This window comes from Pollicipes pollicipes, unplaced genomic scaffold, assembly GCF_011947565.3.
Source record: "Pollicipes pollicipes isolate AB1234 unplaced genomic scaffold, Ppol_2.1 Scaffold_7261;HRSCAF=8764_pilon_pilon_pilon, whole genome shotgun sequence".
NCBI classification, from domain to species: Eukaryota; Metazoa; Arthropoda; class Thecostraca; order Pollicipedomorpha; family Pollicipedidae; genus Pollicipes; species Pollicipes pollicipes.
The window spans coordinates 675609-746492 of record NW_023597054.1 but is presented as its reverse complement, the minus strand read 5'-3'; the positions used below and the strand labels follow the sequence as shown (position 1 = coordinate 746492).

The window sequence follows — 70884 nt, the reverse complement described above, 5'->3', positions numbered from 1 at the left end:
AGCAATCATTCGTATTTTCACAGATGCTGTCATGAATATTATGGCAACAAGGTGCCGCTACAGGCAGGCTAACCAGGAACGGAAGCGTACGTACTTACCAGTCCCAACCTAAACGCCTAGCCTTTTAAACTTACATCACTGTCAACCAACCATTCAATGATCTGCCGTCCACATCATCGTCCCACTCATTATTGCAATGAGCACATTCGTAGGGCTCCAGTACATGCACGTACCGATGCGTGGATGTTCTGCCACGCATGCAACGTAGTTGTCCAGCGTGTATACTTTCTCTTAAAAAACACGGAATCATTTTCAGGCAGATGCTGAGGGCGCTCCGGACCTGCCCCCGGAAAGACAGAAGGTCGAGGAGGAGCCCTGGCCGCTGCCTGTAAGTCTGATATCACGAAGGAATGTTTATCCTCAAACGTGCATGTCTGTTTGTCAAACGTGCATGTCCAAACGCTGTCACATCGAAAACAAAACAAACCAGCCGGTTTCGACTTCAGCACAGCTTGGTGAAGGAAAGAAATATTATGAATGACGCTATGCCACGTCTCTTTGTTTTGGGCGTTGGCACCAGGTCACTGAGGGTAGGGTTCCTTAACTATGGAGTTTGGGTCTGAGTTCACAACCCATGCTAATCGATGCTTGTTCCACCGGCCCTGACCTCAACAACCCATGTTGGTACGCGGGCTCGATGAACAATGTTGTTCTTACCTCGGACTGAAAGCGAAGTGCCAAGGACGAGTCCTAGCATGCTGTCCAATGCCGCCACACTCTTGCCTTGTAACCAACCTGACTTGCAGATCGGCTGCGAAGCAATATTCTTATAGAAAACAAGGGGTGTTGATTTTATGATATGAACCCAACGCCGCGAGATATTCCACACCGTGGATGCAGTCAGCAGAAGCCCGGCCGCGCCGACTGGACAATTCGAGAAACTGTTTATTGCAATAACGGCACGTGGAAAACTGTTGCAGGTTGAGTCGGCTTTCATTGTTGAAGGCGCACCATCTCTTCTTACTTCCGCACTTCAGAATGCAACCTGAATCAAATGACAAGGTCATGAAAAGATCACACTCCCATTTTTATGTCCGTGAGAAATACCGGCTGCAAACATTTTGATCTTCCGCAACTCGCTTATACAACGTCGAAGAAGCTAAACGGGTGCTTTGCACGCTTTAGCAAAGCGAGACTTCATGAAAGGCGGTCACCTGGGAGTGTCCAAAATCCAATGTTGTATCCATCTGTGTGTTGCTGTGTAAGTTTCCCAGCGTGATGGGCCAACATGCGCGGACGGGGTTTGTCTGTCTGTCGAGGTCTGTGTATACACACCAAAATTACGATGACCAATGACAATACGTGACCTGCTTGGGCGTACAAAGTGTTGGACTCGGGGTGCTACAAGTCATGCAAACATTTGGCTAGCCGGCCAGCTAGCCAATGAACAGCTGCTTGGTAAGCCGCTGGCTATAGCCTCTGGTATGCGAGACGCTTGTGCTGAGGTCATCCACGATTATGATGGGAGTCTAAATTGGCAGCCTTAGACGTTACACGCTTCAAACTCCGGGAATATCGTCTCTAAGACGGACTAAGACGGACTTCACATACCAAGATTGAGGTGATCAATACTGAGATGTAAACTGCATATGCTTGTAATAGATTTGACTTGAAGACATCCAAGGCACGCAAGCATGGACCTAGGGACTAAAAACTTGGTGAACAGAGAGATTCCAACACAAGACATTAAAATGTCTCGCTTTCAACTTTTGCGAAGGTGCCAAACGTACACGCTCGGTGCTTCAGTCTGTATGTCAGTCGCTTTTTGGAGGTTGGTGGTGGCATAATTATAGGTAGCTGCCCGGAGCTGCCCAGGAGGCCCAGGCCGCCCCAACCCAACGACCGCCGGACCGTCCAGAGCCGTGGGAGCCGCCCAAGCCACTGGATGCCACGGAGCCGCCGGAGCTACCCAAGCCCCAGGGCCATCTGGAGCCGCCCAAGCCGCCCAAGCCGCCGAGGGCCACGGAGCTGCCGGAGTCGCCCAAGCCCCCGAACCTCCCAGAGCCGCCGGGGCCGCCCAAGCCGCCGGAGGCCACGGAGCCGGACCACCCACCGGAGCAGCTGGTGTCCCCGGAGCTTCCCGAGCCGCCGGAGCCGCCCCGGCCGCTGGAACTGCTGGAACCGCCGAAGCTATCGGAGCCCCAGGAGCCGCCCCAGCCACCAGAGCTGCTCCCGGAGCCGCCGGCCCCCCCCCCCTCCCCCCCAGCTAGAGGCCACGATGGCCTGTTGAACCAGTCCAGACCAGCAAGTTCAAGCGAAGTTGTCTGTCGTAGAACACTCATAGTTTGCTTGTTAAATCCGCGCTGTACGAAATCGTGTTATATTGGCTTCCGATGACGCGTAAAAACCATTTGTTTCGATGCACTTCAAATGCCAGAAGTGATCCCTATTTTAAGAAAAAAGCGAGGTTCGCTAGAACAAGAACTACTGTGACTCCAGGATAACATAAGCACTAAAGCAATTTCAATAATGTAGCGTCGACAGATATTTTGACATAAGAAATCAATGGGGGTGCATAAAAGCAGCGAACCGTTGCTGACAAAAACAAAACTATTGGCAGGCAACGTAATGGTCGAGAAGTGTCTGCTGCGCTGGGATGCAGACCCCTTCAGCTGCACGTAAATAATAGCACATGCTCATCGAGTCAAAACGCACACAAATGGTGATAATGCAAAATTATGTGTTTGTTTCATTTCAACGCAGCAAGCGAAGAATTTCAAACATGGTAGGCTATGAATACTGATGTGTTGTTCCCCTAACCCCCCCCCCCCCCATAGGGGTGCCAGATATGCCTGTAGCCGTGGGATAACCAGGCCCGCCGGGGCGAGGTCCTACTCTGCCTGCATGCCTACGGCTGTATGCGGCGCCTGCGAGCGATCCAGGCGCGGGCGCCCGGAAGGAGGGCCAGGTGCCCGTTCTGCCGAGGCCGCTTCTGGGAGCCTCCCAGAGAGTTCTTTTTGTAAACGCGGGCGAATGTGTCGCGGTGTTGTAACGCTTTTAAAAAATATAGTTGGAAAACGTGCATGGCTATTGATATTCGTTACTACGTAAGAGAGCGGAGATGTGAGGAAACCAGAAGAGGCAGGGAGGGTGCTGTCACTTTGCGAGTCGCAATGCAATGGGGAAAGGGAACGTAGGCCAGTCACCGTTGTTTCTGAGCATAATACCACTGGAGGAAAAACGATATGCACGCAGTGTAATGACAAGTGCATGATCCCTAACCCAGGTGTGCTCGCATCTTGCTATTGACACGAACGACACAACAACGCAGGGTCAGCACCTACAGCTGCTGATGAGATCCGGTGCTGGACGCATGTTGGTGCAGGGATCACACCTGCAGTGTTAACAATCTACGAGTGCTCGCTTTTTTGCCACGTTGGGGTTAAACGATCGGTTTAGTGCTGAGTGTCGTGAAAAATACTCATCAATGTTTTCCAATTGCGTCACAATTGAAATCTTTTTGACCATTCCCTAGAAATGCGGTTGCAAGGTTCTTGTTGAATTACCTTATTGGATCTGCTTTTGCTTCAGCGAAATTTCACACAAAGACACATTCAAGGAATACGTCGCTTATCAGCAAAGAATATCACACCGAAAAAGTAACGGGGTTCTTTTCCTATTGCACATCACCGGCTACTTCTTGCTCAATCAAGGATGTAGTTGCGCGAAATGAGATCAGACAAAACGGCCCCTTCGCAAAATATGAATCGATCTTTAATGTCACGTCGTTTTTTTAATTAGAAAAACCAAAGCTGCTTGCAGTGTCTATTCGCGAGCCTCTACCTACGTTGTTTTTGCTGAACGACTTAGCTCTCAGTTCGCATGCATGTGGTTGAATTAATTACATGCATTAGAAGCAGACCAGTCATGCTAAGAAATGAACTCATATTTGCTAAATACGTATCACTAAGTCACGGAGCAATTTCGGTTTAGCGAGCAGAAGATGAGCAGAGCATTTATGCTGCATGCAAAAGGCTGCATTATTCTTAAGACCCAATATAACATGGAGTAGAGATGCCACTTGGTTCAATGAAGTTTTGAAAAGTGTTAGCAAAGCAGCAGCTTGATGACCATGCTGGAGCCCATTGTGAATGCACGGAGCGAGGGCGGAAGCGATTAGCGCTTAAAGGTCCTTGTGGGAATCCAGATTCAACCCCTGCTGCGCCATGGCCCCCAACGTTGGTGTTTGCAGGCGATGGCGCTCCATACAAAGGAGACAGAACAATGTGCTTTGTCCCGACAGCGAAAGGATAGGATTGTTTTTGACATACAACGAAGCAAATACTCTTTTGTCTGACTTTGTGATGTGGGTCACCGCTTGTCTTTGGCGCGTCAAAGGTGTAAATCGGTAGCGAACGGCCAGAAATGTTTCCAAGTGGAGCGGGGTCCGGAGCTCGGTGAGCACACATTGCGCCGATTTTCAACTTTTTGTCAGGAACCATCTATGACTAAAAAACAGATGCGGGTCTGAGCGGGGGGGGGGGGGGGAGATGGATTGTGGCACCTGGTGTGAAATCCTTTGATTTGTGCCTCAAAATTCAAATTCCAGATTCTTTTCGTACAAATAACGCAGATCCGAAGCAAACCACCAAAACAAACAGCAATCATGAGCGTTATCCACTAGATGCTACGGACGGCTTGTTGGCACGGCACGCATTGGAATTTTCTGGATTATGTCATATCGTATATCGTGCCCAGTACTTCCAGCTCTGGTCAGGCACTCAGAAGCAGTGCGAAAGCTTAAGAAGAGAGCTTGCGACAATTTCGGATCCAACTCGGAGGCATGGAGCACAAATTTTGGTACATGGGTCGCGTATGATCAGACGTCCTGGTCCTGGACCCAAATTTTCCTTACGACCCAGAGGAAAGCATCGTCAAGCCGCAAAGCAAGAAGACAAGTAGCCGATCCACGGCTGCCTTCGCACAGGCGCAGCGAGAGTGTGGAGAGCGCAGGGGAGGACGCTACAGGTCTCTCCTAAGAATGGCAGTGACGCAAAGCCGAAAAGGAATGAAAGGATATCTGTTTCCCTGGAAATTAGCAACCGGATAGCGTGCCGGAAGCACTTGTAGTTTCTCACGCTTCGGTAGATGGCGCTAATCATAACCAGGCAGTAAATGCCGAGCAGTTGTCAGGGCGGGGGAGACGCCGCACGGCTCCCCCACAATCGCTGCTGGCCCAAGCCGCTCTCTCATTGGACAGATACCTTATCACGTCATTCCGCCTACCGCATAAGACAACGGTCGGCGGCGGACGGCGGACCGCACTCCGAGTAGTGGTAATGTCGTCGGCCGGCTGTATATGCGCGGCGGAGGCTTTCGGGAACGCCGCTGACGGCCAATAAAGGCGAAGATTCATACCCTGACGGCCGCCCCAGAAACAAAATTGGGCATTCTGCACTTTGGACATTGTGTACCCTGGACATTGTGTACCTTGGACATTGTGTACCTTGGACAATACGTACTTTGGATGTTTTGTACTTTGGACATTGTGTACCTTGGACATTGTGTACCTTGGACATTCTGTACTTTGGACATTCTGCACCCTGGACATTATGAACTTTGGACATTCTGTACATTGGACATTGTGTACTTTGGACATTGTGTACCATGGACAATCTGTACCTTGGACAATATGAACACCACACCGAGCCATTTTGGAAGTTATTTCTCGTTTTGGACGTTCTGTACCTTAAACATTATGAACTCTGGACATTCTGTACATTGGACATTCTGTACTTTGGACATTCTGTACCTTCGGACATTGTGTACCTTGGACAAAATGAACGCATCCCTTCAGTTTGGCTCTCTTGTACCACTCGTCAGTTGTCGCAATGCTCTGGCTCGGTTCCGCTGGAGAGGCAGGGTGCGTCTCCGAAGCAGTAGGGTGAATCGTCGAAGCGGCGAGGAGCGTTCCAGAAGAGGTGGTTGAGTATACCGAGTAAAATCTAGGAGCAGGGAAGTTGCAAGGATTAGAACTGACCAACGAACAGGGGAGATTTCTCACCAAAGGGCACAAGGATAGTCAGACAGACATTTTCTGAGTGCATCTATCAAGTTACCAGCTTTTGGTTTCTGTTGATGAAGACCGGGATATTATTTTCGGAGATATCATGGCAGTGGCAGTAATGCAAATACCCAGCAAGTGGTTTCCTCCTTTGTAGGGAGTTTGACGTCCAATCGTGTGTCGCGTCATGTTAAGACAAACATCCTGATAAGATAGCACGACAACGCTCGTATACATTCTACATAAGCGTCAGGTTTTCAGGGCATAAATATCTCGTCGCGGGTAATTTACACCAGGGTTGTCACCACACGAGTCACTAAACATGATTAAGCGTTTCGCACGCTCTCTTCAGTCTCAGATCAATGGTATGTTATGCACTGTACTAATTCAAAAGGTGCATTTTATGGCAGGTTACAGTAAAACGACACGACGCGCAACTTTCTGAGCTATTTACTTGTCGTACAATGCGCCTAACATTAGTGAGATGCAAACTTAAAATACAGCCGCTCAAGCTTCAACAGGTCACTGTTAAATTCACGCAGCCTGCTGCTGATATGTAATCAATAGTATGGCCCCAAAATTTACCACCATGCTGTCGTCACAGGACCGTGACTTTAGGTAAGGCCACGACCCAACAATATGGGTGCTTCTTATAAAACACAGCCTGTTCGTCCATAATCGGCAGTTTGTTAGACTACAAGATAAAAATGGACGCTGGATTCGAATTCACGGTCGAAATAGCCTTTAATTACATTGAAGGTCAAATTAAGATCACCAGAGGTTCTCCGAGGTCAATGACCTGTTTTGACCTCAGGTGTGCGCGAAATACCTTTTGGTCAGAAATGGGGCGTTGTGGTACGTAAAAAATCCTAAAAAGCAAATTAAGATACTAAATTAGATGCTAGATGAACATAGGAGCTTTCATTCATGCATGCCGTAGACAGCAAAAGCAACACTGGGGACCGCAGGTAGTCGAAGTGCAAGACAAGTAAAAGGCATCTCTTGACTTCTCACAGTCCTCACTGGACGTGCTCTTACCTGAAAAACATTGCCACAATGTCCCTGTTAAAACACTGAATTCTTCGATTCTGAGCATTTGAAAATTCTGCCTCACTTGACATTAAGCCTGACCCTTGCGTCGCCTAAAATGGCACTCGGTTCTTTGTTACCTCCTCACCTCGGTGCTTTGTTAACTCACATATTCATGCATATAATTCAGCCACAATAGTTTGGTCACGAGCAAAAAGAAAGAAAATATGTTATCCTTGTCCATGTGGGTCATTTTGGAATGATTATATACCTGACCTCACCCAAGTGAAGAGTTGGAAATTGTTTCATTTTACCCCTCATATCCTCAAGATTCAATATTTACCGTTTAACCTCAGTTTCTCCCTGTCAGAATATGGCATATGTTCATTTAATCCCCCTCACGCATCTTGATCTATTCGTGACCTGTGGTGACCTCAACATTGACCTGGGTAAAAAGTACGTGTTTTCGCCTTACATCGTCAATACCTTTCCGCCGGTGCTTTTTTCCATGCCATCCATGGGGGCAGAGGTCATGGGGAAAGGGGTCGGAAATCCGCCCTTTCTCCGGCCGGGCGAAGGGCCATCTGAGGCCCGGAGGAGACGTGTTTGCTAATGATCATCGGAATCAAATCTCGGTAGCGCTTTGCTGCTCGTTCACCTGATGATTTGATCGGGAACATAACGTTTACACAGGAACAAATATTGGGCGGTGATCACATATCAGGAAAAATGGTTTGCAAGGAATGCCCAGCTGTTTTGGTCCGAGAAACTTTGATGGGTAGAAACATGAAACATTGGAAACAATATGTTGTTCTAACTAACCTAGCATAGCCACCCTTTTTGCAGCAGGTTGTCCTTCGTCAACGTCACCTTTGCCATCATCAGCAGCAGTCGTGCGGGAATCGGGAAACGGAATGGGCTCGGCGGGAAACATAGATACAGCAGCTAATGCAAACCGTACTGAGAGGTATTGCAAACTTTCGAAATGTGATACTGGCCCGACACCGGTGCCATTCTAAAGTCCACGCATAATGTTAACCGGTCTTGGCATGTTTCACTTGCACTGGTATTTACCAGCACCTGATCTGAAAACACCCAGTGCAAACCACCATACATGTGCAAAGATGTGTGTACGATCAAATGAGCGTGTGTGTTGTGGGGAAAGGATGGAGGGAGGGCGGTACCTTTTTTAACATTCAGTCCTTCCCTGCACAACTATTCCGCAATGCTCCAGCACCAAACAAGCAGGGAAGAGGAGCCGTGGCCTTGCCGTGGCCGTCCTGAACGGGGAGCATTCCCCTTGGGCCAGGGGCCAGCTCTTGCTAGCAGTAAAGACCACAGAGGTTCAACAAGGGAACAGGATCAATGAGCCTTGACAAGGTAATAAGTGAAATCAAATATATTAGCACAAGCCTTCCATAGCTGGCTGAATGCCGTGTACAAGGAAATGGAACATTTTTATCGGTCAAACCAAATGAAATTCGGGCTAAGTAATGAGTGGAACACGTGTGTTCACTTACAGTTCGCAATAAACAACTTCGCCTCTCCATTCTTTCCCTTCCCGCCAAAGCTAACGCACTCCTCACTCCTTGGCACCTTTCCACAACTATGGATCTCTGATTATTTCAATATTTTGCGAATTGCATGCAATATTTCAGTTTACTTCTACCTCCTGCTGCTGGCATCCCACGAAATCCACTAGTTATAGTGAGTCACGCCATTCAGACCTGCAGAATGCGGCAGGTCTTTCCTGCTTTCTTTCCCTGTCTTGTGACTCCGTGGACCCAAAAGAAGCAACTGCACAATGCACATCGAACTGAGGATGAAAGAGCATCAGATAGCTACCTTTTTCGCAAAGAGCCGCCGTATGTCCACTGCAGAACCCAGCGACCTGAACGATTGCACCAATCGACAACGGATCCGCCATAGGCAATTGAATTAACGCTTATAGGGCCTTGCTTCTACCAACCGCGGGTTTGCCGTCGTTGCCAAGCAACGAATTTGTATATGCTGCGTTATTAAGTGCCTTAATAAAAAAAACGCCGGCTGCCAAGAAGTTACCATATTAGGAAAAAGACGCCGTGAAAAACTCTAAAGAAAGATGATAACGCCGTCGTTCGTAATTGTCAGCTTCAGGCAAGCTCCACCATTGCTGATTTCTCTATTTTGGCAGTGCACTGCCGCTTTTGCTTATCTCTATTTGATCTCCCACTGGAGGGGCAAAATGAGTTCACTGGGGGGAAAAATTTCGGTCTCTGCGGGGACATTTGCCTCCCCCCCCCCCCCGTTAACAAGTTATCCGGGCCCTGATCCAGGGGCAAAACCTGTCGCCGCACAGTCTTCCAGCCACGGACTGGTACAGATCGCCGCAGGCGCCAGCTGTTTTTTTTTTCATCTCCTGGGAATGCTTCTTCATCGTAGCTTGTGGCTCCGTCGGCGAGATGAGAGGATTTGATCATCGCGATGTCAGCCCAGTGTAATCGATGTTGGACCTGATCGACCGACGTCGATAACTCGGCTTCGACCCGGCAGCGTCAGTCCTCCCGGCCGATGGGCCAGTCTGACCGGCTAAAATAGACGGCCACGTGTCATTTTATGTGGTACACGCAAGCCCGTGGACGGGCTGACTAAACAAGTCGAACTAGGACAGACAGCGCTGCACAGTCTGCAGACACGACAGATGAAAGGCTTTATCCACCTTCGAAATGTCCGAGGTATCGGGCTGTCGTCTCGTTTCTTGATTCGATCGGATCGGGCGCAGTCGCGTCTTAGCTATGTGATTATAATAAAAGTATCCCATTCAGTTGTGAGCCTTGGATAGACGAATCAATCTATCCAAACAAATGGTGTTGTCTACTAGCGCAAAAGTTGGCTGAACTACAGCCCGCTGTCCTTGCGCTGCACAAACAGCCTGACGTCACAGATTCACCGACGATCAGAAGCTTAAGTAAAAGCCCGGTCCCGCGCCGGCCCGGCGGCGGCGGCTGCGGCTGCGCCACGCCGGTGGCGCTCGCTTCGCTCCGTTAGAAGCCTGCCAGAGGCGTCCACACCCAGACGCGGGCCGGCTGCCGGGAGAGCTGTGCAGAATCGTGCGCGTGAACCAGCAGCCAGAAATTTCTTTCCACAGCTAATCCTCGACAAACATGTTGTCGGGTGGTTGGGTGGCGGCTAGTGACAAATCCCTGCAGTGTTGTAAGGCTGTGCCGCGTCGGGCGCGATCGCTATGTGACCCGACGGGTGGGGCGTGGTGTGCTGCGCGAAACAGGTGATCAGTACTAGGAGGCATGAACACGTCGCTGACCACGCGAAGTCACCAATCGCCGGCCCTGCCGTGCTGGTCCCGGACCATATTCCAGGGCTATCTAACGCCGCCAAAGCTATCAAGGCCGTATTCTACGGGTCGTTCTGCTTTTGGGTGGTTTTGCAGGCTGCTACGGAGTACTGTACCACCAAGTGTCTTCACACGTACATTCACCTGCCACTGTTCGAAAATAAGAAGCAAGTGGACTCCGCCTTCCTGAATATAGTAGCAGTCATACTTCTAACAGCACTTCTAGTTCTCTCATTCATTTTCGGAATATTGACAATCAGCAAACTTGTGGTGTTGATAAGTGCGGCCTTCTTAGCGTCTCGTCTTACCCTCAACATTCCGGCCGTCGACATCCCTATGTCCTGCCGGATAAGTACGCATTGTATGTCGTTACTGAAGTGAGTACTGCATCAGAAGAAATCACTACACAACAATGAACCTAACTGACTTTAACTGTACCTTGTGCGCTACTGTACGCTACGTTTGGTCTGGCGGTCACTCCTTGTCTTCATAATTCAAATCGATGCTTGTTGTCACGCCATTGTGCTCAATGTGATGATCCTGCTGCTTCAAGAGCCAGAAGTGAATGTTTGAGCCATATATCCAACACCACATGCATGCAGAAAAATGAAATGGTAAAATTCACACAGCTACATTCCCCATGTTACTTTGTCATGATGTCGCAAATGTTTGTAAGATATCATTGTGGCTCGGTTGCATGAAACAGGCGAAATTTGGAAAGCTTTCTTAAATGGTTGATGTATATTGCTTCCCCCCATTTGTTCAATTCATTCCAATTCCCTTTAAGGAGCACCAGGGGCTCTCGTATTGTTGAGTCCCCCCAGCTCTCCCAACTGTTACAAAAAACAGTGGGAATAGATATAACCCTTTTCACTGTTCAGCCGCTCAAACTCTTTTGAAAAATCGTGTCTCTGAGTGAGGCCTTGCTGAACCTCGAAAATGAGCATCGGACAGTTTAACTGGATACATGAGTCACATTGAGTCATTGGACAGTAGAATTCACGACCCTCCGAGGGCGTGAACAGCTGACGCCCGAGCAACAGACGGCCGCCGAACTGAGACCGACTGGTGATGCCGTGGACCGCGGTCAGGCAACAGGGCAGAACCAAAGGTTTTAATCAGCACACAGAGATGGCACCATAGGAAGCATCTCGCTCGTTGCCAGGCACGTGCCAGCACCCCGTGTCTATGTGGTCCTGGCACATGTCGACTTGCTGTTTTTCTGAGCACGCCAGGCAGCGCAGCTGTCCGGGACTGGACTGATTCAGTTTCAAGTCTATTCTGGTGCTGACATCCCGTGCTTGGAGCTGGCGGAAGAGGGGCCGAGCAGTTCCGTGTCGCGCGTGGCCTTGGGGCGAGCGGGTCGGACTAACGGACTAACGTAATCTTTTCCTGACCTTAATGTGGAGTAAATTTTCCCCCTATCGAAGACGGCTTTAGGCCGTCGAGGCCAAAAGAGGCATTGCATTGGCCCACAAAAAGTTCAGGACGTCCGACAAGTTGACATCAGATTCACATTAACATTGGGCCGGCGGTTTTGGTCCACCGATGCTTTAAGTTGACTGTAAAGGCTACATACAGATGCAGTTCAGGGCAGAGTTCTGCCATTCTTGGCGGGCCAATGTATTGTTACATATATACATATACACATATATATATATATATATATATATATATATATATATATGTATGTATGTATGTATGTATGTATGTATGTATGCATGTGTATGTGTGTGTGTGTATGTGTATGTGTATGTGTATGTGTATGTGTATGTGTGTATGTGTGTGTGTGTGCGTGCGTGCGTGCGTGCGTGCGTGCGTGCGTGTGTGTGTGTGTGTGTGTGCGTGTGTGTGTGTGTGTGTGTGTGTGTGTGTGTGTGTGTGTGTGTGTGTGTGTGTGTGTGTGTGTGTGTGTGTGTGTGTGTGTGTGTGTGTGTGTGTGTGTGTGTGTGTGTGTGTGTGTGTGTGTGTGTGTGTGCATACGATTGGATGCATCTAATGAAACAAGAATGTTCAAAGACTCTGGTAACTAAAATATCCGGGAATTCGATGCTTACAGTGATCTTTTTCTTTTCAATCTTTCAATTGCCTGAGGTCTAGATCCACTGTACAAGCTATGGTTGATCGGGCTAAGGCCCTACTGGAGTAGGCAGCAGTCATATTTGCTGCTTTGAGGGTACCTAACTGCCGCACAGCCAACTTATTGACAGATCTGTCATGGTTTGTAGGCGATGTGTTTTGCAGTACACTAGTTTTTCACCAAGATTCTGCTGTTTGCCTGGAATTTCTACCCCCCCCCCCCCCCCCCATTCTCCCCCTCCCGCCAGCTCGTCACTCATTCTTCGGGGGCCGGCTGTAGTGGCGACACTGGGGCGGCGAGTCCGCCCGTCTGCCCATGACAGCGCTGTGTGAGCTGTCGCTCGACACACAAACCGGCCGTCGGCTGGCACCACCCACTTTGTGCACATGACCACGTGCCAGAGCATTGCTGAATGATGCCGACCAGCGGCAGGGAAGCCGACGATCATACCGAAATCCCGAAGCCGAGTCCCGACAGAAATATTTACTTCTGGGCGCGAAGTTTGCCACCGCGTGCATGTGAGAACAATGCTGTAGGGTAACAGCTGGCAACGGAACATGCCCGTCTGTCGAAAGAATCCATTTTTTTGTGTTGAATCGCTTCGGGTTTCGTGAGCGCATCGGCTACTGAGACCATGTGGCGTGTTGACCCGCGTTTAGTCTACAGCCCACTGCTGGCAGGCCTGGCGCGGCGCTGATTGGCAAAGCTGCAGCGGACATGAACGAATACTTTTGTCCGTGTCAATGTGCATAGGATAGCACTCGAGAATTACCAACACTTGGTGCCTGTGGACAAATCCTGTTTTGTTGGGGCGGGTTCCTGGCAGCGCAGTACTGAGCGAGGCCGCAACGCCTGTTGACGAACATCCCACCGCTCATCTCATGTATTGTTCTCGCGCCGTCGACGAAGCCATCCAGATGCTGGCTCCCGGGCCTGGCTCCGCAAGCCCAGCAGCACCGCGTGACACCGGGCGGAGAGACGGGGGGGGGGGGGGGTAGATCGGGTAACGGAGTAATCTCAAGAGAGCCGCGACGCCACCCTATCATCCTTTCCCCATCCTAGTGAAACTCGGCGCCCCCGGGGTGGGATCGGACACGCTGCCCCAGCGGGTCGAGGTCAGACTTCACCGCCTCTGCTCGTCGTATGAGGACTCACATCCGGCTGCCTACTGCATGCTGCCTACGGCTGCATGATCCTACCTATTTTGAGATTATTTACGATATGTGCCGCCTTAAACACGACGAATGGTGTGCAATGATTTTTTAAACATCAAAAGCTGCCACAAAAAACAAAATCATGAGAAGGCCTGAAAGTTACAAAGTCCCACAGAGTATTGCTGTTCAGTTTTAGTGTCACATAGTGGAGAAGAGCATTTGAAGAACTTGACTTACAACGAGCATTGTTCACTGCAAACGTTGACTCAGGAACATGCAAAATCTTCAAAAGTGCTATGCAACCAGGTTCCATGATATATTTGGGCTGTTATGTTTTAGGTGAATAATCTGAATGCACAGTAATTTAGCTAGATAATGTGAAAAGTAATCCGATGCTCTTGAGTTCAGGATGCAGCAATTCTAACTTAGTTAAATGAATTAGATTCGTGGTGAGCGGGTATTCGGTGTGACGACATTTCTCCCGGTTTAGCGTCAACTGCAAGGGATGTTCTGAGCTATTTGTAAGGACTTCATTTAAAGGATTGGTATCGGCCAGATCGAACGCGTCTGATATGGATTTGATCGCATGATCGCATTTTGATGTGCATGATTGGTTCGCTGGACCGTTCTTGGGTTTTGGTCGATCGTCGGACATGCGCTTTGTCGGCTTTTGTTCCTTTCACGCGATAGTTTGCGAAGATGTAAACAACTTGTGTTTGCAGAGCATGGTCCTTCGTAACCGCTATCCACCTCTGGATTTTTATCCGAACTCGTGTGGTTCCAGTTGATCGGACTGGCGTGTCACGTGCTGCTTACTTAATATGTGTGTTCCAAGGCCAAGAAAGTGGCCTGAAAGCATTCACCCACAGATTGGTCGGATTCCCATATGCCCACAGCATTCACCTGGGAACCACGGTTTCAGACGGGCCAGCGATGTCCTGACTCGGACCCTCCTCGTCCCAAAGGCGTGCCCAGCCGTGCTCGGGCCGCCGCCAGCCACCTCCACCCCTTGTCCTCAGCAGGACTCCTCACCCTCCCGCTCCCAGCCCGCACCACCCCGGACTACGACACAGGTATGACATCACCGTGGGGTGATAGCTGTCGTAAGGAAAACCTCGGTGGGTGATAGCTGTCGCAAGGGAAAACGTCGGTGGGTAATAGCCGTCGTAAGGAAAACTCCGTTGGGGATAGCTGTCGTAAGGAAAACTTCAGTGGGTTATAGCTGTTGTAAGGAAAACTTCGGTGGGTTATAGCTGTTGTAAGAAGAACTTCGTTGGGTGTTAGCAGTAGGGGAAATTTCGTTGGGTGATAACTGGCGTAAGGAGAACTTCGTTGGGTGATAGCTGTCGTAAGGAGAACTTCCGTGGGTGATAGCTGTCGTAAGGAATATTTTTGCAGGCATAGCACAGATGACAAATTCCTAGAGACCTACCCCGCGGCGCGTCATGGCTGCCTTGGGTTCATTTGGCTGAGCAGATTGATAAAACGGATGGACACATGACGACTTCGACCGCTGAAGTCCGGTGCTCCAATATCCGAATTTAAAAAAATGTTGATCATCCAAAATCTTGTCGGTATTTTTCCCACGAGCAAAGGCATTACGAAACCCAACTGGCTATTGGCCATTGACTGGGACGGTCTGCGGCCGGTGACAGCGGCCGCGCTGAAGGCCAGCTGTCGTCAGGGGCGGCACGGTCAGCTCTGAAGGGCAGCTGTCGTCAGGGGCGGCACGGTCAGCACTGAAGGCCAGCTGTCGTCAGGGGCGGCACAGTCAGCACTGAAGGCCAGCAGTCGTCAGGGGCGGCACGGTCAGCACTGAAGGCCAGCTGTCGTCAGGGGCGGAATGATCAGCACTGAAGACCAGCTGTCGTCAGGGGCGGAACGATCAGCTCTGAAGGCCAGCTGTTGTCAGGGGCGGCACGGTCAGCTCTGAAGGCCAGCTGTTGTCAGAGGCGGCACGGTCAGCACTAAAGGCAGCTGTTGTCAGGGGCGGCACGGTCAGCACTGAAGGCCAGCTGTTGTCAGGGGCGGCACGGTCAGCACTTAAGACCAGCTGTCGTCAGGGGCGGAACGATCAGCTCTGAAGGCCAGCTGTTGTCAGGGGCGGCACGGTCAGCTCTGAAGGCCAGCTGTCGTCAGGGGTGGCACGGTCAGCACTGAATGCCAGCTGTCGTCAGGGGCGGCACGGTCAGCACTGAAGGCCAGCTGTTGTTAGAGGCGACACGGTTAGTGCTGAACGTTGCGGCGCGTTGAACGTGCGCCATCTAATTCTGCCGTTCTGTAAATTCTGGAATTTTACGGCCGGTTGATAGGAGCCACGCAACACCGCTGCGTAGCATGAGTTCAGACCTGAAAGATTCACCCATTTAGAGAGTTTGGGACTAAATTTTGACCCTCGTTAAAAGGAAACCTCCAGCGAGATCAAGTCTGCAAACACATCCATTCCACGACACAACTTGTACGCGATGACCTGACACAGGGACGGAACAGGTACGGACTGAGCGTTTCTGCACCATGGGACGTTTACACACACAAATGTCTCCACAAGAAACTAGTGTGAACGGACTCCCAACGCGGTCCGGAACGGGCAAAGCGGCGGAAGATTGCCATTAAATTTGCGGATGGGCAGCCAGGATGTCAAGTTTGAATCATCAATTTGAATTTGAATTGTTCTTTGAATTTGAAAGGCCAGGCGTTGATTGTGAAGTTTGCATCGCTTTATGTTAAAATTTAGGCTGGGATGTGTCTAGACCGTCCATTTTCACGGAATTCGCAACATCGTTTCAGTGTTGACCAGACTTTCACACAACCGGTCATCCACGCTTAAGATAATGCTAACAAGGAGCCCAATGACAAAGTCGATGTTAGAGGAACCAGGCTCCCCAGTTGTGTGGGGTTTTGAACCGGGACGGCCATCTTCAAGAGCATGCCCTGCTGTTCAGCTATGCCCTTCTTAAGGCTTGGAATCTCGCTTCTGAACTAGGCACACGGGAACTTGCGCGGCCTTTTTCGCGCCGTCATGTAAAATAGGTCATGCAACTGGTAGTAACAGTAAAATAGGTCATGCAACACGGCTGTTTGCAACTGGTAGTAAAAAAAGGTCATGCGACAAGTAAAAGTATGCAGACATTTGGCAGCCTTACCACTTATGAAGGATATGAGGCCGGGAATCAAATAACCTTACAAAAGCGCCGTTGCCGGGGATGCAAATGCGGGTAATAGATACAAAATTAGCAACAGTTATGCAAGCACACCATGAGGAAAGGCCAAGGCACAGGCACATAACGCCCGAGACACAAACGTACGCGCATATGCCAACAATGCGACTGGAGGACGCGTATAAATATATGCAGTGGGCCGGCCCGGTGACTTCAGCGGCAATGCGGACACGGCTGGTCGGGCTGCGGCTCTGACGTCATTGGAAACGTTTCATGACGAAATGAAAGGGTGGCATAGTAAAGGGCATGTGTGCCAAGTACTGAAAGTGTGTTGTCAACAGCGGCTGTGCAATTGAGAGCATATAAATCACTGCGAGTGAGCTTTTTCTTTATCTTGCCTAACCTTACCCCTATTCGAACGTGGGACTTACCCTTAAGGTATTTGAGCCCATTTTATGCAAGTGGGATGGAGGATCATGTTTTAGTGATTTCGAGTTGTGCATGGCAAGCAGAGATTTTCAGTGAAACGAAAGGTTTTGCGTCTGCGGCACGTGCCTCGGTATACAGTGGCGACGACTAGATATTGTCCACCAGTACATTGCGGTTTTTACAATCTGAACAGGATCTTAAGTTGCTGTTTTAAAATCCATGAATGTAGATGAATCTGTGCCTGTGTTAACGAAAAAGTCCCAAAACAAATCAGATCATCTTCTTTTCCAAATATGAAAAAATACACCCCCTCCTCTTCCCCTGTTGACGCGACTGCAGCGCCGTCAGCACCAGACGGAAGACGGGAACGGAAATCGCAGACGAAAACACTAACGTGCCGTAATCGGCAACTCATGAACACTGACTATAGATGTCACTACTCGTCAGCGCACCAACGCCGCCAATGACGGAACACGGCGGCGACGGTCGGCGCGAGCAGTGCTGACGCACGGCCCTGCGGCTAAAGATCACCTAATCTAGCGGGCGCCACCCAACACAGCACCCTGTAGGAAGCGCAAGAGGCGTGTGAGTCTCCCCCTCCCCTCCCCCCACCAGCCTAGTAAGCCGTGAAGGTCGTGTCCACGTTTCCTCTGTGGAGACGTAAGTGTTGGAAGTCATGCGTTACAGCGTTCCGTGGGAGAACGGACGCGAAAAGGGCCGTGTTGTCGGGGTAAACTTTTTAAAGTAACTTTGAGTCCTTAACATCGATGAGATCTGTGCCATTGTTTCATGGCACTCGCTTAGGTTAAGAGACATTTTTCGCGCTGAATTGAAATGCCGTTATTTTCGAACTATAAGTGATAAAACTAACATGACACATTCATGTTCAATAACATGTTCACGGTGCTCACCAATCCAATCAGACCTGCTCGTTGCGACGAACACCTGTTCCGACGCCGGCAGCTCCCGACACCGGACACTGGTCGCCGCCAGACCGGTCGCAGGGTCGCTGGTGGCCGCAGAGGCATAGTCGGACCAACGCGTGGTCGCTGGTGGCCACGGAGGCCTGGTGGGGCCAACGGTGTGACGCGTGGGACGGTCTCCTGGCGTGTCCCACGCGGTGGATCGCAGTTTGTCTCCCCGCTGAACAGCCAGTGGATTCGCGTCAACAAGAGCTGCGGCGTGGCGGGGCACCCTGAGGCACAGATCCGGTTATTGAGTGTCACGGCGAGCGATTTCCGAACAGTCGGTTCTTTCACGCCAGCAGACACAAGTTCAGACGCAGACGAGTTCCCTGTCCGTCAGAGCAGTCCTGTTGCCGTTGAGAAAGGCATATATGACATGAAACAATTCGTCAAATGAGGTTTTTACAAGGTGGAACTATTTCTGTCGGCGTGAAGAGCCAAGTTAAACGATAGGAAATGATTGTAGGTACAGCAGGTGTAGTTAGCATGACTAAGCCGTAGTGAAACCTGATGCCGCATAAGGCACGGTGACGTCTAACGAAGTGGGCGGCAGGCGCATTTTCAGTAGCGCCGCCTAGAAGTTTCATGACGCCTCGTGCGGTGGTGGCGCCGCCTACAGGTGACGCCGTCTACAAGGCCCCTGTACTTCAGTGCCAGGCCCTTTTTACGACTTCCAACCCGCTGGTGTCTTGGCTCGATGCTTGCGCGAGCTTGGGAAACTTTTTTCGCCCGGCGTATTGAAATCACTTAGACATGCGTGACGTCATACAAGCGTAACGTTAATACCGCTACCGTACACTGTGTTAGTTGTCAAGAAAGGCGTCAACACTGGAAGATCCGTGCTGATTGTGTTATGTTCGCCAGTTGATGGCCAGAGCGCCGTGCTAGCCGTTGCCGCAAACTATGACATGACACTGACTGGCCACATCAATTACCCGGTTTACATGGGCAGCCGAGGATAATTCGAATTAAGATCGGAACGGATCATGCGACGTTAACCCTCTCGGCGAGGGGCGTTTACATGGGCGAAACCGGCTTTACGTCGGATTAACGGTCGATAGTTCGATCCCGCCTAGTTCGAATCAAGGAACGGATTATGGGCGAAAACTGCGCTTTTGAGGCGAACTGCACAAAACAAGAAGAAAAAAGCAGGTACTCTGCATATGGATGGCGAATGTCACGAGCCATGGTGGGCGCGAGACAGCTTTGAGGGCGAGGAGGAAGATGGACTCCGTTGGAAAAATGATATGTGCGGGACTCATAGGCTTTATAGCTACAGCACAAGCCATAACACTTGAAACACAAGAGTTGCGCAGCCAGCACTGCCAAATCTGTCACATAAGCAGTGTTATATACAAATTTTTACTAGCAGGAAACTTTGGCTAGCAGGAAATCAGTATTTTCTTGTATTGGCCAATGACACTCACAAACTTCCCACACTCATATCAGTATGCCACCCAGCATCATGTCATCTACTTTGCGCAGCCCAAGAAACACATTACCTACTCCCACACTAATGCATTTATGAGCAGCCTGCAACAGTGAGCTAAGCTGCAGAAATGACTCATGAATGCTACATAGTTAGTGGCAAAAATTGTGTAACTATGTTGTCTTTCTCCATCCAATGCATCATCAGTACCTGAGGGCAGCATTGCCATTTAGACTTGGCATGGACTGGCACGTCAGAATGCAGCTATTTGCCTTCTTGACATAATAGGGTTGAAATACTGCTTTGATATCCTTGCAGTCAACAGCATTGGCTGATATGGACTGATGACTAGGTGGCACAAACAGCTGTGTTTGCACAGTCCAAAGATCATAACATGTGAACCAGCCCCAGAGCTGTCATGACAAAAGCAATCTGGGCTCAAAATTCATAACAAATGATTAATTATAACAACAGCTCAATTACCCAGCTCATGGTTTGCAAAGATACATGTCACAAAAAAGCACCAAGGTAACATATTTACTCACCAGTACAAAAACAGGTAATGATGTGCACCACAGATGTTATCTGCTTATCATGTGGCATTATGTTGGGTTTACTTAGTTTATGCACTGTTTTCTTCCACATGAAATGCACAAACCTGGATTTGACAGAGTACTGATGACAGCTATTTCCATCCAGTGCTCACATTTGCTTTCTTGACATTCTGGAACCATCACTGGGCAATTTTGGTCCCATCATTAAAAATAGTTCATATTCTGCACTGACTGCAATGATCTATTGCCTATATTTGTTAATCCTTTGCATCATGCAGGAATTATTGAGTTACCCATCTCGCACACATTAAACCGACAAGCAACAAACAGCCTAATCGCATCAAAAACAAATATTCCAGTCCCGCTTCCTTGCCATTTGGTCTACCAGTGTGATGTAACTTTATATTTCCTTGGCGAGCCAGTCACCAATGTCCAGCACATCCCTCCTGCCAATAGGTGGTCAACCAAATGTTCAAGTCACAGGAGGGATGTCTGCAAAATCAATCCTGGGGCATTTATGTATTCACTTAATGAAAGAAACTGTTGGTACTCCCTGCAAGAATTGTTGAACAGTTGAAGTACCTTCCTCATGGCCTGCAAAGACACCCATCACAAAAAAGCACCAAGGTGACATATTTAATCACCAGTACAAAAACAGGTGATGATAGGCAACACAGACATGTTCTCCATGCAGCATGTGCCATCGTGTTAGGTGTTAGTTTATGCACTGTTTTCCTGCACATGGAACACACAAACTTGGATTTAGCAGAGTAATGATGACAACTATTTTCATCCAGTGTTCACATTTGCTTTTTTGCTGTTCTGACCCCGTCATTGGGCAATTTCGGTCCTACCATGAAAAGTTCACATTCCGAGCTGACTGCAATGATCTATATTTGTTCATCCGTCATATCATGCAGCAATTTTTAAGCTACCTTTCTCACACAAATTTAACTGACAAGCACCCAGCACCCTAATTTAAGGAACATCTGCAAAAACACTCCTGGGGGCCTTTAGGTATTAACTTAATGAAAGAAACTTGGAGGCATTCTTTGCAAGAATTTTGAGCAATCCAAAAATTAAAGTGAGAACAAGTCAAAGCTATATAAAATGACCATATTACCTCCATCTGGCTTTTGGAAGCATGGAGCCTGCCCCAGATGTAAATTGATCTAACCTTTAGGCGGAAAGGTAACACCAAACACCGCCGACGCCTGCTGCCTGCACAGATCACGCGCCTAGCAAGGCTAAATTACGTAAGCATTTCTGTGCTGCTAGCCACTCAAGGCCCTCAATAATACGAGTAGTTTAAGCAGCATGGTGTCAACTTCACCTTCTTTCTCTTTTCCTTTACCATCTTGGACTTGGACCGTCTCGAGCAATAGCTAAAAAGCCGTGGAAAAGCGGCAACACCAAACAAAGCTGAAATGGCCATGAACGGAACTGCGTGCGCCAGGCATTTTTTTGTTTTTTGTTTAGACAGCTGACGGCCGATAATTCGGACGAAATCCCTTCCTGAACGGATGATCCTCTCACGGGAAGGGATTTCTTCCGGCGCACGATTCGAATCAGCGGAACGGCGCGTGAGTTGTGTACATGGGCCGGATAGTTCGGATCGAGGACGGGTCCCGGCTCAATTCGAATCACAGCTGCCCATGACATGCCGTTGACATGCCGATTGTGCAGTCTGTCGCACCACCGTCACCGTTCACCAATGACACGCAATTCACAGGCCATGCTGGAGCGGCTGGCAGCCTGGCAGCGGCCACTGCAGCGTGCTGACTGGAGCGGCAGAGGCGGCCCGGGTCATTGGGGTCGATCTGCAGCACCGCTCCATCAGCGTGAGAGATTGCTCGCCGCTGTGCGGTTGGGAGTAATGTTCATGTATGGCGCTTGTCCCGTGATATATGTGTCGGTACCGTCCGTGTCCTGTCTTAGCCCAGCTGCTGTCATTGCTGCTGTCATTGGTGTTGACAAAATACTCGTCCTCATTCCCCAAAGAGGCATCTTTTGCAGTTACTATTTGACGAAGGTGAAATCGGTGATGACTTGCATAGTTTTTTTCTCACATTTTGTCATCAAATGACCATTCGAATGGCACCGCAGCCTTGGTTATACTAGATATACACTAGTCACTGTCGAGTTAAATGTGAGTTGACTGCCATCTGGGCTGCCTTGCATGAGCGGCGCTCTCACACCGAAAACGCCTGCTTATTCCACTTTTCTACGACTTCTTACGAGCCCGATGCATTGCTATACCGAAAACTTGTGGCATTGCCAGGAGACCTCACCCAGTGCTCCGTGTATCCGTTCTCACGAAAAATAAGGGAAACAGGGCGCGTCTACGCTGGCACGGCTAGTTATCAGAAGATACGCACACCGCTCTCTCCGCTTGTGACGTGGGGATCACGTTCGTAGTAGCCGTGTGGTTTGCGGAATTCCAAGGCAGTCTAGTTGAGGTGGCCATGAGCTTTTTGTATTTAGCCAGAACCTTTTGGCTGAATGTATGTCTAGGGTGAGCTAACACGCTAAGTAGTGTTTGTTGAGCCCTACCCCGACCGTATCTTTACGGGTTAAAGCAGAGCTTTGCGGCGAAAGCTTGACATGCCGCAATGCTCGGCACGGTCTATCCTGCCGCCTGACATTACCTGACGATTAGCGCAGCCACCGGCCGCAGGCTGCTGCAGTCGGGGACAAAGATCAAACGTCTTGTATTGCGTTACTGGTGCGCGCGCCTCTGCGGCCGACCGCCGGAGGCGGCGGGCGAGCTGCTGCCGCGGTCAGCGGTCACCGGGACGCCTGTCTACTGATACCGGTGAGAGCGCGTGTATATCACACTGGTGGCAGCGAGTGGTTGAGCGGCGAGAGGACCAACCACGATCCCGCGATGTACGATTTTGACAGTTTTCCGTATTTTAATTGGGGCGCCGACGGCTCGTGCACTAGATCCGGCACGAAAACAGAAGGCTGAAGATTTTACTTACCCTGCCATATGTGAACTCGGCTGGCCTGAATCAGGGCAGACACTAGCGCATTTGCTCTGTTCCATCTCGCATTATGCCAGCGAGGCCAGCTGGGAGCAGATGGCTATTTCCGCCTGATTTTGATGCCCGGGACGCCATTCTGAGGTGTTGTGTCGTCGAAACTTAGCAGCGCGATGCTTCTGTCACAGTCATTTACGGTGGACAGACACAGACTGGCTCTGTTTCTCTGCCTCCAAATAAAGAAGGCCGATGTTTGATGCGTAATGTGCCACATCCCTCGCTTGACGTAAGACGGAGATGTCGCGGAATGCGATACTCGAGAACAAGACTTTTCCCCACCATAATTAATTGGATTTTCTTATATGGAGGTCTAGCCTAGCAGCCCGCGTAATAAATGCAAAAACATGGCTGCAGCCGGATGCCAGCAGGTGTTGATAAACAAAAACGACCTCCAATGGCTCGTTAGTAAACAATGACAGATCAAGGCGTTCACCGACAGGCATGGTTGCATGGCTGTCTTGGTCTTTGCCTGGGGGCGATGTTTTGCATTTCTAAAATCCAGACTAGTTGCGCTCCCCTCCAAAGCATTTCAAGATGGCTTAATTGTTAGGAGTGTTGGCTCTTTAAGAGACATGAAATATTTGTGTGATGTCTCATTGATTGCACACCTTCGGCCAATACAACACTATTTTTCTCTGCCGAACTCTTCCTTGATAAACAAGCTGCCGTAGATCAGCTCGTGAGACAAGGACTATATTCTTTATTTTTTATTTTATGCGTCAGTACAAACTGCAGACACACCACTGTCCTATCATTAGCCACTCTTGGCGTTGAATTGAGAACATTTTGGCAGTTGTACTTCCTCTATCGTTCTCCACTAACCGTTAATGTATGACTTCCCATTTGTGCCTCACTACTTTCACGAAAATGCATCGAGCTGCAAAGAAGCGCAGCGCCAGGATAGTGATGTAGAACGATTTGGATCACTTTTGCAATAAAGAAAGGAGCTGAAGTTGCAGCCCCTAGTCTGCGCAGACACTTCTGGCGAAACGAGCCGCACCTTGATGCCTTATCACGTCTATCAGCTGCGTCACTTTGCGTCCCAACAGCTGTGATGTGTGTGGTTCTGTGGCGGCACACTGGTCATCACACCATCGTATTAATAGGTGATTTTTTCCATTGTCTGGCGGGTCGTGTCGATTGTTCGCTGGGAGTTTGACGGTTTGTGCTGAAGGCCGTCGCGCGCCACCATTCTGCTTGTAGTGTCCCCGTCTTAGAGGTCAGAGAGGCACACTCTGGACCATGTCTCACACGTCCCCCGGGCTCCGGCCACCCGGTCTCCCGTCTGTGAGGTTAGAGCGCCTCTGCCCGCTTCTTCGGGCTCCCGTCCCCGGGCTCCCGTCCCGTATTCTGCTCCCCCGGGCTCCCGTCCCCGGGCTCCGCTCCCCCGGGCTCCCGTCGGCGCGCCCCGCCATCGCCCTAGCAGCCTCACACGCCTCACCGGGCGGGCCGGCGCCGCCGCGGCCTGGCCCAGCCCGCCCCGCCACGTCCACCTATTGGTCGGATAATGAACAAATGGCCGGGCCTGCGCGGCGGCGGTGCGATACGCCAGCGATAGCTCCGCCTCGTCATTAACCGCCGCCCGGCCTGTTTATTCGCCGCCGCCGGCTGCCGTGTAACGGTGCGACGGCGCTGGCAGTCGGCGCACCGCTCCCGGGGCCCGGCTGATAGGTAGCTGCCGTCAGCCGCCGCGCCGCGGAGGGTCAGAGGAGCGAGGCGAGGAGACCTGCCGGCTGGCGGCGGCGCCGGGACGAAGTGGCATGGACGATCAATTCGCAAACTGCCCATGTTGATTGCGTTTGTCCATTAGGTTAATTGCTGGCTATGGCCTATGTGGTGTGTCCACACACAATGCTTGCTTTGGAGATGCCCCGACGTCACCTTTCGTCAAGTTGTTGAAGAAAGTGAAACCAAATTGGATGAGTACACTACTACTACGTGGCAGTAGTTGCTGCAATTTCTTTGTCACTATCGACAAGCATTTGTATTTTGACATAGACCATAGCGCAATGCAATCTTTCCCTGTCGCTGCACATCAAAATAGCGTAGCTAAGTTCGCATACAATGTTCTGCGAAACGTTGAAACGATGCCGAGCTTTCAACTATTGATGCAGTTCATACGCGGACTTATGCAAAACTGGTGCAGCTAACTTGCGAATGGTTGTTACGGGCTTTGTGTGCAACCACCTCAAAACATAAAACTTGTGTGTGGTGTGTGTTTGCGAGTGTCGGCTGGGAGTCCGGCACGCGTCCGGACGAACCTCGACTAGGTAGCCAGCAGGAGTCCGGACGGGTATCGGCCGTAAGCCCGACAAGAGTCCAGACGGACCTCGGCTGAGTGGTCCGCAGTCCAGGCGAGGCTCGGCTGGGTGGAAGGCAGGAGTCAGACGGACCTCGGCTGAGTGGTCCGCAGTCCAGGCGAGGCTCGGCTGGATGGACGGCAGGAGTCAGACAGACCTCGGCTGGGTGGTCTGCAGTCCAGGCGAGGCTCGGCTGGGCGGACGGCAGGAGTTACCCTGTTTACATGGGCAGCTGTGATTCGAATTGAGCCGGGACCCGTCCTCGATCCGAACTATCCGGCCCATGTACACAACTCACGCGCCGTTCCGCTGATTCGAATCGTGCGCCGGAAGAAATCCCTTCCCGTGAGAGGATCATCCGTTCAGGAAGGGATTTCGTCCGAATTATCGGCCGTCAGCTGTCTAAACAAAAAACAAAAAAATGCCTGGCGCACGCAGTTCCGTTCATGGCCATTTCAGCTTTGTTTGGTGTTGCCGCTTTTCCACGGCTTTTTAGCTATTGCTCGAGACGGTCCAAGTCCAAGATGGTAAAGGAAAAGAGAAAGAAGGTGAAGTTGACACCATGCTGCTTAAACTACTCGTATTATTGAGGGCCTTGAGTGGCTAGCAGCACAGAAATGCTTACGTAATTTAGCCTTGCTAGGCGCGTGATCTGTGCAGGCAGCAGGCGTCGGCGGTGTTTGGTGTTACCTTTCCGCCTAAAGGTTAGATCAATTTACATCTGGGGCAGGCTCCATGCTTCCAAAAGCCAGATGGAGGTAATATGGTCATTTTATATAGCTTTGACTTGTTCTCACTTTAATTTTTGGATTGCTCAAAATTCTTGCAAAGAATGCCTCCAAGTTTCTTTCATTAAGTTAATACCTAAAGGCCCCCAGGAGTGTTTTTGCAGATGTTCCTTAAATTAGGGTGCTGGGTGCTTGTCAGTTAAATTTGTGTGAGAAAGGTAGCTTAAAAATTGCTGCATGATATGACGGATGAACAAATATAGATCATTGCAGTCAGCTCGGAATGTGAACTTTTCATGGTAGGACCGAAATTGCCCAATGACGGGGTCAGAACAGCAAAAAAGCAAATGTGAACACTGGATGAAAATAGTTGTCATCATTACTCTGCTAAATCCAAGTTTGTGTGTTCCATGTGCAGGAAAACAGTGCATAAACTAACACCTAACACGATGGCACATGCTGCATGGAGAACACGTCTGTGTTGCCTATCATCACCTGTTTTTGTACTGGTGATTAAATATGTCACCTTGGTGCTTTTTTGTGATGGGTGTCTTTGCAGGCCATGAGGAAGGTACTTCAACTGTTCAACAATTCTTGCAGGGAGTACCAACAGTTTCTTTCATTAAGTGAATACATAAATGCCCCAGGATTGATTTTGCAGACATCCCTCCTGTGACTTGAACATTTGGTTGACCACCTATTGGCAGGAGGGATGTGCTGGACATTGGTGACTGGCTCGCCAAGGAAATATAAAGTTACATCACACTGGTAGACCAAATGGCAAGGAAGCGGGACTGGAATATTTGTTTTTGATGCGATTAGGCTGTTTGTTGCTTGTCGGTTTAATGTGTGCGAGATGGGTAACTCAATAATTCCTGCATGATGCAAAGGATTAACAAATACAGGCAATAGATCATTGCAGTCAGTGCAGAATATGAACTATTTTTAATGATGGGACCAAAATTGCCCAGTGATGGTTCCAGAATGTCAAGAAAGCAAATGTGAGCACTGGATGGAAATAGCTGTCATCAGTACTCTGTCAAATCCAGGTTTGTGCATTTCATGTGGAAGAAAACAGTGCATAAACTAAGTAAACCCAACATAATGCCACATGATAAGCAGAGAACATCTGTGGTGCACATCATTACCTGTTTTTGTACTGGTGAGTAAATATGTTACCTTGGTGCTTTTTTGTGACATGTATCTTTGCAAACCATGAGCTGGGTAATTGAGCTGTTGTTATAATTAATCATTTGTTATGAATTTTGAGCCCAGATTGCTTTTGTCATGACAGCTCTGGGGCTGGTTCACATGTTATGATCTTTGGACTGTGCAAACACAGCTGTTTGTGCCACCTAGTCATCAGTCCATATCAGCCAATGCTGTTGACTGCAAGGATATCAAAGCAGTATTTCAACCCTATTATGTCAAGAAGGCAAATAGCTGCATTCTGACGTGCCAGTCCATGCCAAGTCTAAATGGCAATGCTGCCCTCAGGTACTGATGATGCATTGGATGGAGAAAGACAACATAGTTACACAATTTTTGCCACTAACTATGTAGCATTCATGAGTCATTTCTGCAGCTTAGCTCACTGTTGCAGGCTGCTCATAAATGCATTAGTGTGGGAGTAGGTAATGTGTTTCTTGGGCTGCGCAAAGTAGATGACATGATGCTGGGTGGCATACTGATATGAGTGTGGGAAGTTTGTGAGTGTCATTGGCCAATACAAGAAAATACTGATTTCCTGCTAGCCAAAGTTTCCTGCTAGTAAAAATTTGTATATAACACTGCTTATGTGACAGATTTGGCAGTGCTGACTGCGCAACTCTTGTGTTTCAAGTGTTATGGCTTGTGCTGTAGCTATAAAGCCTATGAGTCCCGCACATATCATTTTTCCAACGGAGTCCATCTTCCTCCTCGCCCTCAAAGCTGTCTCGCGCCCACCATGGCTCGTGACATTCGCCATCCATATGCAGAGTACCTGCTTTTTTCTTCTTGTTTTGTGCAGTTCGCCTCAAAAGCGCAGTTTTCGCCCATAATCCGTTCCTTGATTCGAACTAGGCGGGATCGAACTATCGACCGTTAATCCGACGTAAAGCCGGTTTCGCCCATGAAAACGCCCCTCGCCGAGAGGGTTAACGTCGCATGATCCGTTCCGATCTTAATTCGAATTATCCTCGGCTGCCCATGTAAACCGGGTAACTAATGCAGCTTATCCTTGTAACTGTTGCACTACTAATTGCGCTAGGAGCGCGCTAAAGAGGCAGCTGCGGGTCCACTGCCAATTGACACATCGGCCCGCTGGTGAGCACGCGCCGTGGAGAGCTCCGCTCAGTCGCATGAAGAACACCTTGGTGGATGATTGGGTGGTACGCCGGGGTAGAGGCATTCTAGTTTCCCGATCATTAGACGGGACGGCCCGGGACCGGTCGATCTCCTGCAATGGTCTGTTTGAGCAGTTGAGGGCCTCCTCGGTGCAGGAGTCCCGGCCACCGAACAATGGAGGCCCGGCCGGCGACCTCCAAGAATCAACAGACCCGTGTCAGTCGGAGAGTGCACCGCCAATAAGAGTGTTCTTGATACAGGTGCTCCAATCTGGGGAGACTCGTATGCCGGTCGCATTGATTGGCGATGCCTGTTAATCAGACACTTATGGCTAGTTTTAGTTGCGCTCTGGAGTTTGTTGACATGCTCGCGACATATCTCGAACGTTGCGGGTTGACAATGAGGCAGGCAGTCTGATTCGGAAACGAAAAAAGTGCAGAAATCGATGGCCATCACTGACAAATGGCATTTGAGACGGTAGTGTCGCAGTTTCCCACACCGTTGTCTTCGTAATTGGTGATGCGATATGATTGGACGTTTAATGTCTATATAGGTTGCGAAGGGTATTGATTTGATTGCGCAGTATTTGTTCCGTTTTAGACGACTCGGTACTGTTGGCAACTAATGTCACCTGGTGATGAGAATCCGTATTATTGTGATAAATTCCGGATGAATCCCAGGCAGCATTGGACTGCTGAATGTGACATTAAGTGAGACAGTGATATGGTGCATCAAAGCGTTTTTTTTTTCTGCGCCATTTTGGCACGTTACCCCAGCAGCCTCCGGAACGGATCTTCAGGCGAATGCGTGTCTTGGCTTTGTGCAGGTAATGTCAACCTCACATCGGAGCCGAGATCGTCGCCGAAGCCGTTGTAGCGGATTTCTCGGTTTTGTGCCGCGGGCAGTGATCGTTGTTGACGCCCTCGAGCGGACGGCTTCAGGCGGCGAGTCCTGTCGGCTGAACAATCTTATCGCAGCGACAAATCAGAGCGATTTATCTGAGCGCCGGCGGCAGCCGTATCTTGCGAGGCAAACAACCCGCTGCTGTTAATGCGCAGAGATCATGAAAATGAGAGGCACTGCGTCTGAATGACAGCTTCGCACGCCGGCGGCCTTGTCTGTCCGTTATTTTCTGTTAACAGGTTACCAGCTGTGTTTAAGCCCCACCGATCAAATACGAACAGTTAACTCCATAAAGACCTGCGAAGCCCGCGTTCACCACGTTTCTTGCTCGGGAAATGTGCCTGCATTAGCATTTAGCAGTGCGTTCGTAAGCAGCTCCCCGCTTGCGTTAAGTACGCTGCGGCTGCCACCGCCCAGCCGTCTTCGCTCTGGTCCCTTCCCTTCTGCTGATTTATGGCACTTTGCGACTGTTTTATGTCGAGCTGGGAGCGCGTGACCCGGATGTTTGATCCGAGCAGCCATGTCAGGCATGTCCTCATCACATGCCACGGGCACGGAATTGACGGTACGTTGTAGGTCGTTGGCTGGTACTGAACGCTCTTGTACCCCCTCCCCTCCCTCCTTGCCTTTCTTCAGCAGCTACAACACACTGCTGTTGCAGCCTCATCCCCTCCCGCCCTATCCTCACATCCGGGGCCTCCTGTATGTTGGCGTGCTCCGCGTGTTTGGCTGTGGTGCTTTAGCGACCTTCGCTGGTTTCTGGAGGTGAGGCGCTGGTGCTCGGCGCTAGCCGGTGCTGCGTGCTAAACCAGTGTTTTGTGCGAATGTGGCGTGGGTTCCAGGTGATAATCTTTGGTGCAAAGCATTGTCATGGGCTGTGTTGTTAAGCCACAGTAATGGTGCCCTGCACCGGCCTGTGGTGCTGTGCACTGACATGATACTTGCTCCGGATCGACGGTGGTGTTCCTTGGTGAATTCGGCACGCTCCCATGAAATGGCGACGGTGCTCTTTACTGATCTGTGGTGACATCCAAACGCATTAGCAATTTTCTGTGCTGACCCGTTGGGTGTTCCGCAGATGTGGCGGTGGCACACTACGACGCGGTGTGACGCTGTGCTGACCTCTGGTGTGCTCGGCAGATGCGGCGGTGCACTGTGCTGGTGCACCTGTGCCTGCTGCACGACTTCAGCGACGCGCTGCAGTCGTTTGTGCGCAAGCCCTCCGACCAGTACGTCAGGGAGGGCCAGACGGTGGTGCTCCCGTGCCAGGTCAGTGTCCGCCACCGATGGTGCTCCACACTGCCACCGGCGGTGCTTCACATCGCTACCGCTTGGTCAGAGGTGCCCCTCTGCTAGTGGTGCTCAGAAGTGCTCCTCTACATTTTTACCGTTGGTTGGTACGCATTTGTCAGTGGGTGTTGTGTTCCATACCGTTATCACCTGTCCAGAGAAAGAGGTCGTTGGTGCTTCAGTGTCACGTCAGTGCTGGCGGGTCTTTCAGCTCTATGGCATGGCCGAGCCAGGTCTGGCCAAACCTTCCCGGGCAAACAGCTGACGGACCAGCGCTTTGGAGGCTACCCGGCCTGGATGAAGCTGCCAACGCTTAGGGTGGTAGGTGACACATTCTGTGACAGGCTTGGCAACAAGGCAATAGAGCGAGAGGCGGGGGTTTTAAGACATTTACACGCAGATGTCGATATTCCGTCGGTTGAGCGATCGTACTTTCAGGAGCTTTTACGAGGTTTTTATTGTGGATATATATCTCTTGGCCTGTGGTAAATCTGAACTGCCGGCCCATTGTACGCTAGGCTTCATGACTGTGAGAAAGCTTATCATGCTTCTTTCGCAATAATTTTAAAGGACAAAAAGCACGGCGCCAAATGAACAACAAAAGTCACGTATACATCCGTATTAAAGAATGCAGCATTCTTCTCCATTCAAATTTACCAGTTATCTGCCAATGTGTTACTTATCACCGGCCCTTGAGCGATGTAAGGTCTGCACAAGATTCATAAGCATCTTTATGCTAACGTCGCGTTATAGCCCTACGAAGCTTGAGAATTCCATTAAGCTTGCCATGCGTTGGGAGGCACAAATCCCACGGCCTCAATACTGCTTGTACACATGCAATCTAAACTATACTGTAATGTGAGGTGGGAGCTCCTTGTGCTGCCGAGGAATGACCCCACTTCCGATGACAACTCTCCGCCAGATCGGATGATCCGATAGAGGCTCTTGACTGACGTGCTGACGTCATCATATCCGTTCACACTAGCCGGACTTTGCGCCGTGCCGCGCGCTCCCCCTCTGGCCTTGTGTTCCCCATCACCTGGGGAAGCTTGCCAGGCCGGGGGTCGTCCTAGCTTGCGCGGTAACATCACTGGCGTAAACGCGTCAACTAGTGGTTCATCATGCCGTCACCCTGGAGACTGCAATATTCTGCATAATAGCGCTAATGTTAACAAATTTGCCAGTCCAAGTACGTGAGGCTTATGTGCGTGTGGAATAGTAATGGCGTCGTAATTGGTTGCGTTGCGTGCGCAGAGGAAAGGGACGAGGGACCCGGCTTGGTCATGGCGCCAGGCCGGTCGACAAGAACACAGGGCAGGTTTCCAGCCTGAACTGCGGTGCGCTCGTTTGTATGGGTTTGATGGGCAGAAACTGAGCCACTCAAGCCCGCATAAATTTGAAGTTTGGTTACGACACTAGTGCATTTGCTGTGTTTTGAGTGGAATGCGAAGGGCGGGCATCCCCATAATTCATGCCATTTTACACGCCATAAATCACACCATGCAAACAGTGGACGTTTCCCAGAATATGTGGTGCAAAACATGAGACCTGCCGGCCTGTATGCTGACGGCATGGTGGAACCAACTTGCAACGCATGCATCTGGCTTGGCGCTAACGCTGCAACTCACGGAGCTGCCCCGCCTCGCTGGCTGGACAAGGTCGTTCACATACTCTGCGGACAGCGGCCACCGTGACAAGGGTTCCCACCGTTTTTATTCAATGTTCTGCGAAAGCAGATCCTTTTCCAGGGATCTGTGAACAAAACGTAGCTTGATTTTACGGTTATCTACGAACGATCGTCGCGATGGAAATGGTTCCGAAGTTCACGGCCGTTGCTGCACGGTGCCACTCAGCTGCCGTGCAGTGTTTGTCACATTTGTGTGACGCCACGTAACATCACTGCTTAATGTTTCCGAACAGACCATGGCGATTGCAGTCGACCGTACCACAGTTGCTGGCGCTTTAAGTGTAGTCTCAACAGCGTCGTCTCAAGAACATCTTTACTCGTTTGTAGGGATTTTGGCTTTCAAGAGGGATCATGCAGTCTTTTCCAGCCGCGCCACACATATTCCTTTCGTTGCTGGGCCATCAGGAAGCAGGACACAACAATGACACACGAGTACTTATCTATTTTTCATTCCGAATTTGAATCTGGATTCCCCCCCCCCCCCCCCCCCCCCACCCCGAGTGGAAAGATCACCCTTTGTGCTTCCCCAGGTCCGACGTTTGCGCACTGCATATCTTGTTTGATCTCCCGTGTACCTGTGGGTGCATGGGCATTCCGGACCGTCGGTGGCACAGTAAGGCTCTCTTGGCAGAGTGGCATGTTCGTGACGTGCCTGTGAACACCGCTCTCGCCGTGGACTGCGCTGTCGCCAACGTCACCTCCCAGAGGCCCTCCCACTGCTCCCCTGCCGGGGCCGGTCCCGAGCCGTCACGGCGAGCCGCTTCAGTCCCGCTGCCCTTCGCCTTATTCCCCTTTTCCCTCCGCAGGCGTCAGAGCCGGTCGGCCAGGTACAGTGGACCCGCGACGAGTTCGGCCTGGGCATCATACGCGACCTACCCAACTACCCACGCTATCGGATCATCGGTAATGACCTCGAGGGCATCTACTCGCTGGAGGTGCAGCGCGCCACGCTGGAGGACGACGCCGTGTTCGAATGTCAGGTCGGCGCGGCCGCCGGCCAGCAGGGCATCAGGTGAGGGAGCACCGGCCGGCCAGCACAGACCCGGGGCCCGCCGGCCAGCCGGGCATCAGGTGAGGGAGCACCGGCCGGCCAGCACAGACCCGGGGCCCGCCGGCCAGCCGGGCATCAGGTGAGGGAGCACCGGCCGGTCAGCACAGACCCGAGGCCGGGTTTTGCCATGCGACCGGAATTATTGCTTGTCTGCAGTTACGATTTTACGTGCAGAGCGTGGATGGTTGAATGGCCTTAATTTGGGTGTAAACTTCATCGCGTGGCGAATTTTGTCCGTACTGTTACAAAGGTTGGGTGCATATTATTGTTGGGTCGCTTTGGCTAAGATATTTGCTGCCCTCCGTGTCATGTTTGTGATTAGTGTAAGTATAGTTGACAAAACAAAAAACGGAGACTTCGTAGACTTTCAAGCAGGGGCCTAAAATAAGGCACTCAGTTCTTTTCAGTTCATTCGGTTTTCATGATGTCCATTCTGTTCGATTCTTTCTTTTGAACTGCTGTGCGATAACCGCACGTTCATGTGTGCGGTAATTACACGGCACATTTGTCATGTTTTTTCTTTCGCTTTGTTGATAATGAGCCTCAGTTATACGCTTAATCGTATTACTTAACAATGGTGATGATAAGGCTGGTCATTTTCATAATAGCGTGAAGGCGCGATGTAGGCAAGGATTTGTTCCTTTTTGTCGCGTCTTTAGCTGTAGCCGTTTGTCGGACGGTCACTGAACATTGGTCAGGTTAAAGCATAGTCTGTGCTTAATGCCTTGAATGAGTGATACACGGAAGGGTTTGTTGCAATAAGTCGTTGCCTCAGCGTTGGTAGACGGGTGTGCAGTTTTCTCACAATTTGGGTGCGGAGACCTCTCAACTCAGCCTAGTTCCACCAACCTAAAGGCCAGCTCTTCCAGACGTGTGTATGAACCACGTCAAATGGGGTGAAATCCAGTTTTGAATCAGATGTTTTCGTTGGCCAGTCGACTGAGCCATCGATGTGGTTTAACGAGAACGTGCCCCTTTGGCAATCTTCTGTCAGCTGTTTTAATTCTCCGCCTAGGTCGTCCGGTAACTGCGGACCATTGTTTGCCTAAATGAGCGACATCCACTATCGTCTTTCTATCCGTCCCTATGTAAAAGGCTACTGATTATCGATTGTGATTATCGAAAGGCCATCCAAATACGATAAGATCGTTATCTCACCGTTCGCCGCTGGAATTGGCAATCGTAAGCTCCCTGGGGTCCGATGTGCCTAAGGCTGGTGCTAACCCAGGTCTGGCGATGCTGAGCGTTGGGCTTCTTAATCCCATTCCTTGGTGTTTAACATACGGGCGTAGTTTGCCTACAAAACTCGGTACGCCTTAGGCTGTGATCTTTTCCAAACCCGTGGTGTCCAAGCTCGTGCTATTCTGCATTGACCTGCTTTCTTAAGATCGTGCCATCCCTGCGCATTGTCATACTGTTCCTCAGGTCCTGTATCATACTGTTCCTCAGGTCCTGTATCATGCTCCTCGAGGTGGATAGTTATTTTCCACGGTTCCTGCGGCGCTCGTGATCGTAACCTTACTTCAGGCTTCCGTTCTCAAAAGGTCACCACTTTCTCGCAGGTCCAGTGATGGCCACAATCGTGACTCCCCTCGAGTCCTGTTGGACGCGCGATCACGATCCGCCGTCGGCAGCAGTTTCCGTGACGCCGTGATCGTGGTCCTGCGGCAGGTCCCCCGACGCGCGCCTGACGGTCCTGGTGCCGCCGGAGCCGCCGCGGGTGATCCAGGGGGACCAGGTGACGACCGCGGCCGGCCTGGAGGTCCGACTCCAGTGCGAGAGTCGCAGCGACCGCCCCCCGGCCGAGGTCAGTACCGCGCCGCTCGCTCGACCTGCTCAGGTCACCGGCGCTCCCACGGAATGTCGAGACGTTTTTGGCACCTGCCCGGTACGTGGCAGGCGCCGCGGGGTTGGCTCCCTGTGGTGGCATGCCGAATTGCCGTGCGGGGAAAAGCTCTTGGTCACGAGTGGGCGGTGTTGTGAACTTTATGGCGCGTGAAGGTCCCTTCAGAGCTAACTGGCGCAGCGCTGACACAAGTTGGGAACGCTGCTGTCGTTGTTGAGCACTAAACTTGAAGAGCGGGGTTACGGTCTGCTGAATGCCTGGGCTCTGAATCCAAACGCCTCCGCTCCAGTCAGCCATTCGAGCTGAACAGCTCCGGGCTTCACCACGCCGCGCCGTCACAGAAACCCATCGCCTTTACAGTGATCAGCAGCACCCAAAGCCGTCATCCGTCACCTCTGCCCCCAGCTCCGCCCCAATCACCCGACGGCTCTGTATCCCGGACATGCCGCTGAAAGAGAAGGAAAGGTGGTGGGATGTTGAACTCATGGACAAACGTCGTCGCCAGACATGCGCATCAAGATCGGAGCCAAGGTGTGACGATTCCAAAGGTGCGTTTGCCGGCCCCACCCTGCGAGTTCCTCGACGTTTTGCGGCTCTGCATCCTGTCAGCCGTCATTGCCGCGGCCAAAGGTCATCTGCGTTTCCATCGCCGAACGCGAATAGGCTATAACCTGGACACCATTTACCGGCTTCAATTCTGTTCCACGGCACTGGCGAACATAACTGGCCGGGTAACGCGAGGTGAAAGCCGAGGTGATGCCCGAACTGGCCGCGTGAAGTGACGTCACACAAGCCCAGGTGGGCGAGTGGGAGTGTGTCCTTCACGTGCTGGGTTCGAGGTGTTGAAGAGATGTTTGCATTCTACTGTGCAAATCGATGCGGTTGCGTGCGGCTAGAGTGATGTTTTATGTTATCGCTCAGCAGTTTGCGCCGGTATATGCAATGGTAACTGAGTCGGACTTGATCGTACGCTTTCCTTTGCATCCCCTCGGTTTCCAATCTGATGAGAATGGTCGAAAGTATCGCGATTCAGCAGAATGTGAGATTATACGGATATTAAGCTGGTTGTCCTTTGCTCAGAGCATGTTGTTGTCGTTCATTTGTAATTCGCAAGTGATTCACGGACAGTTATCTCGTGAACCAACTGTGTCCAGATCAAATGGTGCTTCCTGCCCATGTCGTATGTTCCCTCAGACCCCAGTAGGTTGGTAACGCCTTTCTCCCCAGACCGAGTGGTACCCACACCCCGCCACAGGCTGCAAAGGCTGCACCATAGCCCCCCCCCCCCCCTCCCAGGTCACGCGGTAACCCTCCCCAACCCCTCCCCAGATCGAGTGGTACCGCGGCGACGGCACGATCTTCGAGAACGGCACCTCTACCGAGTCGGCGTTGATGGCTGACGGCAAGCGGAGTGTGGCGCGCTCCACCCTGGTGCTGACGGCGGCGTCGGCCCACCGCGGCACGACTGCCACCTGTCGAGCGCACAACGCGGCTCTCACTCGACCGCAGACGGCCGCCGTCGGCTGCAGGTCACGTTCCCGCCGGAGGTCAGCGTCAGCGCCGACCGGGCGCGCGCCGCCGAGTTTGATGACGTCACCCTCCACTGCCGCGCCACGGCCAACCCCGGCCAGGCGAGGCGCTGGCGAAGGAGCGGGCGCGAGGCGGGCTGGCATGGAAAATACTCTTGACTTTGTGGTTGACATTTACGACGGCTGTCAACAGATTCGTCCCGACTGATTGAAAGCCGGCCGTTTTCAGCGTTAGAGCTCTTACTGCTGCGTGATCAGGCCGCAGCGTACGGCTCTTCTTACGTCGAGTTTCTGTTTGATTATGGTCATTGTCTTGTGATTGGTGATATGACTGTCCAAATCATTGTGGGAATGTGACGGCCTGTGCGCACTGCTCCGGTGTTGGAGCCGTGGTGCTGCTGTCCGGCGTGCTATCCATTCCCGTGGGACAATGAACGCAGCCTCGAGTCACGTGATGTCCACCACCCTCCCTGAGCGGATGAGTGGCGCTGGCGCCGTTGAGCCCGCTTCCACCAGCAGGTAGAGAGGTCAGTCCATGTGGTAATCGGTGGGCGCGGTGGGGCCGCCGTCGCCGCGGCCGGTGCAGCCGCTCACCTGCAGCGCGGCCGAAGTAGCGGTGCTGGTCCGCCGGCGCTCGTCGACGGCCGAGGCCCGGCTGTGGACGGTGGTGCGCGGTGTCGTGTCGGGACCCGGCCTCCGCCGAGCGAGGCACGGCCGGACGGGCCGACCCGAGCTGAGCCGAGTCTCGCGCGCCGGCCGCCTGCGGCGAGATGGCAACCATCGTCGATGGGGCCGTCCGATCCGCGGTTAAGGTCGCCCGCAGGCCGCCCTGACGCCGGCCACTGACGGCACAGGTTCGGTATCGCTGGTTCGTGAACGGCGAGCCGCTGCCAGGTCAGACCGACAGCTCGGCGACGCTGCGCGCCGTGGGCCGTTACCTGCACAACGCCTCCATGCTCTGTCAGGTCACCAACGCCGCCGGCACGGGCAGCGACGCCACCCAGATAAACGTGCTCTGTGAGTGACTGGCGGCGGCGCGGCGTCCCGCGAAATAAGTTGAGGTGCTGGCTGCGGACCTTTGAGCGTCATTGGCAGTGCGGTGTGGGGGCGGCGGTCGGTTGCTGACGGTTTGGCACGGTCGGTGCGTGCGGCGCCAAACCGGTCAGCCTCGGCCCTGTGTGTCCAGAGCGCCGACTGCTTATCAACGCGCCTGTTGTGCATGTGGAAGCCATCATCACCCGTGTCGCCTCTCGTGCTGTCGCCGGGTCCCGTCAGACCCGGCTTTCTCGACATCCGCAGCGAGCAGCAGTGTTGGCCGCCGTGATGCTACCAGGCTTCCTGGTGCTCCCCGCCGCTCGTTCATCCTCGGGCTTCGCAACTGTCGACTCGCCCAATCCTAGTGGTACCACGCCGCTGCGCTCGGCAAAAATTCGCCTATCTACCGTGCCATGTAACAGATCCAGCGCTTAGCGGCGGCCGCACCACCTGCACCAAGCCCATAACTCAGATTAGACGTTAATGTCGCCGGAAAATGACCGCAACAGCCGATTACTTACCGTCTACGACGCGGACGCGGCCAAAGCACGCCTGCTGCGCCGCTTCGCTGGCGGACAACAAAACAATCCGCCATTGTACGGACTGGGACTGGCTGACCGCCGCGCCCTGCACTATCCGCAGACGCACCGCGCTTCCGCACCGAGCCGCGGGACGTGGCCGCGGACGCGGGCCAGGAGGCGACCCTGCTCTGCGACGTGGACGCCAACCCAGCGCCCGAGGTCAGCTGGGTCAGGCGCGAGTGCGACGCCTGTCCGGAGGTGAGTCACCGCGGCGCCGCCAGTCGTGCGGCGGCGAGTCGCTGCTGGAGCGACCGCAGGCGGGCGTCGGGTGCGACGAGGGCGAGTCCTGCGTCCGAGAATGGAAGAGCATTCAGCTAACACGCGGCAGGCTCCGCTGAATAAGCACGCTGTGTCTGAAGCCGCTCGTGCTGCTCACCTAGAAAACAGCGGCCAACAGGCAGCGCGACGGCTGACTTGCAGACCGAGGCGACGGCAGCCTTGCAGACCGAGGCGACGGCAGCCCTGCAGACCGAGGCGACGGCAGCCTTGCAGACCGAGGCGACGGCAGCCCTGCAGACCGAGGCGACGGCAGCCCTGCAGACCGAGGCGACGGCAGCCTTGCAGACCGAGGCGACGGCAGCCTTGCAGACCGAGGCGACGGCAGCCCTGCAGACCGAGGCGACGGCAGCCTTGCAGACCGAGGCGACGGCAGCCTTGCAGACCGAGGCGACGGCAGCCCTGCAGACCGAGGCGACGGCAGCCCTGCAGACCGAGGCGACGGCAGCCCTGCAGACCGAGGCGACGGCAGCCTTGCAGACCGAGGCGACGGCAGCCCTGCAGACCGAGGCGACGGCAGCCCTGCAGACCGAGGCGACGGCAGCCTTGCAGACCGAGGCGACGGCAGCCTTGCAGACCGAGGCGACGGCAGCCTTGCAGACCGAGGCGACGGCAGCCTTGCAGACCGAGGCGACGGCAGAAGCCCGCCGTGGTTATAGGCTGTCAGCTGGCCGGTCGGAACCTAACGTGGCTTACCCGGCGCATGTTTCGAATTCCTTGCAGCGCAGCACCGGCCTCGCCGGTGTTGGGGGATGCCTTACGTACCGTACGGTCGCGATACGCACCTCTTGGGCGTGGAGACTCCGGTGGATGTCCTGGCAGGAGCCTGTTATGCGTGGGTCTTGTCGGCCTGTGTGGTACAGCCCTCTGATGAATGGCTGCGAGTGGGATGCGCTGACAGGGGAAAAGCGTCGGTAAGCCCCCTGGATTGCAAAAAAGGTTATTACATGCCGGCTTAGACGTAATTAGCTGCCTTGGGTTAGAGTGTTTTTTATCGGAACGGCCTTGGTTTTATCTGTGCTGAGGCGGGTGGAAGGATGCTCAGGACCGGAGCTTGCTTTGGATTGCATCTGTCGCCGTCAGAGACACGCTACGTGGAGCGGTTATGCTTTAACAATGCTGAGTTAGATAAAGCCGCAGTGACTGCAGCGGAGAGATACCGTCCTGAATGCCCGTCAACCTCTCCTAGTTCTCCTTCCAGTCGTTGGACTGGTCCCCACCCAGTTCTGTCGCTGCCAGCCACCGCGGTTTGGCGCCCCACGCTGTTGTGATGGCCCGCCTCCCCGGGCGTTACCTCATATACTCTCAGTCTCCATGGTGTGCACCCCCTGGGCCCCGGCCGTACTCCACGCCGTGCAGGGTTGTAACCGTCAGGTCAGTGACCCCACTCGCGGTCCCAGCTCGTCTGCGCCGCGATGGCCGCCGTCCTGCTCCGCCGCGACACGGCGGCCACGGGTGCACCACTCGCATGGCGGCCGCAATTACGGGCTACTCTCGGCTGGCAATTGCTCCCATCTCTAGCGGGTGGTCGTTTAATTTTCACACCGGCCGTCGCCGCCGCCGCAGCCGGCCGGCCGCGCTGGCTCCGGCCCGACGCGCTCGCGGCCGCCACTCGTTTCCGTCATTTACAGAAACACGGCCCGGTCACGGCAGCCCACAACACATAATGGCGGAACCGGTTCTCGGGATTTGTGTCCCGAGATGAATCGCGCGTCCTGCTTGGCGTGCACGTTGTCGCGCGGCGGGATGAGGCCGCGTCGCGACATCCTCTCGCAATCCCGACCAGTGCAGTTAGGCCATGACTTCATATTTAGCAGTGAATGTAATAACATCAAGTACAGATGGGCGGTACAGCTCCATGTCTTGCCACCCGGCTCCCAGTTTGCATGCTGACTGCGTACGTTACGGGGAGTCCATGCAGTTCCTGTTGGCGCCGCTTGGATATATTTCAAGGAGCGGTGCCTCGTATTTTGCAAGCATTTGCGGATCTGCAGTTCTGCTTGCCGCGCTTGGCTTAGCATAAAGTAGTACTCGGCGTGTTTACTTAGGGTGTTCGTCCGACAAATAGCCATGCGTTTCAGCAAAAAGTAGAGCTTTGAAAGGTGAGGAGAGCTCTCAAAATGTTGCGAGAGCGTCTCGAAGTATCCGACACTTCAGCACGTTCAACACTACGTACGGTGCCATACACCGTACGGAGAACCAAACGGTTAGGGCGACCGGCTTCCTCTCTGGACTGGGATCCTGGGACGGCGCATTGTCCGGAAGCCAGCGCACATATGCGGGCACACAGTGTCCCTCCGCAGTAGGAGAATGAGGCGAGGGAGTGAAGAGGGTAAAGTGATCTCACTCCACTAAAGTATCTCCAGATCACTCCAGATCACTCCGAAGATCACTCCGGTTAGGTGATTTGGCGTGCATCGACGCGGAATTCACCTCCGACGCGTGGACCTGACCCTGTCGCCTGACCTGCTCCGCGGACACAGTCGTCCTGCGCTGGTGCCCTGACCTGACCCGTGACCTGACCTCCGCCCTGCCTGTCCACAGCCGGTGGGCACCGGCCGCCGCCTGACGCTGGTCGCCTCCGTTGACACGGTTGGCCTCTACGAGTGCTGTACCTCGGGCGAGCACCACCCGGTCGTGTCGCGCCAGATTCGCCTCTTCGTGCCCGCGCCGCCGCGCGTCACGGCGCCGCCGACCCAGCGCGGCACGGCCGGCCAGCTGGTGCGCCTCAAGTGCAGCGTGGCGAGCGTGCCACCATCCACGGCCGTCACCTGGCTCTTCAACAACCAGCCCGTGCCGCTCGGTCAGTGAGCGGCCGCCGGCGGGACAGGGCCCGGAGCGGCGGGGCGGGGTTGGTTGGGGCGGGCTTGAGGAGGTGTGTGCTGAGAGAGGTGTAAGGCAGTTCATAGAGATGTGCCACGTCTGTTCGTTTGTTGGAGTTGGGTCACAAACCACTGCTCACACTCGCCGAGTTGTGGAGAATTGTGAGCACGCTTGCATGCCGGGAATTTGAACCACCGTCCTGACACGAGCAGGTTAGCAGCGTTGTCCTGCAGCGTCCCCTGTCCTCAGTTTTCGCGGTGGGGAGAGGCCGAACCACCGCTGACGCAGTGGTAACCTCACCCCCTCACGACTGCGCAGACGCCGGCCACTGCGCCGTGCTGGAGGAGGTCGTCGTGGGCGGCATCCGCAGCTTGCTCGTGATCCCCGACGCCCGTGAGGAGGACTTCGGCCTGTACAACTGCTCCGGCACCAACACCTACGGCACGGACTCGGCGTCCGTCATCCTGGAGAAGCAGCGTGAGTACCAGCGGGTGGCCGGCGGTGCTCGCGAGCGGCGGATGACGCTCTGCTACCGTCCGGTGGGAGCGGGACGGACCCGGCGTCCGCCACCTGCCAGACAACGCTGGTATCTAAGGTAGCGAACACGGCAGTGTAGACTGGGACATGTTTTTACGAAGGTTCAAGACCAGACGTGACGAAAACATCGATCATCTGTCTGTGGTTTTGGTCAGACTTTGATAGGTATGAACGGCCGCGGGCTAGACGCGGCTTAAACCTCTGAGATATCGTGCAAGCGCCAACATCCACCACACACGATTGGGTGGCGAAGAACTTGCACATAGATCTGTCGACAGGGGTACACACAGGAGACAGACGCATCGAACGGTTTATACGGGATATCGGTCATTCTTGGTGGCCGGTGGCGGGTTAGAGGGCGGAAAGTGCCAGGGTGCGGAGCAGACACGTGCCGGTTGTCTGGGGCTGCTGGGCCGGCTGAATCGGTCAACGAGGACACGTGCCACCGCAATGTACGGGCGTCCCATCGCAACTGAAAGCGACTTCGTTCTTCCGTTATCTCGCAGGTTTGTGCATTGCATGGAACTTACCTGTCCACTGACACAACGACCGCGTACTTTCGGTAAATTCCAGCAAAAATATTGTTGGTTGGCACGAGCGATAGGCTCGGCCTTGAGCCACAACCGTGTGTGGTGGCGATGGGCTCATTTTCACCCTGGTGAGTGGGCGGGCGCCCGGGTGAGCAGGGGAGGCGACGCCCCATCGGTGCCACGGAATCCCGAGCCTTGCTCTATCGCTGTCGCATCACTTAGCTGGGCGGCGTCGAGGCAGCCACGCCCCACCCCGAGCGGTGACGGATGACGCCCGTATGTGCGCCACCCAGCAGCGAGGTCGGCCTCCTGTCGCCGTAACCGCAACACGAGTCTTGCTGGGTGGCTTTGACGTTTACTGCTGTTCTCTGGACCTAATGCTGAGAGATCAGCGCCGATGAAAACACGCGGTGACGGGCTTTAGCCCGGTTTACGTTTGAATGCTACTATGGATTTCATTTGTTGTAAATCCAGCGTGCTGTAAAATGTCTGCGTGCGTGTCATCTGCTACCCGTGTTTGCATCAGAATAGCTGAGGCGTAGGAGGCACGAATTTTTGACGTGGTTTGCTGCTGAGCATGTTGACTGACCTTTCATCCAGTGCATAGGGCATATCTTCCACTCTACTCGACAAATGTCATCATACATTCATTGTAAGATGGTCGTAATCTTTAATGCCAGTTTCATCATCATTACACTTGTTTTTAGGACGTCGTACATATTTCATTATTTTTTGGAAATAACCATCATTCCATGCAGCCAAAAAAATACGCGTTATTTTATGTTGTGTGAATATTTTTGTAAAAGTTGGTGAGAACCTTTTGAATGGATGGATGCGGATTTATGAGATCAGAGCTTTCGCTAAGCATTGTTTGCTGTGAGCCCTGACACCGACCATCCGACCGCGGAACTCCAGGTCAACGGCAGCATTTGATGGCAAAAGTTGAATATGCCGCAATGCTCGGCCCGGTACGCCGTGCCCTCTGGTGTCGCCTGACTGCAGCTGCTGCCACCGGCCGCAGGCTATATCTGTCGAGGGCAAATAGCGACCGCCTGAGGCGTCCCCCGCGCCACGGGTGGGTAGATCGGAAAACAGGTGCTCTCTAACCAACTGAGCCACCGGGACGTACTAGATATGACATATTGTGTTTTACTTTTTCACCAACTCCACTTCATTTGTGTATGCGGATTGAAAGACTGACGTGAACAATTTGTTTGGTTTCGGTGTCCAAATATTTTTAAAAATCGATACTCAAATGCATTTATATAATCCGTGACGTGACAATTCCTACTGTTTGCGGATTGAAAGATCAGCAAGAGGTGTCGATATTAGTAGTGAAGATTATTAGTGTTAATTATGTTAGATATTGGTGTTGAGGGTGAACGCATACATTTTGCGACAATTCGCGTAATTGGTGCTTGATGTAGCCAGGGCGAGTGTTTATCTCTTCGTTTTTACTTGCCTTTACCTTCTTCGTTCTTCCTCAGCATAGGTTGGGAGTTATTTAGTTGAAAATATCGAACCTTCAACGTACCAAGAGGTAGTAGTTGGACAACATTGTCAAGCTAGAGTTGTTTTTATTGAGAAATTTCGACGTTTCAAATCGGTGGTCATAATCACTGGCGACTATGAGCACAAGCATGGCATCAACCATACCACAGCCAGTGAATGCTTGATAACGTAGGTTAGCCAGTGTCTTCTGGTGTATGGAAGGTCGATTATTTTCCACAGAGAAACTCTCAAGTTATGACGGCGAACATCCAGAGCTCAAACACCCGCTTGCGTATATCAGGATTAATGGTGTACATTGCGGTGTAGGATTATCTTCGTAATTTTCCGGTGCGATGATCCGAACCCTACACATATGACGATTTTAAGGTCATCCTGAGAAAGGAGTTGATGGAAAACTGACTTCAAAAATAGAAAGATAAGTTCTTTCTATAAATGGTACCATAAGACTGGAAAATGTTTGGCTTTGTAACTCATAGCACAAGGCTGCTAATGTTTTGTTGCATTCATGCGTCTGCATCCTGAGCAAATTCATGTAAAGCCACCTTGTGAATGTGCTGCTGATGAAACTCAGAATGACTGCTCCTTGTTTTCAGCTATTTTTTTCTGTGAGAGTGAGAGTATTTCGCGACATCCGAATAGCAATCTCTGAAGCTTCAAATTCCCCCCAATCCGAAGATTTCATCAAATTTTGGAATGAGTCGAAGTTAAATGCTTGGCCGCAAACGCAGTGGTACTACACGGCACACTTGGCCCTTTCAAACCTTGCAGCCCTCGGCGCCGTCTGGCTACAGTTGTATGCACCACAATGGAGTGACAGAAATTGGCTGCAAGCTGCCGACCGAATGTGGCGACATGAGTGTTGGATTGCAAAGGTATCCGCGCCGCCATAGCACCGGAAATGGTGACCAAACTGGCTCATCCATACCCTGCATGATTCCGTTCTGAATCCCCCCCCCCTCAAAAAAAAACCAGCCGGTTGGTGCACGCAGACAACGGATTAGTCCTAAAAACGTGGCTGGTTGATAAAAGCGCACATGTCACCACAGCACCCCCGTCGGGCCTGTTATTTTTGGTGAGAATGGCCGCCGTGGGCACCATGCTGGGACACTTCAGTGACCAGGTGTCGTCACGAGCAGCACGTCTTCTCACTAGCAGAGGCACGTGGTTTTCCTCGCAGCGGAGGGGAAGGGGGCGAAGAGCAGATTTCCCCAAATTATACGAGTTTTCATAGGCTAGTTTTGCCAGCATTGGTGATTTTGTTCAAATGCATGTAGGCCGAGACAAATGTGGAGAGGATGGTAAGCCCTCTCAAGAGAGATAGATCTTCTTGCTTGCATGTTTGAATGTCCAGCCCACTGTTGAGGTTTCGAGCAGGTGACCACACGAACCATATCTTTCAGGAGAGCTTCCGCTGCTCGTCATCCTGACCATCGTGATTGGGGGCATCGTCGTCAGCACCACCATCATCCTGGTGATCGGCATGTGCCAGCGTCATCGCTGCCCTTCTAAGGACGCGTCGACAGGTCGGTGTGTGCCTCAGTCAGTGTTACCGCCAAGTTGACGGGTGACATTTTTCGTTGCCATATCTGTAGCTGCAATTGCAATTTTAAATACGTTTTTCATGGCAGTAAGCATTCGTGCACGTTGATTCGGGTCGATGCTTCACTTACACGTCACTGGGAAGGACTATCCGTGCCTGTCAGAGCAGGGCTTACGCATGTATTACGCATGGTCGGATTACCTATGCTCTGGCCTCGATTCACGGTACAAGCCTGTTTTCCATGTACATTCGGTGATAGTTGTGCGGCGGCGACCGGTTACATTCACAGAAAGATTATTCCTTTCATGTAACTGTTAATGGCAGGACCTTGATAATCGTTTGCTTACAGTTGCAAACAAACGCCATGTCACTGAGGCTGTTGTTTTGATATGGCGCATTGGGCCTCAGAGACGCCTGAGGTGATCACTGATTGGACGGGACGCGATTTATGGCGAGGGGGATTTCTGTCTTTATCCTGGGCAGAATCGATTCGGGGAGATAAGTCTGTGGAGCACAGGGTATTATAATGGTTTACAAGATGTTTTCTCATGTTCTGATTAAGAAGATGCCAGTTGTTTTGACGACAGCTTTGTCGATGGCCCGATCACCCGATTCTGTTTTGGCGTTGGCATTGTTCAGTGATGACCAAAAATGATATGCGACTTAGAGGTGTGTGCGACGGCTTAGCTTTACAGTGCCCTGAAGGACGGGCTGAACATCCGATGTCTGATGGTCACATGGCATTCTTGCTCAGTCGCCGTGGTGGTGGGGCGTTCCCTCGTCTTGACGGCTCCACCCGCCCGCGGAGCTAGTGGCGTTTGACAAGACGGCCAAGCCAACGGCGGACGCCAACTCATCGGGCTCCGACCTCAAGGTCGAGATCGGCACGTCGTCGTCCGGGCCGGGTCAAGTGGTCGCAGACCGCTGGGACGGCGCCCACTACCCGGGCTACCGCGCTCTCTACGAGCAGCACAGCGACGAGCGTGCCTTCCTGCCCTTCGACAAGGTGCGGCCGAGCCTACGTGGTCATTCGACGCGCCACTGGTGGCGGCAGAATGATTAGCTGTTGGCGTGCCGTGCGGACGGGCCGTTCCGTGTTGGCGTGTCGTGCGGACGGGCTGTGCGGACGGGCCGTGCCGTGGGTCGCGTCACTGTCATGCGGCTGAATAGTTTGTTGTATTTTTTGCTGACTTTACAAGTGAACGGACAGACACGCTGCAGTTGTAATGGCGATGTGCTTGACATAGAAGCATTTGCTTTAAAAACTGCTGGTGCGGATCTAAGCACTTACTTGTCCAGCTGTCGGGCATTTAGAAATTTGTCCCTGAACTCCAGCATCACGCTGCAGAGTAGCACGTTTAGTGTTCAGTGTTCAGTTGCATGTTTAATGTTCAGTGTTCAGTGTTCAGTTGCATGTTCAGTGTTCAGTGTTCAGTTGCATGTTCAGTGTTCAGTGTTCAGTTGCATGTTTAGTGTTCAGTGTTCAGTTGCATGTTCAGTGTTCAGTGTTCAGCTGCATGTTTAGTGTTCAGTGTTCAGTGTTCAGTTACATGTTCAGTGTTCAGTTGCATGTTTAGTGTTCAGTGTTCAGTTGCATGTTCAGTGTTTAGTGTTCAGTGTTCAGTGTTCAGTTGCATGTTTAGTGTTTAGTGTTCAGTGTTCAGTTGCACGTTTAGTGTTCAGTGTTCAGTGTTCGGTTGCATGTTCAGTGTTCAGTGTTCAGTGTTCGGCGGCTGCCCAACATCGGGATATTCACGCATCCCGCCGTAACGTAAACAATGCTTTGCCTCACTGCACTCACACGCTTTTCCTTCACAGGAGGCGGTGCCGCAGAACGGCACGGGAATGTACCAGAGCGGCTGCCTGCACAAGCAGGGCGGCCAGCCGCGCATGCTGCACGCGAGCACGTCGGTTGGGTTGGGCGCCCGCCCTCCGGCCGACAGCCCGTCGCACAGCCAGCACTACTGCGCCCCCGAGAGGGTGGCACCGCCGCCGCAGCCGACCTACTACTCGCAGCAGACGAGTCTGCGCCGCGGCCGGCCGGCGTACTACGCGGTCCAGGCGGGCGCCGGGCAGCCGGGATACCCGGCGCCGTCGCCGGGCCTGGCCCACCGACCCAGCTACTACTCCCAGGACGTGAGCGACACCTCGAGCGCCTCGCAGAGGCTGAGCGGCGCGCCGTACGACGAGACGGTCGGCAGCGCCCCTGGCGGCCGTACCGGGTACTACGCGGCCGACGACGCCGCCGGCCGCCTGACACTGCGGCCGCCAGACGCCACTGCGGATGCGGTGGTCGCAGTCGTGGCGTACGGCCGCGGCCCGGTCGGCAGCCTGGGGCGGGGCCGGGCGCACGTACGCAGACCCGCCGCGACCCTCCCACGCCCAGGCCGTGCAGATGAAGCCGGGTACCATGGCGACGGCCGTGTGACGCAGGGTGTGAGTGCAGAGGGAGGGGCGTGTTCACCGGCCCTGTGATGTGATCGGGTGGGTGGCACACTGCGCTCCGGTGTCGCTTGCAGCTATGCTCTGCGGAGGCGCCGGGGACGTGACGCGGGGACCGCAGTTACTGCCGTGGGATATCAGCGGAGGTAGAGGTGCCCTGGTGTGAGTGTAAGCACATCAGAGTCGTGTGGACTGACGGCGGGATGTCGCAGCTGACATCCGTGTTGCGTCATGTGTCCCAGATATACCGTACCGGACTGCTGCTACTGCGCGTGTCGCACCAGATCAATCCCAGAACGAGCAGTTTGCAATGGACCAGATCGCTCAACTTGCGTCAGAGGCTTATATCACGCGTTGCCACAATCGTGCTTGGATGCATCAGTGCGCTTTGGATGGATAATTTGATGGCTGTCTGTTCTGTCGTTGGTGCGCATGTCAACATTCGTTACTATGACACTGTGCATGCCAAACGGACTGCCCCAGTGTACCCGTCCCATCCGCGGAGCCTTGCTCAGCGGCCGTCTATGCCAGGACAGACGATCGTTTCTGTTGTTCGGTGCCCCAGTGTACCCGTCCCATCCGCGGAGCCCTGCTCAGCGTCTGTCGATTCCAGGACAGATGATCGTTTATGTTGTTCGGCCTCGTTGTTCGTGGCGTTCGGTGTTCCGTGCTCCGGGGCCGGTGCTCAGCCAGCTTCGTGGTGTGCTGCCGGCGGAGGGCAGTAGCTGAGGCCAGAGGCGTGGAGTGACGCCTCTGCCGCTGGTGGAAGGGAGACGTTTTGTATCGCTGAACATGTGACTGGGATAACCTATAAATACATGGCTAGGTGCCTTCATTGTTCCGTGTGGACCTGGGCTGCGTGAATGTGTCGTTTGTGGTGTGAACGGTTCGCACGCCCTGGTGTTCGGCGAACGGGTCAGGTGTAGGGGGACAGCGCTGTTGAGTGGTGAGCATTCACTGCGCCCTATCAACTCAACAACTGTTTTTAATACGTTAAATAATAGGTACTAATCAAAGCACTGGGATTTATCCCCGAGAGAAACACAGTAGGGCGAGTTGTAAGATATGGGTGTACGTTATTAAAAATGTCAGCCAGGCTAATTTAGTCAGTGCCTCACCAAAGCTTGAGCTGCGTGTCTAGGGTCAAGTGGCCAATAATACTCACATTTCCACTACAGGATTCTCACGCTGTTTTTTTTTGAAAGATATGCTAAAACAACGAGAATATACCACACAGCACGCAAATAGTGTGTCTATGCTCCAACAACACAGGGCTTCAGTTTATTTTGAACTGTCAGCTGCGCGTACCATGGACTGAAGCGCAATGTGCCAGCAAATGCTAGCACGCGAAGGTATATTGGGCCGAAGAGAATGCTTGGCTCCCAAAACCACGAGCTTCGCGGGTATGCTCAGCAAACGACGACGCTTCCCATCTTGGATCTAGAGAGATCTGAGATCTGAGTGCTTCACTTACAATCCAGCTGATGCTTTTTGGCGGCGTCACCACGGCCCTTCGACGGATGGAAGTGGATGACCGCGGTAGACTACGTAGGTTTTCACCGGCCCACACGACGTCCCCGCGGCGGAGCTGAACACCATTAGCAGTGCTCACAACCACACGGTCCGAATAAGCCGGTCCGAGACGTGTTAAACGGGGTCTGCAGCGACTGCCCGCCCCTGCGGACTAGGTCAAGTTCAGCGGCGCGCGTCCGCCGGGGACCGGCACTGCAGCAGGTCACGGTCGCCCAGCCCGCTCTGCTGGACCGTCTGTTAGTGGATCGGTCGTAGAGCGGTGCCGCCAGTGGCATGCAGCGCTGCTACTTTATTGCGCAATGGAGACGTCTGTGGCTGTTGGGGTTGTCGCTCGGGGGGCCGGCCAACGCGTCAACTTTCTTGGTAGTTTGTCAAAAATCCGACCAGTTCAGTGCAGCAATACATACTTTAAATGTATAGGTGTTTTGTCGCATATTCCAACTGTTCGCTGGAACTTTAGATATTCTACCATGGCTTCTGCCATGGATTGAATATGAACTTAAATGAAACGTAACGTGCTCACAGCCTACCACGATTTTAACAAGGCACGTTAAACGTTTTACCCTTTTCGATTCAGAAATGTTAAGCACGAGCCAATATCGTGTTAGACTAAATATCAGCACTGTTAAGGAGCCACTAACTTCAGAGCTGTTCGTAGGATGGCTACGGTGGAGAGCCTTGGCCAAGCCTTGTATTACAAAACGGAATCTCACTGAGAACGATGGGAGTGAGGGGTGCGCTACTGTCATATTTCCGTCCTATTTTGTTGTATTTCTGTTATGAACATATGTTCTGGTTCCGTGGTCACGGCCACAGAGTCAGAGTCGTTCGTAGGCCCATCCCATGACCGGGACTTACGGAGTGTATATCACAACGCGCAGCTGGTGCCCAGTGTGCACTACGTTCTGGTTCGCGACCCACCACTGACATCACTGCTCTCGCTGTCCACCAATCGCCTCGGGGTATTTCGGGTCACGCGTCCAAAACGGCAAGTACATCCTGAAATATGTTATCGACAGCGAGGGCATGAGCGACACCCGCCTGTACGTGCCCATGACTAACGAGCTAAGACTCGGCCACGATGACTGAACAGAGCAACATGGTGAGTGTTGGCCTTTTATTCATTGATATGGGTATATTCCTCCTACGTCACATGCAGCACTTTTCAATAGGATTGCGCCGTATGTATTAACGGTGAGCGGTGCAGTATTCAATGGACTCGCCTGGCGGCCCGTGGCCAAGATCCGGTTCGAGCATGAGCGTTGAGGGCACGTGTCACGCATCCCTAGCTGAGTTTGTGACCGAGTGCGTAGATTGTGTCACTCGGTGCACTCTCCTTATCACTCCATACGCTGAGCCTGCGAGGAATAACTCCAGCCGTGGGGCTGCTAAGCAAGATCCCCAGCAGCTGAGCTGCTGAGAAGCTCATAGCCGGTGGACTAACGATCACACAGCCTGAACTGCTGCGCTGCTGAGGCTCATCACGAGCTGCTGGCTGCTGAGCTGCTGAGACACATCCCGAGCTGCTGCACTACAATCTGCTGAACAGCTGTGCCAGACCCACGGTAGCTACGTTTTTGCGCCAGCCTCCCGGCCTCACAAATCCACGCCTCCCAGCCTCCCAGTCTCCCAGTCTTCCAGCCTCCCAGCTTCCCAGCCTCCCAGCCTGCCAGCCTGTCAGCCTGCCAGCCTGCCAGCCTGCCAGCCGCGCCGCCGCCTCGGCCGCCGCCTCAGCCCCTGTAGCCGATCTGGTTCCGCACCCAGTCGGCGTACAAGGCCACGTCGACGTAAATGCCGGGCCGGTTGGCGTCAGCGCAGCCGACGCCCCAGGCCACCAGGCCGGCCACGCTCCAGCGGCCGGAGCCGTCGTCGCAGACCAGCGGCGTCCCGCCGTCGCCCTCGCACGAGTCCTTGCCCTCCCCGCCGCCGGCGCAGATGAATGCGCGCAAGTCCAACCGGAAGTCGCCGCCGAGCCGCGTCTGGCGCAGCTGGTACTGACACGTGCCCTGCGGCACGACCGGCACGTCCGCCTCTTTCTGGATGCAGCTGTACTGGCCCTGCGCGCCGAACGCGTCCTTACCGAAGCCGGCCACCCAGCAGCGCTGGTAGTCAAAGCTCTGGCCGCTGGCTGGCAGACATGCGGTGTTGACGTGCGGTAGGCCCTACAGATAGAGCGACTGTGAGAGCCGCAGCGCGCCACGTCCTGCTGCAGGTTGTCGGAGTTGACGTACGGGTGCACGATCATCTGCGAGACGGTGCGTTCCTCGTGCGCGCACGGCTCGTGCTTCGGGTCGCTGGCGTCCCACTCACCGAAGCGGATCTGCCGGGTGGAGGACAGTCAGTGGCCGCCAGCCTGGTTATAGATAAGTTATTTGACTTTCGAGAAGAAAACACGCAAACGGTTGCTGCAGTTCTGATCGCACGCCACATTTGTATGGAGACATGTCACGAATTTAAAGGTATATAGCGCAGACTAGATTCGCACATTTTTGTTGAAATGCAACGCAGCACTGTTGGCACAAACTTTTTCGCCCACCTGATCACTCCTCTCAGAGTACATTACCACTTCCGATGGACGAAACCAACACACAGCAACAAAAACAAGACAAATTCAGGAAAAACCATGCACACTCGACATACACTGCACTGCATACCTAAGCATGTAAAACAAGCCCGAATATATCCGAGCGGGCCGTATCTTGAGCCAAGAGTAACCATTCTTGTACTTGTTGACGTGATGGACCACCGTCAGCACCCACTGGCTATCGATGAGCACGCCAAAACCGACGTAGGCGTTGCCCTCGCGCAGAATGGTCGCCACCTACGGATTGGCGCCGAAGTGCGCCTCGGCCGGCTGCTTGCTGTAGCCGGGCACTGGGATGGAGGTGCTCCGGCCCCACTGGCATGCGGACGCCGCCGGGCATGCCGAGTACGTGGGCTGTGGCTGCACCGGGTACACCCCGCCGCCGCCGCCGCCGCCGCCCGAGGTGGGAGGGCAGCACAGCTCCTGGTACTGGCTGGCGCACTGCAGCTGGTGTTGACAACCGTCTGCGAAGCGGACGAGGACGCCGGTTAGCGCGCTCAGGGCTAAGTGGGCTAGAGTGGAGTGGGTGAGTAGACCAGAGTGGAGTGGATGGACCGTGTGGAGTGGGTGAGTGGACTAGAGTGGAGTGGGTGGGTGGACTAGAGTGGAGTCGTGTACACAACCGCTCGGGCCGCGCTGTGAGTGATGTGACGGTATTGGCTGTAGGCTGAAACTCGTAGCACAGCATGAATCAGGAGTAATCGTCCGGGCGGTCAGGTCGGCCGGGAGAAAACATCGGGAGGGTCAGATAAAATCAGCGACCGGTTAAAGCCCGTGGTATGCAGGATAAAACGAAAGCTGCCTTAGCTGTCTGTTTTCCCGCTAGCACGCCGGCACACAAGAAAGACCGGCGAGCAGGGCGACTGGGAGCACACTCACGGGCCTAGCACTGACAATACGGACGTCCAGTAGACCAGAGCCGTCCAAGTTGTCGTTGTGCGGACACTGGTGGATATCGGAGCAGTAGCAGCTGTCGCGTCTTGGATTACGTCCCTCTGACTGTCCACCGGTGTAGACTGGCGAAACACGAAACATTCAGCGGGCAGCATACGGAGCCGCGCTGTCCCACACGTGTCCTACACGTACACACCGCTTTTGTGCGCACTTCAAGGGGACTAGCGACATCTGAGAACTCCTTTAAGGCGTCATTACCCGTCCCTAGATCACATGGGACATCGGCTACCATTGCATGCAATCTCAAGACGCATCTATTTGCTGGGCCGGCGGGGACCTCCAGACTGACCGCTGTTCCCCTGCTGGAGGTTCTGGCTGGCGCCACTCTGGTAGGCGGTCGGCTGGTTTGTCTGCTGCCTCGTGTCGACGATGCGAGACGGGTAGCCGGAGCCGGGCACCGGTCCAGGCTGCCCAGCTGGCTGCCGAGCAGGCCTATGCGCGGCACAGTATCGCAGCCAGCAGACCAGCAGAACAGCAGCCAGCAAACCAGCGAGCACCAGCCAGCGCGGCATCTGAGCACGGTGTGCTGGCTCAGTGGCGATTGTAGCAGGTGCAGGTGCAGACCAGTGCAGCGGCGCTCCAGAGAATGCTACCTCGGGTGGCATGTAACAGCGGCGTGAACGCAACGCTGCAGCAAACAAGCGGGCCGACAACAGCTGGCTCAAGCGCACCTTCTAATTCGTGATCGAAGCATAGCTACGAGTGGCAGTGCGGTGTAATCAGAACAATCGGCAATATTTCAAAACCTGTGGTGTGCATGACAATTGACGGCACTAGCAAATTCTGCGCACAGTTCCGGGAAATCAAAATTCCCGGGGCGAAGAAGCTGGCTACCTTTGTCATATCCGCCTGCTTATTCCTATTTTTTTAACAATGGCAGGAGGGGAAAACGTACGTCAACAAGTGAAAATAGTATTCGTGTCAGTCTCATTTGCATGCGAGGGTGTGACCTGGGCCGCCCAACGTGTTTTAACTTTAAACTGGCAGCAGTCTTACCCCTGGGTGCATTCGTGAAGCTTTAAGTCAAGCCGTTTGTTGATGTCCGAGCTCCTTGCACCATCCAAAGACCCACGTCAGTATTTATTTTTGAGTGGCACGTTTGTAGGACCGTTGGTGACTGTCTGCTTAACATGCTTTTACTAAACCAGCCCGGCTGGGCGAGCCCTCGCCCCGATTCGCCGTTTTTCATAACGCGGCCTGAAGTCGACGCGGACCGGGTTGGACGTACCCCATGCCGTTTTAAAGTTTGATAAGGTTGAGCATAACAGAAAAATGGCGCGGCGAAAAAGTGTAGTGCAATAGTGCAGTAAAATAGTGCAGTTTGATCTGATTGAGATCTCGTGGTTTGTAGTAAGTTGTTCGTTGCTAGGTCAATCACTGGTTGGCCCCACTATGCCAAGCCAAAGGGAAAATTTTCTTTGAAGTCGAACTTTTTCAGTTTTAAAAACTAATGAAACACAGCCTAAACAGGCATGTTTCAAGTTTGGGTGTGGGTACAATGCCCTAAATCCGGTTGGTGAATAGCTTTATATGTTTTAAGCATACATTTATGGTGTAGGGCTCTGCTAATATAATAGTGTCAGCCAGCCACACGTGATCTGTGGATCGTCGGCTGCTGACCGCCGCTGCGCCGGCCGTGAATCGCTGCCCAGCGCTCCTCAAAAAGAAAAACTGTTGCCGCTCAGAAACTGGAAAATATAGGAACAACTTTCGGCCTAAAAACACGCGCAACCAATGCCCCAGGGACTATCGAAAATTTGGACGCGATAGCACGGCATGCCGGAGAGGTATCTTCAGAAAACCGTGGGAAGGGGAGTGGGCGTTGCATTCAACCTCCCCACCGGTTAAGGTTAAAAAGAATGTTCCACATTTGAAGATATTGAAGCAAACATGAGGTACGATGAAATAAGCCCAATTATTTCATCGCATCCCATTGCATCATCTCATATTTCGTCGCAACTATTTGCAAGCCCTTAAATTGAAAAGACTGCTGTAGACAGTACAATTTCTCTATGTAATAGCTATGCTCCTCAATACGTCATTGCTTGACTGCGTCATCGTACCTTGCGCAACATTGATTGAGGGCCACTCGACGGCCGTCATATCTGGAAATCATGTTTGCGAACGCCAGACATGAATAACTCGACAACTATATTATGATTGGCCTTGATCGCCGCATGGCCAATGGAATGGCAAAATTTGATTGACGTCATCATGGCGTCATGGATGCCCGGCTTACCTTCAAATAGCCTGCACGAAATAGTCTGCACATACGCGCGGGCGTGTCGCTCAGAAACTAAAAGGGGTTTAGGTGTGAAGAAGGGCAGGGCCGCGAGCTGCACTGAATGATCTCCACGACGACTGTTTTAGTTCACAACGCCATACAAATGTGGGACATTTTCCTTTACTACACGTTCGTAGGTGATTGATCCTATCCAGCTGGTGCAGACGCGTGCGATCTACCACGGGCCGATCGAGGAGCGTCGGTGGGCGTGAGTTTCTGAGCAACGCTTGCTAACAGAGCTGAGCCAAGCGACTTATCGCAGCAATAAGATCTTGCGGGTAAGTGTTATCGGCAGCTGCCATGAATAAGATAGATGAACATAACAGTCTACACGATGAGCTTCTCAATTCATTTTCTCCGGACACCAGAGATCGCCGTTAAATTTTGAGACGTTCTATTTTTGCAACAGACGTAATTTCTGCCTGTGCATAGAATCTTATGTCATTCCTTGCCTGCCTTCCCTCCCCCGCCTTCTCCACAGAAACGCACGGCGTTTCAAGAACTGCAAATCAAGGGGCAAAAGCATTCGCTAAGTGACTATTCCGCATCCGTCATTAGCTAAGGGGCGTTATCTATCAATTTACACAGTTTGTAATCCGAAGAGTCGCTCTGCTCCAACTGATAGCTCATATCTTATGCGTTTTACTCCGCCGTGCTCATGCCTAAGCGCACCATCGCAACATATTAAAAAACACATACACCGAAACAATTCATATGCTGGCGGTTTTTCCGACCTCGAACAGCGAGATCAGCCCAGCATATTTTGGGATGTGAGGAGGTCGAAATGACACCCGCGTAAAATTCACCCAAAATTCACCTTATGAATTCGGTGATATGCCCAATAGGGCTGTACCAGATGATCTAGAACGAGCTGTACCAGATAAGGCAGTAATGCACGCTCTGCGCGCGGTTTGTTGGCATAATTTTATGTGAGACAAGCGGAGGCCTCACTGGGAATGACTGGTGTTAGCTTCTTGTGCTTCTTGTGTCCCAATGCAGTCCTCCAACCGAGCGCGGCCCGGGCTTGAAGCCGCCGAGAAGTTAACGTGCCGTGATCCGCCGAGTACCCGCGCGGTACGCCGTGGTCCGTCGAGTGCCCGCGCGGTACGCCGTGATCCGCCGAGTACGTGCGCAGTACGCCGTGATCCGCCGAGTACGTGCGCGGTACACCGTGATCCGCCGAGTACGTGCGCGGTACGCGGTGATCCGCCGAGTACCTCCGTAATTGTGTTTCTACCTAGATACATTATGATGGATCTAGAGCGGCATAATTCACCGTACATCTGGTTGTTGTGGCGGATCTCAACCGCGAGTTCGTCAGACTTGAATACAGCTTCTCGTCGTGACAATTTGAAGTCGTATGTGCCAACACACAAGCTCACGTCTCAACGCTAACCGCAATAAAACCCATTCAGGCCGGAACCAGGCCCCATAACCACTGATTGCTTGTTGATGCGGTGGGGGGCACTGCAGCCGGTACCCACGCCGTGCAGCCACGAGTCCTGATGTTTACGCTCGACGTGACTAACAAGGCCCTTAGGCTGCCGGTTCTCCGGTACTGTTCAGTGGTGAAAACACAACGATTAGCGTTGACAATCTCTGCACAGCTTACAAACCCTGACGATATCTCCAAAAAACAAGATCAATATTTTTGTCCATCAATGGCACTAAGCACCACGTAACCGCCTCTCCATCGTCTCTCGGTGGTGTGCACACACCTCACAAACAGGAGTGGCCGAAGTGCTCACTGAAACGGTCGACAAACTGTCATAGGCTTATGTGTGATAAGCTATAGACAAAGTAAACACATTTTGTTTGTCAGGACGACTCTTGTGCGTAAGGAACAAGATACTCGATATTAGGCGTGAAAGTCACCAGCTGGCACATAGATGATACCAAAAACAAAGATAGTGGAACAAAACACTTTTGGCAGTCAACGTCAGTAGCGTTGATTGATGCCTTGGGAAGTCCGCCTTTTGAGAGTTGAACAAGCGGTGGCATTCTAACGTAGCATTTGCGTGGTAATCTACGAAAGACATCACTCGATAGCTGGCGATGATGGGTCTGCTCGCTGCCGCCAATCTTAACCTGCGAAATCGGTTAGCTAACAGTGACTTACACGTTTGGAAAGTTTGTTCAAAGTATTTAAAAAACGGAACCCTTTTGATTGATTATCGGTGTCAATAGAAGGGTTTGAACGCCTGTGCAGTCTCCATGGCACAATGCCTCCTGGTTTAGATTGCCTTGTATTGTGCTCCAGATCAGTTTTGGAAAGGGTGACGTCCGCTGTTTTCCGGTCGATAATTTTTCCCGCACCTAGGGTTTGGCAGCTGTGGGATCCGTTGGTGAAATGAGATCAAAATCTTGGTTTTTTGAACCGATATTTTTGAGAACAAAGAATAATTGGGAAAAAGCGGAGACGGCATATTCGCACATTTGCGGGTTCTTTAGCAGAGTTGTGCTGCGAATGCAGACGAAGGCTCTTTAATTGTTTTTAAAAGGAACTAAATACAGTGTAAAGGAACTAAATAATAAATACAGTCACGATTGAAACAACTACAGATGGGCTGCAAAAGGCCGCTGCGCAGGCTAGCAGTGTACGCCGTGGCTGGATAGGCTTTCATGCTGTTTGCATGTGGTGAGCCGACACTCGGCTGTGGTAGGTCAGCATCCACCACAGACAGGTCGGCGATGAGGCGTCGGTTTCTACGTGGTGCTGGTGATGGCATCCCGCTCAGGTGTAACTGGGTTCGTCGTCTGTTTCTCCGCTCAGGTGTAACTGCGTTCGTCGTCCGCTCTCTCCAATGAACAAGTAACTGAGTGACGGGCTCGCCAGGCGATTGGGAGCCGCAACTTTAAAGCCACACGCGATGGACTGGACTAACGCTACTGTTGGCGTGAGACCGTTGTCATACCGGCATGTTTTCGTGGGAGGGGATAATCTTTGGAACTTATGCTCAGTCACAGCTAAAGGGGTGCCTCTAATTTATCTGGAGGTTTTGAACTGAAATAGCCACATTGAAGACCTCTCGATGCTGCTCACAATCCGGCGCTGCTTAAGACCTAAGCCCCTCTGGCTTCTGAACTACATGCCCGCCAAAATGGGGAAAAGTTTATCGGGGAGAGTATTTCAAAATCACCATGACATTCATAACGTCATAATAACGCCATTAAAATCCTGCCATTCCATAAGCTATGTGGCGATCAAGGTCAAGAAAAAGTTAATTGTCGAGCCTTTGGCATCTGGCGTTCATGAGCGTGATTTACAAATATAATGACCGCCAATTGACTATCCTGTGCAAGATGCGATGACGTAATCAAACAATGACTCATCGTGGAGGATATGTACTAAGCAGAGAAATTCTGGCGTCCTAGATCAGTCTCTTCCACTTAAAAAGTTCGCCGATAGGCATAAATGAGCTTGTTTCATCATAACTGATGCTCGCTCCAATATCTTCAAATGTGAAGCATTCGCTTTCTGGACAGCTCGTCACGACAAATCCTGTCGTGACTTGGAAAACGCCCGGTCAAAATCGGACAACCGATGAATGTTTTCTCAACAGACTTTGGTGCAATGTTTCTGCTGGATCGGGATGAAGCCTGCGCCTAGTTTGGACCTAAGCTACTCCAACAACTAGTATGGTGTGCCCTCAAGCCGGATAAGTAAGCTCCGTAAGAAGGCTACAGACAAAAGCCCAGTAGCCTCAGTACGACGGCAGCACGCCTTCGGCCAATGAAAGAGAGATTTGTTACGACGCCAAACCATGTAAAATCATAAACGCACTCGGGCTGATGCGGAATCTCTTACCTCGTGGTCAATGGTTAGATTATTTACTTGCTATTCTATTCAGGTCAGACTACTTTTGAAGATGGCGGCAACCATGTCGTGGTAAATTTTCAAGCTCAAAACGACCAAGATCACAGCTTGGTGTCTCTCCAAAAACAGCAGAAGAGGGAATTAACGGCGGCAGTGAGTGCCAAGAGTCCCAGTGAGTGGGTGCTGTTGTACGTGAATGCGGCGGTAGTAAGCGAGTGTTTGGCTGTCAAGCAGCCCACGTTGAAGCTGAAGACTGAAGAATATTGCAGCTCACAACATCCGGCTGGCGAAGCAAAAGCTGCACACCATGAATCAGGAAGCCCATACTTACTTCAAACGAACGCAGCTATAGCAGCTTTGTGTGTAAATATGTGGCATGCAGTCGGAGCTTTTAAAATAATGTTTTTTTCAAATCTACCGTTACAATGGATGGTTCCTATGGAATTTCCCGTTCCTATGGATCGTTCCTATGGGGTCTCCAGTTCTTATGGATGGTGTCTATGGGACCCTCCGTTCCTAAAGGTGGTAACTATGAAATCTTCCGTTTCTATGGCTGGACCAAATCTGCCGTTTTTCGAAAGACCCATCACCAGCCACAGCACCAGAACGCAGTCAAGGAAGGCGTCGTCGGATGCCTTCAGCCTCGCGCACTTATCACCCGTGACGATGGCGGAACTGGGAAGAGCAAAATAAGGCACCTTACTGAGACCTTCTTCAGGAACGGGCATCCCGAAGGCGTCATTGACAAGCAAGTATTGCGTGCCTTAAGAGCACACTAAACAAGCAGCGCAGCCCTTGGTGAAATCATCAGCAGAGCCATCACCATCATACAACAACCACTTGCCAGAAAAGAACAGAGCAATCTGTGGGCATAAAACACATCAGCACAGTTTTCAGGAGCAGCTCAGCGCTCCGGGCAAACGCTCGACGAAGTCTGACCAGCGACACCTATGGAGGACACGGAGAATCACGCCTTCGACATGTCATGGAGCCGTGGCAGGTCCTGCAAAGGAGAGACAAGTCGCCGTCTGTGATCGGTGCTGGACTCTTTGCTCTTAATTATTTTTAAAATGATATTGGGATGGGATTAGAGAGTAGGGTACCACAAATAGCTGACGATGTTAAATTGGAAGGGTGTCGAAAAACCGGCCAGGTCAACCAAATTCAACTTGACTCAGAGAAACTAATGGGCTGTGCCTCTCGGTGGTAGATGTCATTCAGACATGATATGTGCAAGGTGATGCATTAGGGCAGTTTTGACAATTAGGGCGTCAACTATAAAATGGGAGGCTGGGAGTCAGACCAGATCGAGGAAGAAAAGAGCCTTGGGGTAATTATTTCCAAGGATTTAAAGGCTGAAAAACAATCTGGAGCTGCTAAGAGCAAGGCACTTAAGGTGCTGTGACTTGTTAACAGCAATGTCCATACAAGAAATGCATTTTTTCTCAAAAACTTGTACTCAGCGTATGCCAGATCACACCTAGAGTATTATGTACAGGCTTGGTCCCCACTCTTCCAAAAAGACATAGATAGGCCGGAAAGCGTATAACGAAAAGCAGCTAGCGTGATAAATGGGGCTGGCCACTGAGAAGATAGAGGTAGGCTTCGAGCTTTTAATTTGTTTTCACTGAATTATATTAAACTATCTGACAGAGGTATTCAAGATTATGGAAGGACTAGACAGGATAGGCCTACATGGAGCACTGGAAACCAGGCCCGAGATTTAGAGAAAGCCAGTTTCGTTTATCAACATGATGAAGTAGAACTATGGAGGGTCGCTCGGAGCCTAAGACGGGGGGGGGATGTGATCCCTGCGCCCCCTGCCTGGGCTACCGCTCTTGATCGCTCGGGCCTTCTCGCGTAGCATATATTTGTCGTACATGCGTATCCTAGCAACCGTTGCCAGCGGTATCACAATAATACTGACCGAAATGGCCCAGCAATTGATGCTCTGGCAAGATGTTTTATCTTACCGAATATTAGAGGTGACGGGAAATATATTTAGAGCATCATTTTGTGTATACATTTATATTCTCTGTAGCTCAACAACTAGCTTTCAAGAATAACAAGAAACAAGGCTTTGGAGCAGGAAAGTTACGGCTACTAAAACCTACATTGTCGAGCATACATTGAATGAAGCGATGGAAATGCAGCGAAACTTCTCCGAATATTTTGCGTTTGCTTTTTTATATTACTTCTATGCTTTCTTTTTGTGAGTAGTTTGGACGTCAACAGAGCCGTACAATGGTGATAAGATCGCCACGTGGTCCAGGGGCTTAATAACGCATTTCGTTAAGGGCCTCGACTTCTCGGGCCGCCGACAAATCGCAGCTGAGCGAACGATCTTACGCCCCGCCCCTTCTCCTTTTCCTACTTCCACCTTGTTCTGCCGTAAAGACGTGGATCCCTACAAAATAGCACGTCATGATGATGAAAATCCCGCGGAATGCAGGCTTTTTTAAAGATTTTTGGACGATGCAGTATATTCGACTTCATTTCCAATTTCTGAATCCCTTTTGCCACTCAGTCCTCAGAAACCAAAGGAAAGCATAAAAGCGTAGGAACCGAAATGTGCCCTTATAAATGTACCTAAGGTGTCCACATAAGGAGAAAATGAGCAAGTAATGTAGCAATGGAGGAAACGGGCATTTATACCCAGATCTGGACTCAGCTACGTTCATTTAGTCTATTCCAACCTTATTATGTTTACCGTATCCTGGGTTGGTTAATCCTGTGCCCATTGCTTTCCTCGACAAATTTGGCAAAGCTAGAACTCTGATGGGAATCTATAACCACTAAGAATTATTAGTCATTGCACATGTTCCTGAATATCCGTTCTGAAAGCAACGGGAACTAAAGCATGTTAATTATACAGATGCCTACATTTCTAGTTCATCTCATGTGGTAGCTTGTATAAAGAACGACATAGAACCGGAACCCCGGATGATCCCACGAGAAAACCCAATGCCCGGGATCCGAATTGGAGCAGACAGGCCTCGCGCTACGTCAACTGACAACTCCTATCATTTCTTGGAACCCCGTCGGCTGCATTCTTTTAATAGCCTAGCCTTTAAATGAGATGGTGCACTGTACAGAGCGTCATTGATTTCTTATGGCAATGGTACAGTGGTCCTCGTGCAATAATCCCGGCTAGACACTCGAAGACCTACAACTCGCGGACGGTGTTATGAACGAGATCATCAGCTTCAACATGTCATGCAAGTGTATTCAGATCGACAGAACACACCTTAGCAGGCACGAAACGACGACAGTTTAGACGCAACCCGCCTAAACCAGACATTATACATTCCGTCCAAAGGGCTTCTCACAGACACAATAAAACAACATTCACAAGCTGTCCAACTGATTTAGGCAGCCAAAAAGGAGACTGCACCAAGCACAGCGTATAGTTTCCCGTCCGCAGGCGAACACATCGTCATCGTAAATCCATCAAATACACCACACCATCGTCGCTCATCGTCGTATGCTGAGAGGCCGGGATATTTCAACGACAAGGCATCTGGTGAGCATGCGATGATCATAACGCTGGACTGAGAGAAAACAGTTTGCATGAGAACACTTCTATGGCGTGTTGTCTGTTTAACTACCCAACTTGCCCTTCCATGATCTCAGCTTAACACGACATGTTCCGCGACCCAGCGCTCAATTTTACTCGACGTAGTCCTGCGGACTGTGCGGCGCACCAGTCAGTCATGAATGCCGACAGCACCTTGTCCCAAGTCGGGTTATGCTTAAAACGATCGTCCAGATCTTAAAGAATAAACTTCTGCATCTCTGCCGCTGCAAGGCAAAAAGCCGCATCTCCTAGTTTTTACGATCATAAAGCTGCTCAGAAGGACAAAAAAGGGATCTCTGCCATATTGAAGGGTAAAGCATGCACAGACAAGGGAAAAAATACACCATTATGACCGCGTTTACACAGCCAATCCTGAGATGCCGTTTTTGAGACGTTCAAACGTAAGGTTTTTAAATTAAGATGCAAAAATGCTTTGCCTTACGGAAAGGGTCGCCATCCGTGGGACAATCCGGCAGGCAAAAAGCCGTATGTGTCAAAAAGCCGTATCTTGGAGTTTCTCAATTAAATCATGGGGTGGATTTCGCAGGCAAAACGCTGTATCGCCTAACCCTGTACATATTTTCCATTGCCTTGGGGGTAATCATGATTCGAGATATAGGCGAAAACAATGCTTCAGTGTTCAACTGAGAGATAAAAATCGCCTGGCCCGATGACCCGTACCCACATGGCCCGGCCTGGCCTACCAGGAGTCTTAGGACGGATCCTGTGACCGTTCTCTTCATACAATGCTTTACGTTAGGTAAGGTCACATCCGGTGCTTGCATTTTGTTTGCATATGGGACCCCGAATCCAAGCGGAATGCTGCATTTCGGGCGTGGGGTCTCTTAGTGCATGGGTCTGAAAATTTCGCCAGATTGTCAGCTACAGCGGAGGCTGTAGGGTTAACTAAAACAATGCCTCGTACTTATCGAATGTATTGTCAACAGATGCAAACATTACGTAAATGCAATGACACTGCAGACAACCTGATAACCATAAAGTATATTACTCACTACCACTAAGCCTCATCACCTTTCTGCCATTAAGCTTCAGAATGCGGCATCAAACGGAACCGCCTTCATATATTTCGCTCGTGGAGGAGCGGAATATGTGAAGGGGCAAGTAATGCATGCGTTCATAACGCCATTCAAGTGTGGGACACCTCTTTTGACAAAGTCTGGACTCAGGACATCGCTCAAAATATTACTCAGAATGACTTTTAGGAGATATATGCCCCACTCTTGACCAGTCAGTTCATAACCATTTTTCATCACGCTGCACTCAAAGCGCATTAATCTCAACCCTTCTCATTAAAGACGTGAACATTGAAACATAATCATTACACTCAGTGGTGGAACTACGCAACAAGCATGGGCAAAAAGACGCTATTGGGAAGGGAGATGGGCCCTGGATTCCTCCCGGCCCCTCTCCAATATTAGGCACCGGGTACACTTGGTCTTGCTGGCAGGAGGGCACCACTGAGGGTCATGGCTCTCTCAGAGAGATAAGGAGCTCCACCCGTGCTTACGCACCCTCGCCGCCCTTGCTAAGCCTGATAAGCACATCTGATGGGCATCGGGCCATCGAGCCATGTGCGATCCACCAGCTGCGCAGCCCGTCCGTGCGTCTCCAGCCGGGCCCCCGTATGACGTCACCTGCCACGTGTGCCCGTTCGTCCCGCCGCCTCCCCGTGTGCCGTCACTTGTTGTGCGTGTCCTGGATCGCCAGAGCTGTCAGCCGGCGGCGGCGGCCCCCCCCCCCCCCCCCCTCTGCGTGTTAGGCCTTCCGTCCGACACGCATGCAGTGCTGTGGGGATGGGAAGGGGGAGCTGGGCTCTTCTCTCACCAGGGTTGGGCTCACCCAGCTGGAACCGCTTTTGGAGTTGAGAACAGCCGCCGCCTCCTTTCGGCAAAATACGACGCAGCGCAGATCGATCGCTCGGCCGGGCGGTATTTTACCGGATGATTGCCTTGTCCGTGAAAACTAGAGGCTGTGGCATTTTATCTGGTCAAACCCGAGGTCTGATGCCAGCCATTGACTTAATGCCATTGACCATTAGCCATTTACTTAAACCCCAGGTCCGATACTAGCCACTGACTTCATGTCATTAACCATTTGCCACTAACTTAAACCCAAGGTCCGATGCTAGCCATTGACTTCATGCCATTACACATTAACCATTAACTTAAACCCGAGGTCCGACGCTAGCCATTGACTGCATGCCATTAACCACTTGCCATTAACTTAAGCCGGAGGTCCGATGATAGCCATTGACGTTACGCCATTAACCATTAGCTATTAACTTAAACCCAAGGTATGATGGTAACCATTGACTTAATGCCATTTACGTTTAGCCATTAACTTAAACCGTTTCCAAGGCACCCATGAATTCGGGGCTAAGTCTGTTAAAGTGTAAAGGTACCTATTGAGTCGAGCTGTGGGCAGGCGTTCATATTGTCCAAGGTACCGGAATGTCCAGAGGTGGGAGGCGTTCATATTGTCCAAGGTACAGAATGTCCAAAGGTACAGAACGTCCAAAGTACAGAATGTCCAAGGTACAGAATGTCCAAAGCTCATAATGTCCAAGGTACACAATGTCCAAGATGAGAAATAATTTTCAAAATGGCGCAGAGTGGAAGGAGCCCGTTTCATAATGTCCAATGTACAGAATGCCCAAGGTACAGATTGTCCAAAGTACAGAATGTCCAATGTACGATTGTCCAAGGTACAGAATGTCCAAGAGCCAGAGCTTTCAAAATAGTTTTTGGAGCGGCCGCCAGGGTATCAATAGTCGCCCTTATTGGTGGTAGGCAGTGTTGCTCCGCCCAGCGTCAGCCGGGCGCATACAGTCGACGCCAGTGCGAGCACTACAAGTATGCGGTCGGGGGGTGGCATAGCAACGGATTCATTTCCCACGCAGGTGCAGAGATGGTGTCGGATACTGTTGGTCGGCGAGGCCGCGCTCGCCTTGCAAGTGATCGTTGAGTACGAGACGAGTACCGTGGAGTGGGGCGGTGGACACACGCGGAACTGCTGTGAAAGCAACGTCGCAACGTTGCCCTTAGCCGGCGTGGAACTTGTTCTGTGTTTGACCGGGGGCGTGTTCGCTGTTTGGTCATAGCTTTATGCAACTAGAACCTCTTGTTGCAACCGCTTTTTATTTTTAGCTATCGCTGTCACGCTTTTACCACAATTAGCCTACAACGTCCAAAGGAGTAAACCTTGCAAGAAAGGGGAAAGTATGGGCATCAATAATTTATGCTTCCTATCGGGTTAATAGCCTGTTTCTGGTCATTTATCATTTGGATTAGGTCAAAGATGTACCATGCTACAAAGCACGCTACATTACAAATCATAGGATATAGTTCAACGAATAGCCATTTGTGGTCAAGATACTGCACATGATACCATTTAGAATAATTAGCTGGTGCATCAACAGATTGGTGGAGACTTTTCATCGATGTGGGTTCCCCACATCAACTTATTGGGTCCGTCAGGGGCGGCGCCAGGAGATATAAGTTGAGGAAAGGCTTTTGCAGCGGACTTCCTGAACAACATGAGATCTCCTTTCAGAGGGGGGGGGGGGGCTTCCAGGCCTGGTCCTTTTGAAGCGGGCACCGAGGCATGTGACATACGATTCCCATTGAACTGGACCATGCATTGATATTCATGTAAATCAATGTCAACAAGAAAAAACAGAATAGGGGAGTGCGTAAATGTTTGACTGTGTTGAAGTCTAGTTTCAGTGCGTGAAACTGACACCGATCAAGTCGTAAACTAGTAACCCTGGATGGGTGGAGGGGGGGGGGGCAAACGCATAAAAACACGTCCAAATTGTCAAAACATGGCTATTGTCTTCTATGGCTGTCCATTTACTCCCCCGACACAGTAACTCATAAAGCAACGAAACAATGTCGCCGTTGACGACGTAGCAACGGTGAGCCTGTCTCCAGAGCATGGTAAAGATGACGGTCAGAAAAGCTACGTTCGGAAGGCTCAATGCCCGGAAGACCTATACGTAGAATACCCACACTCGGATTGCTCACGCTCAGAAGACTTCGGAAGAAACATCTACTCCCCCAGATGAGACCCTAAAAGGAAATGGGGCAAATAACGAACGTGGAGCGCTGAGGGCGAATAACAGGGGGACTCAAACCTACCCACACCGTAACATGTGGGCTGGGCAGCACGCACCAACTGATTGAGCTATGGCGGCGTTTCTGCTACTAAAAGTCCCACCAGTCCAATAGCAGGCATTGATTAACAAGTCATGAGATCCCGCTGGGCTGAGAGGTGACTGTGTGTAGTTTCATGTATCTGGGAAGTAAGTCTGTAAAATGGCGAAATCTGAGCACAACTTCGGTTTTTTAGACATGCTTGCCCTACAAGGGAAGTCGGTGACACTGTCTCTGTTCATCGCATGAGGGCAAACCCAAAAGTCTATCACTTGTTAAAAGAAAAAGGCAACGCTTAAGCGTGTGCAAACCGTTAATATTTAAAACAGTACCGTAACACACACACGCGCGTACACACACGCACGCACGAACGCACGATTTTTCCTCACAATTATGAGATCTATGCCAAAATACGGGTACGTCAGTATATCGGGAGACCCATGGCTATGCCAAGATTCTATGCCAATATTTCCAAAATATTATGACAAATCAGTAGTTCTAGGTAGTGCACGTGGTCACCTGTGAATAAGTTAACGCATAACGCGTAACTCAAAAGGCCTGCGAATGATCGTAACTGTTGCAAATCTGTGCAGATCCTGACAAGAAAAAGTATTCAAATAATCAAGTATGCGAGCTTCTATACCCTAATGCAAGGCACACGGCACTATGATAAGGCTTGCACGAGACATCAATGGCTAGGCCGGAAGGTTTCGATGGACTGTATCACAGATCAGAAGGCAATTCGCTACAGGAAATCAGTGTCAAAATCAATCAGCAGACAAGTATTGCTGAACGTACCTTACCTGAACAGCAGCGCTAACAATCAGTATTTCGCGATGGTGCTTACGAATTTATCCTCTGTCAACGTTTACCGACACGCAGCGATTCTTATATCCTTGGTCCGCATCGTCTTATGCCGCCGCTGAAATGTGCACCTAAAAATTAAGTACCTTGTAATGTGTGCCATTGGTGCATGCATGTCGACAATTCCTCCCCTAAATGTGAGCGTACGCTCTCCGTAGATATGTGTCCCCAGGTGTTCATCAAACAAGCCTGAACGCCATGCATTATTCTTCTCACATACAATTTCACTGGAAAAAGATTACAAGACATTTTGTGTGCATCCTGTGCGTACAGAACCATATGCCATATATTGTGTATTCTGCTCCACTCTGCACATTTTACTTTCGGTCCATTGAGACCATCGCTATAGAAACAGGGGGCCAGGGTACCATGGACCTCCACTTTTCAAGGTGGGGGGCTTGCAATGTTAACTGCCCCCCCTCCACTTTTCAGATTAAGGTTGCATGCGGCTTACTTTTTCACTGCATATGACATGCACATATGAACGCAGAAGAGCACGGAACTAGGGCCTATGTGACAATTATTAGACTATCTGCGGTGATGAGGGATGCTGTTGCACCAATGAGGGTTCCTGAGCTGATCCGGGGCTAACTGCGCGGGTCAGAAGGCCTCCCGGGTTAGGGACGGGAACAATGTGGTATGATATGTCCTAATGCCCTCCGGATCGACCAGGCGATCCCACCCCGTGTCGCCAGAATGATAGCCAGAAGACACTTTGTGATGGAGCAGAATAGCCCTTCAACCTTTGACCGCAGACGGTAATGTACCCCTGATGTTTTACTCAAGAAGCCCTTACCCGGAATGAAATAAGGAGTCTCATTAGTGTTGAGTGGAGTGGGATTTCATTATTGCTGAATAGGATGGGTCGAAATCAGCTTAAAAACGAGCAAATTCATGCCATGTTTGCCTGAGAACGTCATTTTTCTCAGAATGTACTAGTGAAGCAAATTACATCAAAAGGCTTGAGCATACCCGCCCGCAACCTCGAGAGCAAGGACAAGGATAGTTTGGGTTGTAGCTTCCGTAAAACCAAAAGGTTTCGGCCACTGCAAGTGTCGCCAGACGGCGGGCGCCGTGTTAATCTGTCTTCTGGATAGATAAATACTTGTAAAAACACGAGAAATAGAGATCCTACCTTCACTCTTTCAGTTCAATCCCCATATTCCTGCCCCACTTCACGGTGCTTTGAGGGCGAATCCGTTCTTTTCATCAGTCAAAAAACTGCACACGTGAAATATGCTCTCAATGCTTCAACTACACTTTACAGTATTTTGGAACACTTTTTCAGGAGCGTCGTCATTTTCGTCCACCCGTTGGCCACAGCTTAATATCAGCTGCTAGGCCGACGTAGCGCAGCCTATGGAGGCTGCAACGCTTGGTGTCGAGGCTTGTGGTTTTAAGATTTTGAAATGCGTATGCTCAAAATTACGTCAAATAACTTGTATTTATAGTCGATTACAGTATTAAAAGGTAATTTAAAAAATGTAATTTCAGAAGCATCATCATTTTCGTCCACCGGTGAGCGACGGTTAAAAGTTAGCCACTGGGCTAAAGCTCCGCAGATAATGAAGGCAGCAACGCCTGGTGCTGACGTTGTTGTTGCTAAAATTTGCCAGCGCGCATGTTGAAAAAGCATGTGACATAAATTATATCACTAACAGATTCTAACTGAATGGTGAACATTTCCAGACGAACATGGCCAGGCCACGTTAATACACATTGTTGGCCACTCGATCTGCAAATTTTCATCTTCAAATTTGGATCAAACACATCGATCTACAACCTACCTTCGCGAGGTACTAAATATCTGTAGAACCAGGCTCAAAATTCTGACAAGGCTTCTGAATTCTATCGGCATAGAGTCATCAACATCATTGCGAATTAAGAGCGCCGGTGATGTATTCCATGCAGTCGTTCAACGGCTGATTTCTGCGGTTTATTGACCTCAATATTCAACAGAATTCAGCTCGCGGTAGCTCCTGGTTTCCGTGCGGGTTACAAGGTAAAAATAACAATAAAACGAAGAAAACCATGTCCTTTGTTAACCAGTAAGCTGTATCGGGGGATTTTGGGGAGATTGCTATAAGATGGGCTTTTGTCAACCATGTGTTCCCCCTTGACAACGCTCTGACTACGCCCCTGCCGACACACAAAAGCAGATCAAGTTGCGTACGTTGCATGATGGACAGTGAAGTGTCCGTTGGGCCAATCCATACCTAAGGCAGATAGCTTCCCGGAGGCTATTTTTCTGCGATGGTATGGTAAAAGGGAAGGTTATTCGGAAAAAATCCTGTTGGAGGTGTCCAACACATGTTTCACTATGTATTAGTAGCGCTGATCCAAAATTATGCAACAAAGTAGCCATGCGATCAGCTCGCAGTCAGTCATGCGGGAGGCATACGGGCCAGGGCAGTGGCCACCGACGGTGGACAGGAGCAGGGCCCAGATAAGGAACATATGGCAGATGGGTCTTGTGGCTTGGTTCTTAAAAGCAGTGTGAGCCATCGTTCCACTTTCAAAATTCTCACCAGCCTATGTCCAAGCCGTAGTTTAGCATTTACACTGTGGAGGCAGATACCTCCTCAATGACCCAAAATGCTTACCACCTCGTGCAATTTCTCTTCCCCAAGAGGGACAATGTTAAAATGAACGAATGATCTTTGGATAGCTGGATAGCTTTATTTGCCAAATGACAGATGATTCGAATAGGCAAGATTGTACACCAGTGAGAAACAGCTCTAGATGCATATCTAGCGTAGCAGCCATGACATTTGAATAAAGAGCGATGACAACCTCCATCTCTACCCCCCCCCGCCGGTCACCAGGCTCGCTTTCCAGAAAAAGTTGCTGAAGTACACCCTGCGCTTGCCTCCCACCTTTTGAAACGTTCCTACGCCTTTGATTGAGGCATATATGACAAG

General features: G+C 51.7%; 3 protein-coding genes across 3 annotated transcripts; 2 read left to right on the top strand and 1 right to left on the bottom strand.

The window, feature by feature from the left end:
* Positions 1-26031: 26031 nt before the first annotated feature.
* Positions 26032-38666, top strand: LOC119113189 (irregular chiasm C-roughest protein). The gene is made up of 7 exons (XM_037237537.1): positions 26032-26085; positions 30637-30765; positions 33280-33485; positions 35196-35331; positions 35776-35918; positions 36700-36917; positions 38577-38666. The coding sequence occupies exons 1-5, from the start codon at positions 26062-26064 to the stop codon at positions 35848-35850; spliced, it is 570 nt and encodes a 189-aa protein (XP_037093432.1). The 5' UTR covers positions 26032-26061; the 3' UTR covers positions 35851-35918; positions 36700-36917; positions 38577-38666.
* LOC119112313 (irregular chiasm C-roughest protein) lies at positions 35878-47620 on the top strand. Its single transcript, XM_037236431.1, has 9 exons — positions 35878-35901; positions 36700-36801; positions 37865-37916; positions 38577-38713; positions 41336-41594; positions 41933-42091; positions 45594-45716; positions 46488-46739; positions 47552-47620. Exons 1-8 carry the CDS (start codon positions 35878-35880, stop codon positions 46553-46555), a joined length of 924 nt encoding a protein of 307 aa, XP_037092326.1. The 3' UTR covers positions 46556-46739; positions 47552-47620.
* A 632-nt stretch (positions 47621-48252) lies between these two features.
* On the bottom strand, positions 48253-52268 carry LOC119112305 (phenoloxidase-activating factor 2-like). Its single transcript, XM_037236420.1, has 4 exons — positions 52245-52268; positions 51875-52028; positions 51593-51836; positions 48253-48259 (listed from the first exon to the last, which is right to left on the bottom strand). The coding sequence occupies exons 1-4, from the start codon at positions 52266-52268 to the stop codon at positions 48253-48255; spliced, it is 429 nt and encodes a 142-aa protein (XP_037092315.1).
* Between the last annotated feature and the right edge of the window lie 18616 nt (positions 52269-70884).

Excerpts from the sequence above, each read along its gene's own strand:
- LOC119112313 (XM_037236431.1), top strand. The coding sequence starts at position 35,878 with ATGCGCATCAAGATCGGAGCCAAG. Across the intron at positions 35,902-36,699 it reads GCATCAAGATCGGAGCCAAG|ATCGAGTGGTACCGCGGCGA; the intron begins GTGTGACGATTC and ends ACCCCTCCCCAG. Across the intron at positions 45,717-46,487 it reads TTCTAAGGACGCGTCGACAG|TCGCCGTGGTGGTGGGGCGT; the intron begins GTCGGTGTGTGC and ends ATTCTTGCTCAG.
- LOC119112305 (XM_037236420.1), bottom strand. The coding sequence starts at position 52,268 with ATGTACTCTGAGAGGAGTGATCAG. Across the intron at positions 52,029-52,244 it reads ACTCTGAGAGGAGTGATCAG|ATCCGCTTCGGTGAGTGGGA; the intron begins GTGGGCGAAAAA and ends TCCACCCGGCAG. Across the intron at positions 51,837-51,874 it reads CTCTCACAGTCGCTCTATCT|CCAGCGGCCAGAGCTTTGAC; the intron begins GTAGGGCCTACC and ends CATGTCTGCCAG.
- LOC119113189 (XM_037237537.1), top strand. The coding sequence starts at position 26,062 with ATGGTAAAGGAAAAGAGAAAGAAG. Across the intron at positions 30,766-33,279 it reads CGGTGGTGCTCCCGTGCCAG|GCGTCAGAGCCGGTCGGCCA; the intron begins GTCAGTGTCCGC and ends TTCCCTCCGCAG. Across the intron at positions 35,332-35,775 it reads GCGACCGCCCCCCGGCCGAG|CTCCGCCCCAATCACCCGAC; the intron begins GTCAGTACCGCG and ends CTCTGCCCCCAG.